At 39.6% G+C, this 72,089-nt stretch overlaps 1 protein-coding gene across 9 annotated transcripts; it reads left to right on the forward strand.

The window, feature by feature from the left end:
* Nucleotides 1–4,823: 4,823 nt before the first annotated feature.
* ZBBX (zinc finger B-box domain containing) lies at nt 4,824–53,313 on the forward strand. Of its 9 annotated transcripts, none has more exons than XM_084640024.1 (21): nt 4,824–5,001; nt 7,377–7,418; nt 9,816–9,949; nt 11,218–11,334; nt 13,269–13,362; nt 16,892–16,940; nt 17,333–17,442; nt 17,940–18,035; nt 31,953–32,120; nt 32,900–33,074; nt 35,766–35,886; nt 36,459–36,589; nt 36,859–36,962; nt 37,359–37,438; nt 40,415–40,581; nt 42,083–42,399; nt 43,514–43,673; nt 44,358–44,522; nt 48,249–48,497; nt 50,754–50,892; nt 53,085–53,313. In XM_084640024.1, exons 3-21 carry the CDS (start codon nt 9,882–9,884, stop codon nt 53,158–53,160), a joined length of 2,586 nt encoding a protein of 861 aa, XP_084496150.1. In that variant the 5' UTR covers nt 4,824–5,001; nt 7,377–7,418; nt 9,816–9,881; the 3' UTR covers nt 53,161–53,313. The 9 variants fall into 9 exon arrangements, with proteins under 9 accessions (XP_084496150.1, XP_084496156.1, XP_084496151.1 ...); XM_084640026.1 differs by having other exon boundaries at nt 4,832–4,912; XM_084640027.1 differs by lacking the exon at nt 4,824–5,001 and adding an exon at nt 5,207–5,224.
* The last annotated feature ends 18,776 nt before the right edge of the window (nt 53,314–72,089 follow it).

Here is a 72,089-nt window from a genome sequence, read left to right on the forward strand (position 1 = left end):
TTGGAGAGAAAGCAAAGTGCAGACGCTGGCCTGTTTTGGCAGTGTGGCTTGCTGGGAATATCATAGTGTAGGTAGGGAACTGTGCAGCCTTAACACCCTGGTCAAGAGGGAGAAGGATGCAGGTTCCTGCCCAAGAGAGGTGACAGCTGAGGCATGAGGAGCAGAGAGTGCCTCCTTGTGAGGGACCATGGAGGAGTAATACAGGTGCAGTTGCCCCAATCTATAACACTGTACTCCTGAGTCCTTTCTAACTACAGGTTACAGTTTTAAAAAGACTATTCCAAAATATTTTCAGTATAGATTGAGTATAAAAAAGCACCAGGATAACAAACCTGGTTTTACCTATCACAAACAGATTAGAAACAAAGATACATAATGGCATTTTAAGAGTCTGGAAAAACAAGGAGAGTTTATAACTTATAGCACAACTCCACCAGATGGATTTTAGCTGAATTTCAGTTTTGTCCTTCTGAACTTTGACTGTATATTTACTTTCAAGTAAAGTAAACCTGGAGGAAATAATGCATTTATCTATTTTATGTAATCTGCATTTTTGAAACTTGCCAAAAATGAAAAACAACATTTGATTGTAAAAGTCAAATTTAAACATATAAAACAAAAATGAGAATTGAGCAGCAGAGGAAAGGCACAAAATATTGTGAATGGAACATAAATGATCTAAACATGTTTATGGTGAAATTTGCTGAAGTTCAAAATTCCAGCTCTAAATACACTGCCCCACTGAATGCCCCATGTATTAAAATGTTCCAAATCCTCTACATAAAGGAGTTAGAGGCTCTGGATGATCTTCCAGCTATGGGGCCTGATCCAAAGCCCACTGAAGTCAATGGGAATCTTTACAACTTACGGGGACCGATTCCAACTTTATCCAGAGAGGAGTGTTGTGTGAATTCCTCTCATAGAATACAATTTGAAAGAAAGGTTTCACTGCCTTCCCAGTTTTTGAAATAAAGGTATTCTTGGACATTCTTTCAAGGATATTGAAATGTGAAGTATGTCTTTCACATGCATTAACAATAACAAACAGGTTAGCTATATACTTGTCATTGAAAGTTAATGTCACATAACACCTGAAAATGAGTTAACAATTGCATTTATCTAATTATTGGTAGCAAGATTTTTTTTTATTTACAACTGTGTTAGACAATTATACCATGCTAGCCAAACTGTATTCCAGACCATACGTCAGGCATAGTTTTCAGAATATATCCATTGTCCACCCACAATATAAACAGGGCTACAGGAGGCTATTGCTTTCCCCAGCTAATATTTCACTATGTATGTATTTACACTTTTTTTTAAAAAAGATGTTTGTTTTGGGCACAGCATCTCTAAAACAAATGTTTTTTGATACCAGAAATACACATTGCTCATCTTCTTATACAAGTAATAGAGCACTAATTTCTTAGGTGTAGTCAGTGTGTTTCTATCACCCTTGGAAACATTTTTCAGTGTAAAATAAGTTAAAAGTAATGATCTATTGTGCTTTTTCACCCACACTTATTGTGAAACACAAAACAATCCAATATGAGTTTGAGAGAAGAGTATACTTAATAGTTTTAGCTTCACACATTATGCAGAATAGGGTCCCTTCTTAAGATTAAGTAAGCACATGAGTTTCCACAGACTCTCATCACAAAATTGCCTGTTGGTACAAAATCTTTAAAATTGTACTGTAACCAAGTTGATGAAGGAAAAAATACTGCCAGACATATTAAGAAGTCAAGAAAAACTGTGTAACTTGTTTTGTGCCTCCCAGCTTGAATGCATAAGGGACAAATGCAAATTTTCCAAATGAAGTACAGCTCACAGTGCATAAATCTCAAACAGACAGTAGTTTGCACTTATTAACACTTGGCTTGGATCATAAATGAAGCACTTTTTCCTGAAATGCCAGGAAAGGCATTTTCTGTAAAGATTGGCTTTTCCCTAAAGGAACATCAATTATAAATCATGGTCTGGTAGCAAAATTGGCAGAGCTAGGCTTGAAGCAAATAAACTGGGAAATACGACTGATTTAAAAATGAGTGTGTTGCCATGCATTTTAGCCATCATTTGAGGAAATGGTTTGGGGGTCATTATTCACTGGCAGGCATATAAATTCCATTGCTGGAATTTTTAAAAGTTTATGAAGGCACAAGTGGCTTGCTGCACATCCCAAATGGGGCTCACCGCATCAGGGAATTTCCAGAAAAGCTTGCTTATCATGATCAAGTTTCCCGAGCTCTGTGAGGGCTGATCACTCCAAAAGCATGGTGCTGCGAGCAGTTAAGGGGCTGACAGCTCATTTGAGACTTTGAAAAGCACTTAGATGCTTCTATGTCCTCAGCCAGGTAGGTTTGGAGTTAAGCGTTGCAAGGGGCATGCAGGTGCAGATTAAGCCACTCAGCCATCAGTTATTTATTGGCTTCTCAAGACACAGTGCACCCAAAGATGCTTCTCCTAAACAGTTTTTTTTTTTAAAAAAAAGACCTAAGGAGCATGGGTGAAAGAGAGACATAAACCTTTGCAAAGAGAGACACAAGCCTTTGCAATGAGTCCTGGTGTTAGGACTGGGTTCAAGGGGGGTGAGAGAACAGATAGAGTAGAAAACATGGATGGGGAGGAAGGGTGGTTGGAAGGAGGGTATTTCCAGTATTTTCCAATACAGATTGGGGGCTACATCAGCTACTGGATTCATCATGCTGCCATGGATGCAACCAGGCTCCGTACGGAAGTGAGGGAAAGTGGGAGGTGGGCTAAGCTAACCTTGACTCAGATAGAAGAAACACAATTATTGAACATAGGATTTGTCAGCCAAGGAGGACCTTCCTTGGCCTAACTGAAGCACACAACTGATGCAAGCATATCCCAGAAGCCATCGTGAACTAGAGTACAGAATGCCTCTCAGTTCCCATCAGGGTCATCAACACTCTAAATGTAATTGTTAATAGGGCCATCAAAGACACAACTGGAAACTGCCAATCTACTTCCTGACCCAGGCTAGAGAATTTCTTAATCACCCTGGTGAGCAGCATAGCTCAATACATACCCTTTTCCAGGGCCTAAATCCATTCCCTTGACTGTAGGAATTCACCCAGCTAAGTCCATCAACTGCTGAAGAATTAAAACTTTCATATTAAAATAAAATAGCACTTGAAAATATTCCCAGTGTGAACCAAGCAGAACACAGCACCGTATCAGTTACAAAGCCTGGAGAAAGATAAATCCAGTACTGCCTTCACCATTGGTAGGTTTGCAGTGGGGGGTCAACTACCACTGCTGCTTGGAGTAGAATGCCATGGGCCAAATAGCTCTGCAGCTGTGGAAGTGGAGGGGGATCCCTTCATAAAACCAATCTGCTGTGACATTGGGTGGGGTGGGATTGGGAAGGAATTTTTCCCCAGGTCACATTAGCAGTGACCTTGTGGGTTTATTCATTTATTTTGTCTTCATCTCCAGTGTGTGGATGTGGGTCACTTGTCAGGATTATCTGAGTATATTTCACTTAATCATTTCCCTGCCATTATGGAAGCCTTGAGCACTGGTGTACATTATCCCTCCAATTATCTGCTTGTGGCACATAAAAGTCTAGTCTTTTGTGGGCTGTAATACTTTGGTCTCACCTTGGGTGCTTGGTTCATCGTGCAAGTGCTAGGTGGTGGTGTTGGTGGCCTGTGATAGATGAAGTCAGATGAAATGATCTGGAGGTCCCCTCAACTCTATGTAGTGCAGAAGGGTACAAACATCCCACTGATTGGTGGCACAGGCACCCACACATATGAGGAACCCTGTGCTTGGTGTAGTAACATCGGGGTGAGGGGAGCCAACCATACAAGTGGCTATGGTAGCAGATAGGTTCTGGTTGCAAGATGCCTCACAGCTTCTTAGCCTCCTGCTCTAGTTCTGGAAGGAGGACACCTAAGCCTCCCACAGAGAGCTCTATGTATGGGGCCGGTACAAACTGAATTCTTGGATGGGGGGAAGACGGTGCAGCATTACGATAATGTGGTGGGAGTAAGACCAACTGATTTGAGGGCAACAGCGATAGCTTTACCAAATCTCATGATTTCATTGCAAGTCTCACAATGCTTTTTCTTAAACTCCCAGCTGCTAGAATCAAAGTACTACATGAGAATCTCAGCTTTCTGGGGGGGGGGGGGGGGGAGGGGTGTGTTTGGGCAGGTGTGGAATGTAAGTTTTAAGTCCTCATGTTTGGAGAGAAATGCTTGGGAACATGAAGCTAGTGCACCCTAAATTCAGTAATCAGCAGGCCCGTACAAAGAACCCAAAATGTATTATTTTTTAGAAATCTGAGACTTAAAAGTCATATCATGATATTTGGTAGCCTGCATCCCGGTTTTTGAACACCTGGAGCTGACAGTACAGGGTCGGGGAATCCCTTGATGTGATTTGTGTGGGGGTAGCCGCACTGATGGATGTATTGGCCGCATGCATGATAAGCACTGCATTAACTGGGGGCTGCATGTTCAGCTGGGGGCAATAGCGTGTTACCCAGCTGGTGTGGGCCTAAGCAGGCCAGGGTGGGGCTCAGGGGCCTGGTGTATTTGGTCCCTGGGCTACGAGGGGCTGCTCGGTGCTTATTTGCAAGCCCTGCCTGAGAACTAAAAACTCCTCTAGGTAAAGTCACTAGCAAGCCATGGCCTGGACCATTGGGCACCAGGGGAGCATCCCTTGCTCAGCAGGGTCACGAAACGAGCACTCCCCCTCCCTTCACCATAGTGTAACATGGATTCGCCTCTACCTCCCCCCCTCCTGCCGCCCAGAATGGACTTTCCCCTAACCCCGCATTACCCTCCCGGCAGTCTCAGTGGTACATTCCGCGTCGCAGTTGTCGTGGGAACCGCGTACACCGGTCGCTATGCGCACGGCGCTGGAGCCGCGCCAGCAGGTGTGGGTGAGGGGAGCCTGGGCGAGCCGCCCCTTCAGCTCGGGGACAGGGAGGCAGCGGCGGCCGGAGCCTAGGCCGTGGCGAAGCAGGTGCCTGGCTCCCGCGTGCGCGGGCGGGGCCCCTGGGAGGGGCATGGAGGTGGCCAGTCAGCGGACCCCAGCAGACCTCTGGGGGCGGGGGGAGCATTGGAGCAGACCGGGGGAGGGGCAGTAGGGGTGAGTGGTGGGAGCCTTGGCACAGGCCCCGGGAGGGGAGCGGAGATGGGGTAGGCAGTGGACTCCAGCCGGTCCCTGTGTGGGAGCACGGGAGCAGGTTGTGGGGGAGGGGGGGAATGGATGCTTGGTTTCCAGCAGCCCCCTGGGTGAGGGGTGTGCGAGTGCGCGCGCGGGGGAGGGGGCAAGGTCCGGGGGGGGCATTAGAGTCCCTAGGGATTGGGGAGGTGTACCCTAGAGACAGTCCTACACATGTATATGGAAACGCACCCTTTATGGAGGTATAGCTGCATGCTGTTTATTGTATTTTTTAGGGTGACCAGACAGCAAGTGTGAAAAATCAGGGGGGAGGGGGTAATAGGACCTATAGAAGAAAAAGACCCCCAAATCGGGACTGTCCCTATAAAATCGGGACATCTGCTCACCCTGCTATTTTTCCTTTTTGCTCTGTAAATCACCTATAGTGCTGTGTGCATTATGGACAGAGAAACATGAGACTTTTAATAAGTCTAACTCATGATTCAGGTTATGTTGCATCTCTGTACAAGTTCATTGAAATTCTCCCTCCTGTCTCTCCAGAGCTAATCCGAGGAGCAACCAAACCTGTGAACCTTACTTAGCTGGGAGAAGAGTTAGTTTTAATGAAATTGCTAAAGGCAAGAGTTTAATTTGCTTGAGGTTTTGAATGCCTAAGAAATAGGCAGAGGAAGTTCAAGGGCCCTCTCTTGGGAAGTCTTCAGCACAAGTGTAGGTGCCTGAAAGTGTTTTAATGTTAGAAATATAGTAGAACCTCAGACATAAGAACACCAGAGTTACAAACTAACCAGTCAACCACACATCTCATTTGGAGCTGAAAGTATGTAGTCAGACAGCAGAGATGGCGGGGGTGGGGGTGGGGGGGAGAAGAAGCAAATACTATACAGTACTGTATTGTGTTAAATGTAAACTACTCAGAAAAAGGGAAAGTCTTAAAAAAAGATTTGACAAAGTAAGGAAACTGTTTTTGTGTTTGTTTAAATTAAAATGGTTAAAAGCAGCATTTTTCTTTTGTATAGTAACGTTTCAAAGCTGTATTAAGTTAATATTCATGTGTAAACTTTTGAAAGAAACATTGACAAACTTTGAAGGAAGCCAATCCATCTTTCCTTGGCAAGAGGGAAGATTGGTGTCAACTATGTCCTTTAAAGTTAGGGGAAAGTGAAAGGGAGATAAAATAGGGAAGATCCTGGAAGACCCATGGAAGAAAGAAAATGGGGAAATGGAAACAACATGGGGTGAGGAGGCAGCACGGCAAAAAGGCTTTAGGAACATGCAGTAATCAGAGAAAGAGACTAGGTAGCAAGATGTAAATGCCCAAAAGTGAGTGGGGGAGGTAGGGTGAGAATGAAATATAGGAAGGAGATATTTTTCTGAGTTTCTTTTTGCTAGGATTCCAATTAGCAGTAAAAGGATATTTGGAAATAAAATTTTCCTTTAAAGTTAAAAAAAGACTGCTGTGAAAGAGGGAGAGCAAGCATGACTGGTGGATCCTGGCTGACAAAAGGAGAGGGGATTTCATTGGGCATTTTACTAAAATGAAGACTACAAGATTAAACTTCAGTGCAAGAAGGAAACTAGTACGCAGCTGTGCAAACTCCTGCTCCTACATGCTTCTTTATAGCAGCATGCACTAAAGATTTATAATTTTCAACTGTAAGTCACAACATGAAAGAAATGATTTGAAATTTTTGCTTGCCACTCAAGTACCTCTTTTCATTTGATAAAGCTATACACAGACACGCAGGATTTGTATAAGTAAAACTCAGAAATCTTTGCATAGCTGCTTGCAATTTTTTTGAATTAGCTTTTAAATATCTAAAACATATCCTAAGATTTTGCGACCTATAGCTCTGAACCTGCAATTGGATCCAAATGAATATACTTTTACATTCAGGCGGAGTCCCGTTGAAGTCAGTGGAGTACTACGTGGTTGTAAAAGTCCACTCATATGGATCTGATTTCAGCGTAGGGTCCATATTAACTGAAGTGTTGTGCAGTTAATGTAAAATGTCACATTTATACCATTGATATGTAACTAAAACAGTGTAGCAGTGAAATCTTTATTTAACTGTTAGTGGGGTGTTTGCTACTGCCAGTTGTATAGTAAATAATTGTAAAGTGAAATCATGTGGTTTTTTTTCCAAAATAAGTCAAGTGTTTTGTCTCTGATTATCTTTATGAACAACCTGGTGCTTCAAAAATACATCTAACAGCAACAGGTCATTAGTGTTTCGTCCTAAGGTGACTTGCTAAAGGTAAAGAGAATTGTTTTGAAAATTCTACTTTTACATAAAGTGCTTCAGATTATGTATTTTTGTAAACATTTACTTTGAATGACTAAGAATTTACTTTGCCTTCCATTGTTGTACTGTGATATCATGACCTATGCACAGACAGAATGCATAATAATTTATTACAGGTTTTCTTCAAAGAAAATGGTAAAAGCCTCGAAGGCACCCACTGTAGGCTCCTGGGTCCTCAGCCATCGTATCTCTTGGGTCGAGACCCACATCTCTCTCCCTCCTGAATGATTTTTTTCCAGGCTGCAAAGTTCCTTGCCTACACTGTAATATTCCCAGCAAGCCAGACTGCCTGAACAGGCCCAGGTCTGCGCTTTGCTTGCTCTCCAGAGGCTATAAACAGTGTAATTGGCAACAGTTATAAGTTACCATACAACTTTTCCTAAACAACAGGGCTGCCCGGGGGTGGGGGGGAGGGGCAAGTGGGAGCAATTTGCTCCAGGCCCCAGAGGGCCCCCCAGGAGAGTTTTCAGGGCCCCCCAGGAGAGTTTTCGGTGGCACTTTGGCGGCGGGGGTCCTTCAGTGCTGCCGAACACACCTGGAGTGAAGGACCCGCCGTCGCTTCATCCGCTCTGGGTCTTCGGCAGCAATTCAGCTGTGGAGGGTCCTTCCACTCCATGTCTTTGGCGAAGTGACCTGGAGTGGAAGGACCCCTGCTGCCGAAGATCCTAGGCCCCCTGAATCCTCTGGGCGGCCCTGCTAAACAAGCACATTTATTCTTAATATGAAAGCGTTACAGAGAAAAGATTAAACAAAAAAAATAAAAGAACCTTTGTGCAAGCTAAAAAGCTTACCAGAAGTCATCCCAACTCCAACCTCTGGTAGTGTCAGCCTTCGAGATCCACAGCTAGGTTTTCTCAGTGGTTACAAATTCAAAGCTGTCTCAGATTCAGAACTAGAATATCCATCAATAGGTTAGTTTTTTCTTTATACATCTTAGACCTTTGATTTTGAGACTACAGGAACAGGTAATCAGCAGATAATAGTTCAATAGGTTTTCTTCAGGAATATTGTAGACAACTGCCATATCTGTCACAACGGTGTTACAGGCATTAAATCTAAACAATGCCTTAGAAATATAGTTTTAAAAAATACTACTTGAGGCCACTAAACTGGCCTCAGTTCTTTGTCGTATGGGTTTTTAATTTTTCATAAATCATCAGAGTCTGAATCAAAAGTAGAATAGCTGTGCCAGCTTGTTTAACTGCCTCACTGCTGCTAGAACACACGTCCTCTGAAAGCAGATTCTTTTTTTTTATTATTGAACATCCATTGAGATGAATGGAGCATCAAGTCTTGCCAAGGGCATCCAGTCACATTAGATTAAATGCACTTGGTGCATGTTTCTGACACTTCTTTCAGCATTAAAATGGTCACCATTTTCAGTCCTTCTGTACTAGGACTTTTAACCAAGTTTTTAACCAGTTAGCAACATGATTGGCTCTAAAGATGGTTTGTGTTTAGTGTGCATTAAGAAACTGTGACTGCTAATCATGAGTCATCCTTGCCAGCATCCTAGGCTGGCTTATGGCTGTATTCCTCTGATTAGGCTGTAACAATGTCATTCTACTATGTAGTTGGAACTCTCTAAACCATGTCTGCACAACATGATCTTCAGCCATTCCAGAAATCTTGGTAGTAGGCCATGCCAGAGTGCATTGTCTCTCAGGTTGCTCGTACTTCTGATTGTGAGACTTTTCCCAAAATGCAATGAAATAAACATGATTAGTGTCATTACACATATAGACATGCCCATGCTATGGTTTTGTCTTTACAAAGTTGAAACTGGATCACATGAGCATGTCATAACTGAGATTAAAAGAATAAAAATAAAAAATTGAAAGTATAGTCAAGATCTTTGATTCTGGAGAGTATAGCAGAAACCCGAAAAAAAACCATATAGTTACCATTTTGTATGGATTTGTGCTTGATATATGATAGCTTTCAGCTTCCCTAATACTTTACTGTGATTTTATTCTGACTTTGCCTCCTGTTAGTGCTCATTTTAGCACTGGTATTTGGACCTTATTTTGTCCATCTGTTCTATAGGTAGTCTTCAAGAAAGCCATGTTTTATTAAATACTGAACCAAGTTCAACCTTGGTTAATCCATGCAACCACATTGTATTCAGTGGATTTGCATGGGTGTAACTGAGAATGGAATGTGGCCCAGAGTTTCATATAAATGCTCTAAAAGTTATTTTAGTTTAATTTATATTTTCTTTAGCATTTTATTGCCATATTATATAATGCATTTCTGCTTTCCAACTCTTTTTCCTGTACATTAAAAATTGTAAAAACTATTACAATGCTCTAACATATTAATTGCAATCCGGTTGTTCAATTTGAACAGGTTACTAACCACAAAGAATTTCACAAATCATTCTGATTTTTTTGAGAAGAGTTCGCACTGGGAATCATGAACATCAATGACTTTGTAATACTGCCAGGTTCAAAGACTGGAACTTCCGTAAAATTAAAAGTGAAGTAAGTGCATTTCTTCTGACTATGATAGAAATGTTGACTTTACATTTTTAATAACTTTATATGCAACATTAAGTATGAGGTTATGTTTGCACAAAAGTAAGAATCATAGATATGTCTCTCTACTACTGTTTTTCCAGGCTCTTATTCTTATCTGCCTCCTCCTCCTTAGGTTTTTTTTAACCTTCTTACTGAATTTATTCATGGGAATTATTGCTATGCAGATTATCTAATATATACTGTCTTTATTAAGGCCTTGTGTACCCTATAGAGGGTTTTCCAGCATAGTTAACCAGCAAAATCTTCCAAGTATGGATGCAGTTATACCGCATAGGGTCTTATATCAGCATAGCTATGTCGGTAAAAAAAAAAAAAAAAATCACACCCCTAACCCACATAACATTACCATTATAACTTTTCAAAGTAGGCAAGTCCTAAATCTATCCTATCCTCACTTTCTTGATGGTGACCATTCATTTTCCCCCTGCCCCACTGATATCTTCCAAAGTTCATTCTGTTCAAAATATAGTGGCTTATCCCCCGACTGAACATGTTCCAAGCCTCAGAAATCTCCAGGGTCCATTTTTCTGTCCACTTCAGAATGCAGCGCAAAATCTACTCCCTGGTCTTCAAAATTCTTTGTGCTTTAAGGGACTTGTCTAGGCTTGAAACTTTTACCAGAATAGCTATGTTGGTTAGGGATATGTTTTGTTTTGCTTGTTTTACTGACCCGGCTATACCAGTATAAGTGCTGGTATGGACACAGTTTAATTACTATACTGTGTCCATACTAGGAAGGCTTTGCTGGTTAAGTAGTTTTAGCCCTGAAAATAGCCCTAGGTTGGAGGAAGGGCATGCCTATCCCCCTTTCTTTTCTCCTCCTACATGCCTGAATCCACTCAGGTCACACAGGGGCTGAGGAGAGTGGAGTGGAGTAGATCTCCATCTCTCCTGGTCACTCATCCACAAGTTCAGGGGAGGGAGGGAGCTTACTAGTTCCAGCAAACTCCTCTTTTGTGGTTAAGCATTCCTGGGCATGCACAGCTGTTTTAGCCCTGAAAATAGCCCTGTCTGACAAATGGTGTAGTTGTCAGAGCTGGAGTTTTAGGCTTGCTATGGGGGATACGGGTTACATACTTCAATATTAAAAGTTGTTAAAACTGCTTAAAATGTATTCAGATATCTGTTTTCATTCTCCTTCATGTTCTGATCAACGTCTTTATAATTTTCTTGCTAATACACATTTGAATGTTTCAATTTAATTTCTCTAGAAATGTACGAGAGCTGAAGTTGGAGAAAGTACAGTTAGAACTAGAAAACCAGGAGATGGAGAAAAAACTACAGCAACTACAATCTAATATGAGCAGAGAAAAAGAAGAGAGGAGGGAGTAGGTGAAATTTCTTTGGAATTTTTAACTGTGAAATCAAGGAATCCCAATGAGATGCGTGTTCTTTTGAAAAATCACTTGTGGATAACCCATCTAAAGACTAGCATTTTTGGTAGTGTTCTGCACTATTCCCTCTGAGCTGTTTCCTTTCCCTGCTTTTTTTATTTGTTTACCCTATTCTGTCTTTTATCTCCTCTTTTCTTTTCTTTTCCTCTCCACAGCCTCGTGCTGTCCTGTGATAAGCATGTTTTTTGCTTGGTGGGTATTTTTTTTTTTTTTTTTTTACAGTTTCTCCTGTGAGATTGGTTGATTTACTTCTGATGTCACAATCATTTCTATTTCTCCTCCCCAGTGGAATATGATATTAGAACTGCCAGCCAGTTTCCTTCCCCCTCCGACATTCTTTTTTTTTCCCAGTGAAATTGTAACGTTGGAGTTAAATCAGCCAATCAGTACCCTGTATCTCCTAGTGTATTTCACTTTGTCACTGTTTCAGTGAGTTAAATGCATGTACATAACATCACAAAAGGACTGGAACATTGTAATAGTTTTATATATGATGGAAAGAACCCATTTAGGAAGGGACCATTGTCTGGTGAAACGAGCCGAGCCGTAGACAAATCTTGGCTCTGCTAGTGACTCACTGTGTGACATTACCAAATAACTGTAACCTCTGTGTCTGCTTCCCTATCTGTAAAATGTGGATAATACTTATTTTCGTGCGTCACAGAGGTGTTATAAGGATAAATTCATTAATGTTTGTACAGTACTTTAAAAGGTATAAAATGCTATTTGAGCACTAAGTGCCATTAATTGCATTGGATCATAGTAATTCATTTCTAAATTCCTTTTTCTCAGAGCAATTAAAGCTGGGTTCTAGTCGCCTTTATGCGTTGACAAAATGTTGAGACTGAGACCACCAGCTTGGCTGCTCCTCAAAACTAATCAGTTCAAGATAGGCTATCGTAGAGGTGCTGCTACTGTTCTTAATTTTTCAATTTATGTAGCACTGATCGTGTACTAAACGCTTTTGAGGCAAAAACAAAGACACAGGATCTTATTTACATTTATTCCTACTTAAAGAGAGAGCAGGTAGAGGACAGAAGGGATGGGGAGAAAGCAAGAGAAGTAGACGACTGAGAATTGACATTAGGCACACACGTTAGTTCCACAATTTTTAAAATTCTAATCTCTCTTGCACTTTTTCTTACTCCATCTCTCTCTCTCTATGAGCTGAGGGCTAGGATTTATGGATCTTGTGGAAGAAGCATGTTTTGAGAGAAGAGAGTATAGAATCATAGTAGACTAGATCCAGGAGGAAACTTCCAGGCTTAGGAGCTGCATGAAAGAAGGCAAGGAGATGGATAGTAAAGAAGCACTGAGTTGTGTGTGTTGGTTGAGGTGAAAGAGAGCTAAATGACAAGGCAAATAGTACTAAATTGTGCAGGACCTTGAAGGTAACAACAAGCATAAATCTGCTGTGGAAATTGGCATGGGAGACAATGAAGGGATTTTAAAAGCTGATGGATATTGTCAAAGCAACTGTCTGGGTAGATAGTTTTCACAGTGGAATGATATCTACTTCTGGGGGCATGTCATTAAAGCAAACTACTTGTAAACATCCAGGGAACTAATGTAATGTGCAGGTTTATATATGACAGTAAAAAAAAATACTTAGTTTGGTAAATTATCCAACAAGAGTTACTTTGTCAGTCTTTCAGGTTTTCAATCTTGACATGAAAGCAATCAAAATTAAAGGGGAGTTATGTTTCAGGAATCAGTGCTTCTACAGAGATGATTTTTTCCTCATTTTTCTGGTATCCTATTTGTTGCTATTAACTACAAATCTGCATATTGGGAAAATGATTCATCCACCCCAATTTACAGGAGAAATATGCTTAGTAATTAAGTTTAGGGTACTGTTTTTTTTCTAGACGATCAAGTGGCTATCATTGGCAATCTGGACTGGCAGGACCATTGGGCATTCAACCTCAAGTGTGGTCACAAAATAGAGAAAATGTTGTTAAGGTACAAAAATTTCATTGGATTTGCAGATAGTCTCATAAGATACAAGATTTAGAAGAGGTTTTTGTGGGTTATAGTCAGTCATTCACTATTTTGGTGTAATGCAACTGAATTAATAAGACAGTTTTAAATATTGTATTAAGATGAGAAATGGAATATTTTATAAGTAACATTTCAAAGGTATTTGTTTTTCTGCACAGAGCATATACTATCCTACTGAGCTAGAGGAAGATTCAGTTCTGGACTACAGTATTGGAAATAATTGTTTGGTGTTATGTTGTATTACATAAATTAGGTTAGTTAAGGGGTAAGGTTGTGCTACTTGTACAAGAACAGCTTCAGTGCTCACTGCAGTCATTTGGGAATCTTCCCATTAATTTCAGTGGGCATTAGATAAGACCCAAGTACAGATCTGTATGAATGATCAAACTGTAGTATGCTGTATTAGCTAAATTTGTCATATTTACTGTCCAAAGTATTTTGTGTGTGTGTGTTTGTGTAGAAAACTTTTACCAGGAAACATTTTCAGACTTTTCTTCTATAAAAAATTTGTAATCAGTTTTCTTTAGGGAGATACTAACATTTAGCTTAAGGGGAAATTCAAGATAAACAGGTATATTCTGCAAAGTGAAATGTACATACAAAACAACAACATTAAAAGAATGTTATGGTTGCAAAGTCAAGCACTCAGAAGTTAAGGAACACTGGAATTAAGGTTGCCTGTGAAATCTTAATTTAGTCTTCTTGTTCTCTTGTGCATTTGCATTATGATAGTCTTTTTAATTAAAATAATAGCCTATCCTTTTTATCACAGGATTCATACATCATTCAGTGTCTTGTTCTCCTCTACCCCCAGGCTGCTTTTTGGAATCTACTCCCTCTGCTACTTGCCCCCAGCCTAGCTCTTGTTATGTCTACATTCAAATCAGTTTGCTTTCTCCTCCATGCTGCCTGGGTGCCAGCAAAGCGGGCATTACTGAGACCACAGAAGAGATATTGTCCTTGTTCTCAGTTCTGATGTCCAGTGCTACAGCAATTGCAGGCAAAATCCTGCTCAGTCCCTGCATCCCTGGGTTGGAGCATGCCAAGTGCAGACAGAATCTTTACGAATTTCAGCTGAAAGCTCTGGCAAGTCTCTATAAAACATGTGCACGTTCAGATTTTTCCAAGGTTTATAACTTAGGCATTTTTTTCTCAAGAGCAGTAAAAGGCATATCCCTGGTACTAAAAACAATACCCAGGCCAAATATCAAGTCCATTCTCCAAAGTATGCAGTGTGCTAGAGCTTCTCAACAAAATGTTTGAGAATTTTTTTTTTTTAACACAGGCAAAATAATGTATTTTTCCCTAATCTCCTTCACAGAAATGGTTGAACTATTTTTGGTGAAACCTTACAAGAATATTCAGCCTGCTTGGGAAATTTTAGTCCAAACAGTTTGTTTGGCAAACTTATAAGCAGTTGAAAACATATTCTTATAATGAGAAGTATTGGGGAACCTTAATTGTAGCCAGTGCTACTAGCGCCACCTATAACATACATTCCTGAGTGTCACAGCTCTTGGAAAATAGATTCATGTTTTTGTTAGCTAAGGATTTTGGCCTTGTGGTATTAATTAACACATGCTTGCACTGCATGTGATTCAAGAGCTACCTACTGAGTCAAACAATTTATGTTTATGATCTCTGCTAAAAATACTGGTTCTGATGGCAAAATCAGTTTTCTTTGCTCACAGTGTCAACTAGTATGAAGAATCCTAAAAGGATACCCAAGTCTAAACGGTCTAAATTCAGCTTAGAAGTAAAGATATGCTTCCTAATTCCTTCAGCTCAAATTGATTTATCGAGAGATGCATACAAATTGGGCTGAATAATGCATAAAGAGGGAGTTTCTCACTATGTTTCTTCAGGAAGCCAAGCTCATCCTGAACTGCAAGCTTTACTTAATAGAGCTCATTAGAAACTTTATATAATAAAATTCATATAAGTCCAGAAAGAGACATTTACAACCTTAGACCAAGTAGTGGCATTTGTTATTTGAAGGCGTTGAAGGAGCAGCTGTTTGTTATGAAGGTGTTTTTAGTTAACATACTCAATTTCAATAACATTACCTACTCATGTATGAGTAAAAGAGGGTGAGATTGAAAAGGTTTTCTTTAACCCCCTCCCCTTTTTTTCTCTCCCTTTTGAGGCAAGTTGCTCAATTACAGCTGCTGATACTTCAAACTCCGGCGAAAGCTGTCAGTTCTGGTAAAGACACATAGGGCAACAATTTCAAAAAGGCAATAGTGTAACATGCACAAGGGGTGGAGAGTGTGGGTGCACTGTAGACTTCTCTATGTTTGAAAGGGAAAATGCAGGAGAATTTTTTGAAAGTGAGCAATTATTGCCCTAGAAAATGGGGGTCTAGTCGCAGAAGGCTGTTGCAGAAGGAGATATATAGAGCTCTTTACAGCTGCTTGTACCCTACACAGTAGACTGTGTGAATGGCATTTAAATAAAATTTAGGCAATATGAGATGGTCTGGGGCAGGTGGAACAGAGGCCTCAGCCCCGGGCAGCAAGGTCCGGTTACTGGAGGTTCCCTAGCTGTCTTGGATTGTGAATTGCTGGTTAGCCTTACACAGGAACATAAGACTGGAAGGGACCACCTGGGCCATCAAGTCCAATCCCCGGCTATTACAGGCAACCCCATCATATAATCCTATTCATAAACTTAACAAGTTCGTTTTAAAACTAGTTAGGTTGTTTGGTACGCTACTGTTGAAAGGCTGTTCTACAACCTCGCACCTCTGATGATTAGAAACATTCTTTTAATTTCCAGTCTAAATGTATTCATGGCCAGTTTATACCCGTTTGTTCTCATACTAATGTTGGCCTGCAGCATTAATAGGTGTTCTCTATTCTCCATCCTTCGTGTTCACCGTGCCTCCCCCCGCCCCCATGTATTTATATAGAGCAGTTGTATCCCTCTCAGCCTCCATTTTGCTAGGATAAAGCCAATATCTCTTAGTCTCCTTTCATAAATTAGGCTCTCTATTCCCCAATCATCCCAGTGTCCCATCTTTATATCTGTTCCAGTCTGAATTAATCTTTGCTACACATGGGTTTTGTATACGAAATTGTATACAGAACTTCAGAAGAGGTCTTACTAGTGGTTTGTACAATGGCATCGATATTTTCCTATCTTTACTGGAAATACCTTGCCTGATGCATTCTAGGATTGCATTTGCCTTTTTCACAGTCACATCACATTGGTAGATCATGTCATGCTGGGGTAACAAAGACCATGCTTTTTATGAAAACCCGGTAAAATTCATGATTTTTGTCACAGAAATCATGAATATGACAAACATTGCTTATTTGTATCTTTTAAAATGAAAACATCATTTTTTAGAAAATCATTAGTCAAATATATTTTTGTCATTAATTTAGCATTTTAACATGCATACTTCAGTGGCTATATTTTGTATTTATATTTATTTATAATTCTTTTACTTTTCTCTATATATACATGTATAAATGTTTCACTATAGGTTTCTTCAGGAAAAGTGAAATTGAAGATACTCAAAGAACAGATTCATGGTAAAGTGATGTTTGTATTCACCAAGTAAAATAAAATATTATTATATGTTAATATTTTATGTGTTCCTTAGAGGTTGTTAATTAAATAGTTTGGAAGATACTTTTCATAGTTTAGAAAAAAAGAACCTTTACTGTTTATAGTTACCACCACTAAGAAGCCTAAAATTAAAATTAATAGCCTTACTAAATTTTATTTTCCTATGTGCTGCATGATGATATTTTTTTCTTAAGAACATTTAAATAGTTGTGTTGAAGACATTAACATACTGAATTTTAAGGGGGTTCAAAAGAAGTATATGGAACCAAAATATCCACTCCCATCAGTCAGAATACATGCTTAATGTCTTATAAAATATTGATCTCTTTTTTTGCCTTCCATTGTATTTTTCCAGAGCCAATGAAACAGCCATTTATACATAAAATGGCAAATGTTGCAATCCCTGAAAAACCTAAAATGAAGGGGAAGGCATGTGGACAGTGTGAGGCCAAAAATGCTTTACTGGTGAGTAGATGGCAGCAAAAGTACTAATATTTGAGTATAGAAAGCTAGCCAATGGGCTTTGGATTGGATTAATTTAAAATAATCCTCTTTTAAAATGTCTAATTATGACCAAATTAATATGAGGCGTGTATACATTAATTAGTGGAACCCCCTAAAAAAATCTAATTTTATTTCCTCAAGTTTTATTTGTAACATTTTGGAAAATATGAATAAGGGAAAATATCCTCAGCAGTAACTGTATATCATGAACCCATTTTTGCTGTTGTTACTTTTTGTTCAAGAAAAGGAGTACTTGTGGCACCTTAGAGACTAACAAATTTATTTGAGCATAAGCTTTCGTGAGCTACAGCTCACTTCATCGGATGCATGAAGTGAGCTGTAGCTCACAAAAGCTTATGCTCAAATAAATTTTAGTCTCTAAGGTGCCACAAGTACTCCTTTTCTTTTTGCGAATACAGACTAACACGGCTCCTCTGAAATCTCTCTTTTTGTTCAAGGTATGCTTAGAATGTGGGGAAGATTACTGTGGTAGTTGCTTTGCCAGAGTCCACCAGAAGGGGGCACTGAAGCTCCATAGAATGATTCCTTTGCAGGTAGGGACTTTTTTTGGATAATCTTGTATTTATAATAAAAATTGTCTCTGTAAATAGTTCAAAACTTAATTGTTTAAGAAATGCAATTCTTAAACGTTTTCATTCATCAGAAGCCTTTTTTGTCACACAAGGACATATTTTCTGCATTTATTTGTAGCAGATGCATTTATTATTACATCTTTAATATACGTTTCAATTTCAGTCATCAGTAGGTTAGAGATTTTGTTTTATAATAAGGTCATCAACTTTTTTTAATACCCCACAATCTTTATTTATACCAAACTGTGTTTCTGAGGCCTGATCCTAGAAACACTGATGCATATGAATTGTATTTATACTTCATAAGTAAGCTAAATTTTAAGATCAGTTGGGTTAAAAATAAGCTGAGTTTTGTTCCATGCAGTGTTTTTTAATTACAATTTATAAAAAGTGGGTGCTTTTAAATTTTACCTAAGAAAAATGAACATATTTTAATTAAAAGGAGCTTTAGTGTTTGTACAGAAACTTCCTGTAAAACGCAGCAAATGTATATTATACTGATTCTAATGTTGGAAAAAAATGTACAGTTCTTACTCTGTGCACTAATAGGTTTTACAGTCTTTTGATTTCTCATGGGGAAAAAATATGACTAAAATAACTGTCATGCCACAAGGTTCTAAAAAGCAGCCGACAGGTTGTTAGTTGAAGAGACTTTGCATACATAAACCTCCACAGACTGGGGGAGGGGTGGTTTTATGCTACACGGCCTATAAATCTGTCACTCAAATAGTAGAGAATTCCCATATACAATTAGCTCTTGTCTGTGGAATGAACAATCCCATATTGGTGAAAATGATAGTGATATAATTGGAAAGATTTATTTTTTTCAGAACAACAAATAATTTAACGATGGTGAAATCTGAAAAGTGTAATGTTCTTTGTAAAGTAGTATAGTTCATTGTCATTTGGGCCTGAGTTAACAGCATTAAAAAAATCATCTTTAAAGTACAGCTTTATTTGTACTATGTATTCTTTTGATGTATCAATAACATTTCAATGACCACTGTTGTAAGGATTTCTGCATAAAATTATAATAACACACTTATTTAAAACTGCTTTACTTCTCATTCATCACATTTTGCTATATTGCATAAATTGATCATGGTAATAACTTTTCTCCAATTTTTAGATCCGCTGTTTCTTCCATTTTACACATCAAACAGTATTTGATTTTTGTTAAATGAGGTGGTGTTTTTATGCAGTTCAATTTGTAGAAATTATATAAAATTATCCTATTTTTTATTTTGTTTCGTTGATACATTAATTATGGTTGCACTGTTTTATGGGCTGTTTTAATGAATCAAAGAGAAAACAAGTCAGCAGTTCTGTATGTAGAAGTGTTTAGACTTTCTTCCATGGAGAGAAACAAAATTACTTTAAGATAAATATGAAAATTATTGTAAATATAGGGAATATGTATAACAGCATGTTGACTGAATCTTAGGAAACTTAAATATTTCCTTTCCATTTAATTTGTGTTTATTACCAAGTCAAACTGTATTTTTGGACAATGACAATGTTTGATTGTCAAGATGTGCCCTGTGACAATCTTATGGTACTTTCTCTCACTGAAATTTATTTGCAGATGTCAGACCTTTTCCCCCCAAAAGTATAATCTTTTTAGTAATGCTATAAATTATCAAAGTTGTTGCTCTGATTAATGTGTTCTTGTTAGAATGATGCATGCTCAGAGTGTATTATTTGAAAGATTACATTAAGAGGAAAAAATTAAGAGAGTTACAGGATGACCCAGCACATTGAGGGATGATAGTCAGTAGTGTAGAAAAGCAGGTAGTAAATCATCTTCTTGGACCCGTGTTACTAGCCCACCTTATACAGCAAGATATATGTGTTCTGTCAGCTATTTTGGCTGGATTTAAAAGCATTTTCTCTACATTGAACAGTCACAAACAGTGATATATCAAATCTATTTGATCTATCAGTTCTCACAATTTGTACATTCAGAACATAAGGTTGGAGTATTAATAATTAATAATAATAACTTGCAGTCTCATTCATAGATCTGAAAATGCTTTATAAAGGAGGAAAAATTGTTATTTTTATTTATAAATGGGGAAGTTGAGACACACCGAGATTAAGGGTTTTATACCAGATCATACAGTGAATCGGGGCAGATTGTCCTGGTCTTCAGGGGTGCAGTCCAGACCAGTTGAGGGGTTGTGACACCATTTGCCATGCAACCATAGATGCCTTACAATGCTTTGTTTCTGTAGCTTCCAGCCTGGGATGTTCACAACCAACCTACAAGCATGCTGGTCAAACCCTGAAGTGGTTGTGTGGTAGACAGACCTGATTCAGCAGCTCTGAGCTCAGCAGCCTGTATAGCCCGAGAGCCCCACTCTGGCTTCCAACAGCCTGGGTTACTTCCCGCAAGGTGACCCAAACATACTCCCAGTCCTGAATTTCCCCAGACCTGTGTGCTCTGCAATGTCCAGCCATCTGCTGGGCAGTTCAGAGAAATAATGTTTGTTTGTTCCTCTAAAGACACACAAGCACGTCACAGCTTATTAACTTAACTGGGATAAATGCACAATTCTGCTTAAACACAGCACTGAGTTTTCTCATAGTAAAAATAAACCAAATTATTAACGTTAGGATTTAGGTTAAGTGGTGCCACATAAAAGAAATAAAGTTAGAAAGGGTTACTAGCAAACAGAAGTGAAAACACACATCTAAAAATCTAAAACTTAATCTAGCAAGGTACAGGGTTTGTTCAAGATGTTTTTTCTTACCTATATTCATTCCCCAGAGACAGAGACTCCCTCCCCCACCCTTGGTTGAAGGACACATCTTTCTCAGCTTGCAAGAGCTCTGTTCCCTTGTCTGCCTGGTGATGGATCCCAAATATGGTTTCTGCCTTTGCTTATATCTTCCAAACTTCAGTGACTTTGTTTCAAGAAGCAGGATGACTTCATGCTGTTCTTCCCTTCCTGTGGACTCCCCACTTCCTTGCTGATTTCTATGTAAATTTGGCTTCCATTGTTTCTGGTTGCAACTTGCTTAATTTAATTGGTAGATAGCTAACTTTTCTCTTATCTCTGAGGAAACCTGTTTCTCCATGTTTGGCCATAGACTTTAAAGTATAATATCATTCAGTATCCATATTTCCTCATATTGTATTAATACATACATTTCACAATGCTATTAATCACCAGTGTCTCATTAGCTCCGTACACTTTGATAATATAGTAATATTGTGTGTAATCAGTTGGTTCAATTGCTTATCTCTTGACCTTCAGTCCACCTGTCTGTATAGACCAGTAAACCTTTGCAATGTATTCTTTGAAAAGTAAAACCCAGACTTAGTTTTTCTATCCTGCTGGGGCATAGAAGCCATGCTACCTTCTCCCCCACTTGTTAGCTTGATATTTTTGTTTACCTGGTATGTAAATATGGACCTTCATTGTCTTTGCCTGAAGACAGAGCTGGTCAGAGAATCAAGTATACATTCCTTTTTCTAAGGAAGACTGTGCTTAAACACATTTTAAGAATATAATTGTAACACTCCTTCTTCTTCGAATAGTGATCCACTATAGGTGCTTTTGCGTCCCTGTGCAGCTGATTAGAGAACTTTGGATAGCAGTATTTGTTTGGCCTGCACATACACTGTCCCTTCTTCATGCTCTGCCATGAAGCTAACCAGTGTGTGCATTCAGCCCCACCCTCAGTTTCTTCTCAACCACTCCTGGCTAAAGATGGAGGTATTAGCAGTCCGTTCATCGGATCGTTAACTCTGTTGTTCAAAATTAAATAGTTACTAATCTTTTTATATTTGTTTTTGTTTTTAAAAACCCCAAAACTTTATCTTCTTCTTTCTCTTTCTCCAGGGTATGCCTAGTTCACTGGGGTTTAAGAGATGCCTTTCATGTAAAGAGGCCTTCCCTCTCATGGACGGACATTCTTATAGTGTCCGTTGCCTCGGGGAAAACCCCAGAAGTGTGGTTTTTGTCAGCAACTGAAGCCGCAATTTTGAAAAGACAGGGAGCTCAGATTTAAACGCCTTCTAATGGAGGCAGCTCTCCAACCTCCTTCAGACCCATGCCAAGATTTACCCAAATGGGAGTCTTCACAGGAGCCCTCCAAATCCAAAGGTGGTGAACTAAAACCATGAGACACTCACATAAGGCTTCAAAAAAAGAGAGCTGTGAATCCCCAGAATGAGCCCAAAGCAGCTGGAAAAGATCCCTGGCATGTTCGGTATCGTCTGTACCAATGGCACTGGAGCTGGCCAAACATGGTACCCAGATCTCAGACGGTACTGTCTCAGCAGGATGCATTGACATGCCTAAAAATCTGATGGGCACAGGCACTGAAGCTATGGTATTGACTGGCAGAGATAAAGACCGAGACCATGCTTAGGGGAAGAATCCTCTGTATGGGCAATGCCTCAGTACCATCAATGGTATGCCAAACAACGCTGGCGCGTTTAGCCTGGCATACATTGCTGACCTGGTCAGTACTGTCGTCTCCGCACCAGCAGCCATCGCTGGTACTGACCTCCCCAGCAACACAGAAGTTCAGATGCTTCAAAGACTTTACAATATCTAATGTACCTGAGTCTCCGCTGCTCGGTACTGAGTCTACCCCGAACTTGGGAGTCACCACCAGCACTATGCTATGCACCACCATTGTCCAGTGGAGAGTCTGATAGCGAGTAGGAGGAGGTTGTTTCCCATCGCTCCTTTCATGCACCCTATAGTGCCCATTACCAGTCTGGGCCTTCACAGCTGTACAGTCCATCGGGCCCTCAACCACCCTGATATGGACAACTATGGTGCCAGCCACTGGGACCCTTCCTGCCATCCCAATGGGACCCGTGAGAGGCATATAGACATTATGCCTACTGGGCATCTAGCGTGGCCCATTACAAATTAATGAAGTGCCTTCCATTAGCCTCTGCGTCTAGAGCAGTGGTTCCCAAACTTGGTTCGCAGCTTGTTCAGGGTTAGCCCTTGGTGGGCCCAGAGACACTTTGTTTACCTGAGTGTCTGCAGGTATGGCTGCTTGCAGCTCCCAGTGGTGGTGGTTCACTGTTCCCGGCGAATGGGAGTTGCGGGAAGCAGTGTGAGCTGGGCCACCGCTTCCCGCAGCTCCCATTGGCTGGGAATGGCAAACCATGGCCACTGGGAGTTGTGAGTGGCCGTACCTGCAGATGCTCCAGGAAAACAAAGCATCTTGTGGCCCACCAGGGGCTTACTCCAAACAAGCCGCGAACCAAGTTTGGGAACCACTGATCTAGAACCACTGAACCTCCCGAAGAGATGAGGGAGAAACAGGAGGTGGACCTCGATGAAGAGGTCACACTTCTGACCAACATTTTGTCCCCTTCACCAGATGAGGCAGTGATGCCCCTTCTGCTGTCTCTTTCAAGACTTAGCTAAGGGGGTGGCAGACACTCTGCAATTACCTCTAGAGGAGGTAAAAGAATCACAGCATAAACTGATAGACATTTTACACTCCTTTTCTTCATTGAGAGTAGCCCTCCCCATCAATGAGGCTCTCTTGGATCCAGCCAAACTTTTATGGCAGGCCCCTGCATCCTTCGTGCCAATCTACAATTCCGCAGAGCGAATTATCAAGCGCTAACAGCAAAATACGACTACTTTGATTATTCCAAATTCAATTTATTTATCAGTTTCTAGAATCTTACAGAGATCAGTTCAGGGCCATTATCTATGAAGGACAACTGGTGACCAAGATGGCACTCCAGTCAGTGCTCAACATGACTGATACCGATCCATCTCCACAGCAGTAGTGATGCAAGGAGCCTCTTCGCTACATTTATCTGGCTTCCCCAAGGAACTACAGAAACTGTGGAGGACCTTCCCTTCAAAGACACCAAATTGTTTGCGGAAAACAAAACTCAAAGATCATCCCTCCACAAACTCTAAGATTCCAGGGCTATGCTTCAGTCATTGGGGATTTATGCATCTGGACAGAAGAGTAAATGCAGTTCTTATCCCTCTCTTAAATCACATATCAATCTCAACGCTTTTATGAACTACAAAAGAGAGAGTCCAGATTCGCAAAGCACAAACCGTTGGACCCTCAACCTTCGTCTTTCCAACCATCCACTTCAAAATATCAATTCTGATGGATTAGATGGGGTGCCAACAGATCACTCACTTCAGAGCTACCTGATGCTGACCAACCTTTTGCATCCCTTTGGATAATGCCTTGTTCTGTTCCACTGCACCTGGGAATGGGATAACATTTGACAAATGAGTGCTAGAAATCATCTGTAATGGGTATCCCATTCATTTCACCTCCCTGCCCACCCACCCTTCCTCCACAACACCCTTCGCATCCCTCTCCAGGGACGCTTCTCATGAGAGTTTATTGTGACAACAGATAGATCGCCTCCTCTGTGTAGAAGCCATAAAACCAGTACCTCAGCAAGTATGAAGGAAAAGTTTTTACTCTCGCTACTTCCCCATATCAAGAAAAGGGGGGTTGGAGACCCATAGTGGACCTCGGAGCACTCAACAAGTTTGTCAAGGCTCAAAAATTCAAGATGGTCACTCTAGCATTGATTATTCCAGCTGTGGAACAGGGAGACTGATTTTCGGCCCTCGAGCTTCAGGATGCTTATTTCTATATTTCCATATTACTTGCCCACAGACAGTTCCTCAGATTTATCTTAGGACAGTACCACTACCAATACAGAGTACTCCCCTTCAGGCTATCATTGGCACCCAGAGTATTCTCCAAGGTCCTCTCAGTAATGGCATCTCACCTTTGTTCCCAGGGGATCATGATCTACCCCTATTTGGACGTCTGCCTCCTCAGGGCTCATTCCTTCAAAGCCCTACAGGTTACCCATGTGACTGTGGACTTATTCAGAAGCCTGGGCCTACAAATCAATGTCCAAAAATCGACATTAACCCCAGTACAAAGATTAGAGTTCACAGGAGCTGGTCTCAACTCTCTTTGAGTGAGAATGCTCCTCCCACAACATAGATTCCTCAATCTGTCCACAGAGACAGTGCAGACCAGCCCTCAAATATTAGCCAAATGCTACCTTCAACTTCTGGGGCATATGGCTGTGGGCACGTTTGTGATAGCTCAGGCCAGATTACACATGAGGTGTCTCCAGTTGTGGTTCAGCTCAGTGTACAGGTCGAACAGAGACAGTCTAAAAAACCCCCCTATTGTTACCCACCAAGGTCAAACAATCCTTGAACTGGTAGAAGTACCCACTGTACGTGGGGATCCCGTTTGCACAGCCCTCTCCGTCACTACTCCTCATCGCCAATGCATCCCTCTTAGGATGGGGAGCACATCTCAACAACCTCACCAACAAGGCAAATGATTACCCATAAAGGCATGTTCATATCGACTTCCTCAAATTCAGAGCGGTGAGGAACATGTGCTCGTTTCCTTCCATTGATCAGAGGTGTACACACAAGGATCTTTACAGATAACATAGCATTCATTTACTACACAAATTGTCATGGTCATGCCAGATAGCCTTTCCTTTGTGCAGAAGCACTAAAGCTTCCCGCAGCCCCCATTGGCTGGGCACAGCAAACGGCAGCCACTGGGAGCCGCGATCGGCCGAACCTGCAGACGCGGCAGGTAAACAAACCGGCCTGGCCCACCAGGGGCTTTCCCTGCACAAGCGGCATCCCAAGTTTGGGAAACGCTGCCCTAGAGTATATATTGGATCTCAAGAAATCAGGATTATCCCTTAATTCACTCAAAATTCACCTGCTGGCCATAGCAGTCTTCCCTCAACAAATAGAGATTCAGTGCTCTCACTCCCCACTACACAGTGATTCCTCAAGGATGTAGTAAACCTTTTTCTCCAATCCAGATGTCTTTCCCCCCACCCCAACCCCCCCAGTCATGGGACCTAAACTTAGTACTAAAAAACCTGACTAGGCCACCCTTTGAACCTATGGCCATCTGTTCACTCACAACCCTGTCCATGAAGACAGCATTCCTAGTGGTGATCACCTCAGTGAAGAGAATTAGGGAGGTAGTGGCATTAATGGCACACCCTGTCATACAGTATGCTTTCCGGACAAGGTTACTCGAACTGCACCCGAAGATCATCCTCAAGGTGGCTTAGTCTGTTCACATAAACCAACTGATTCACCTCCTGGCCTTTTACCCTGTTATCACAGTGAGGCTATACTGCACACACTAGACATTAGGAGACGTTTGGCCCTTTACGTGGACAGGATGAAGGCTTTAGGAAATCTAAGCTTTTCTTATCCATTATGAAAACGTCTAAAGGTGCAGCAATATTGGCTCAGAGACTCTCCAAATGGGTCTTGAACTGTATCAAACACTGCTATCAGGTTCACAGCATGCACTCCATGAGGTCGTTTTCCTCCTCTGTTGCCTTCCTCAAGAACGTCCTTATCCTGAAAATTTTCAGGGCTGAAACCTGGGCATCTGAGTATACCTTTGCAGAACATTATGTGATTACCGGGGACTCTGCCTCCGATGCTATCTTTGGCTTTACGGTATTGTCATCCAAAGACTTGACTCTGAAGCTCTGGCCCTGCAATGGGGATACTGCTCGGAGTTGCCTACAGTGGAGCATCCAGAGGGATGTTACTCAAAGAACAAGAGAAAGTTATTCACCTTTTGCAGTAACAATGGTTCTTTGAGATGTGTGTCCCTATGAGTGCTCCATATCCCACCCTCCTCCCCTCTACTTCGGAGTTCTTGTCAAGGACTCTGTGGTAGAGAAGGAACTGAGTGGGGGTTCGCCCGCACATGCTGGTTAGCCTCATGGCAGGGCATGAGTAGGGGACAGCATGTGTGCAGGCCGAATGGACACGCCTATCAAAGTTCTCTGAACAGCAGCGCAATGACGCAAGTGCACCTACAGTGGAGCACTCATAGGGACACATCTCGAAGAACTGTTGTTACTGCACAAGGTACGTAACTTCCTCTTAATAACTTCTTGTATACGCCACATACGTACATCATGCAAGAATGTTAATATCAGTTAGTTTTATTAGTTTTCCAATGATACCTTACATGACACTTTTAATATACAGATTATAACCATAGTGAGTTGGGGTACACTGAATTGGTTAAGCCAGCTGAAACTGGGAAGCTCTTAAGGTCACATCTCCCCCTGTACACAGCTGCCAGAGGGCTAGCAGCTGGCGACCTGGAGGCAGCAGGTCAGAGCCCTCTTTCCTGAACAGGGTATATGCCATCATATTTTCTTTTCCCTTTATATAGCAGAAACTAGGGCTGTCAAGCCATTTAAAAAAAAATCATGATTAATTGCGCTGTTAAACATTAATAGAATACTATTGATATAAATATTTTGGATGTTTTCCACATTTTTCAAATATATTGATTTCAGTTACAGCACAGGTTTCAGAGTAACAGCCGTGTTAGTCTGTATTTGCAAAAAGAAAAGGAGTACTTGTGGCACCTTAGAGACTAACCAATTTATTGAGCTTTCGTGAGCTACAGAATACAAAGTGTACAGTGCTCACTTTATATTTATTTTTTATTATAAGTATTTACATTGTAAAAATAAAATACTATTTTTCAGTTCACTTTTACAAGTACTGTAGTGCAATCTCTTTATTATGAAAGGTGAACTTACAAATGTTGAATTAAGTACAAAAAATAACCACATTCAAAAATAAAACAACATAAAACTTTAGCGCCTACTTAGTCCTACTTCTTGTTCCACCAATCACTCAGACAAACAAGTTTCTTTACATTTGCAGGAGATAATACTTCCCACTTCTTGTTTACAGTGTCACCTGAAAGTGAGAACAGGTGTTTGCATGGCACTGATGTAGCTGGCGTTGCAAGATATTTGTGCCAGATGCGCTAAAGATTCATATGCCCCTTGATGCTTTGACCACTATTCCAGAGAACATGCTTCCATGCTGATGGTGCTCATTAAAAAAATAATGCATTAATTAAATTTGTGACTGAACTCCTTGGGGAAGAATTGTATGGGATCTGAACAGTCAAAGTAAGAAACACTTATGTGGCCTCAACAGGGACTGCCCTTCTAGACAGCTCAGAGCTCCTGGTACTAGGACTCCAAATCCCCATAATGATTGATCTCTGGAAGCAAATACCTAAACAGTTATAGATAGTAACTTTGCCTTTTAGTATATACTCTGGCAAACATCTAGCAAAGCATGCGAACAGATGTATTGCAAGAGGGCGAGGAAGAAAGAATCTTCGTGTCAGCTGTGTAGGCAAAGGAAAAGTACAGCACAAAATGGGAAATGCAAGGCAGTGAGAATTAAGCTAATGACATAAAACGATGTTTGCTAAATTCTGGGAAAGTGTTAGCTAATCTACAAAGCCTAACACTGAATGTATTGATATGTGCTAGAGCATCTATTTAGTGTGCCTCTAAGGCTTCGGAAAACAAGTAAGTAGCTGTACATCCAGTCTCAACTGTTCAGCATGTATGAGATGGCAGGAATATGTTTATTTTTAATGTGATAAAGGAGAAAATTGAAAATCTAACTGTGGCCTTAGTTGCTGCTTCTACAGTCCTAGGCCTTAATGGGGTTCAGGAAAGTCCTTGGCAATCAAGATACATTACATTTGAGGAATGGAAGTAGGTTGGATCTGCTGCTATCATCTTTATGACATTGTTATCTGGAATGCTTTCACATTAAAATAACTTTCTGACATTTGTGCCAAAATAATTGAGTTTCTATTAGTCCAAAAGATTGACAGCCTGCCATCATCCTAAATACTTAAGTGTTATTGATCTTCATGTTTTAAAAATACGTTTAGAAAGCCCAGTGAAACAGTCTTTGTGAGGGGGTGGGAAGGAAATATTCATATAGACACATTCTGAATAATACTTGAACCCTGATTTTAAAAATCGGTGGCAGTGTCAAAATTTTCTTTTGAAAGGAAGGGACAGATCGTCAGCTGTTGTAAATTGTCAGAGCCTCACTGAAGTAATTAATTTATACCACCTGCAGATCTGCCCTGAAGTTAGTATAAAAACAAGTATCATAATAAAAATGCTCATTTTTAATTGTTTTCTTTTTAAATAGATGATTGGAGGTGGTTTTTTATCTTCTTAGTATGATGACAGTTTGCAGTAGATTCTATAGGTTGAGATTGTGACAGTAAAACCTGTGAATATAACCCGTTTTTATTATTTTCCAGATCATTTTATGCATTTAAGATACAATTCTTATTAATTCAAAATTCAACAAATTGGTGTGGAAACAGCCAGTTACATATACAAAGTTTAGAAAGGATCATGGATCGGATTTTTGAAAGCACAAGTTCCACTGAAAGTTGGTGGGACTTGTACTCTGAAATCACTTCAGTATTTTTCAAAATCCTACCCCCTAATTGGAATGTTTCACCATAATCTTATCTTGTTTAGTTAGCAAGGCAAAGGAAACTCAGAGAGCATCTAAAATCACTTGCTAGGAACTATAATAATATAGGAAACAGTCCAGTACGTTTATCCGAGTATTCTCTTTGAAATCAGTTAAATAGAATTAATTCCAAAACAAATGAGCAAAATGCCAAATCAAGAGAGTAATGCTGTGTAAAATGTATAGATAGAACTCTAGGTGGCAGTTTTACAAACATTTGTGATAGACATATATAAATGTGTTATAGTACCATTTACAGGTTTCAGAGTAACAGCCGTGTTAGTCTGTATTCGCAAAAAGAAAAGGAGTACTTGTGGCACCTTAGAGACTAACCAATTTATTTGAGCATGAGCTTTCGTGAGCTACAGCTCACTTCATCAGATGTATGCCGTGGAAACTGCAGCAGACTTTATATATACACAGAGAATATGAAAAAATACCTCCTCCCACCCCATTGTCCAGCTGGTAATAGCTTATCTAAAGTGATCATCAGGTGGGCCATTTCCAGCACAAATCCAGGTTTTCTCACCCTCCACCCCCCCACACAAATTCACTCTCCTGCTGGTGATAGCCCATCCAAAGTGACAACTCTTTACACAATGTGCATGATAATAAAGTTGGGCCATTTCCTGCACAAATCCAGGTTCTCTCACCCCATTTAGAGCCACAAACAATACAGTCAGTTGCTTCACTTGCTTCCACATGCTACTATCTCTTGAGCAGGGAATATTGTGTATATAAAAAGATCTTCTATACTTTCCACAGTATGCATCCGATGAAGTGAGCTGTAGCTCACGAAAGCTTATGCTCAAATAAATTGGTTAGTCTCTAAGGTGCCACAAGTACTCCTTTTCTTTTTGCGAATACAGACTAACATGACTGTTACTCTAAAACTAGTCTTGCTGAGTTTCACCTGAATGCTATGGTCAAAAATCAAATAGAAAGTGACTAGAGAGCACCAAACTCATTTTCTTTGGCCTTATACTTTACCGCTGGAGGGAAGCAAATGAGCATAAAATGCCTTAAGGAACCCTGCCAAGAGGAAATGCAATTATGTAGAGAAGGTCTCCTGCTTCTCTCTAAATATGTGGCTTCTGGTCTCCAAGTATTTTAGCGATCTTTTGCCGACATGGATTGTTGCCAGTAGTTGTGGGGAATCAGAACTAGGGGACACAACAAAGTAGTATATTTCCCCTGGGAAAATGTATCCCCCACCATATCATGCTGAGAATTATGGGATAAGAATCTGAGTAGAATATATGCAGTCAAAATGGCAAAAAGCGAATGTAGCTTGAAGCAACATTAACTCTTCTTGCATACTTGTTGGAAGGTCGTAGAATATGGTATGGGAGGTGCAAGCCAGTGACAGCAAGGATACTAGATCAACTGTATTGTCATAGGTAGATGGGGCTAGAGGGAGTTCCCTGGAGTGGATGAAGTCACAGAGCCAAAGTGATTGGGCCTAGGTTTACAATGGATCTCTGTGTTCTTCAGCTTTTTCTGGCCACTCTTCCTGTGTGCATTCTTGCTTGTTCTGAGACCCAAGGAGTATTCTTATTAGCTTTTTCTTCTATGCATATTTTTACATAGGAGGGAAACACAGGGACCTTTGTGGCGTCATACGTATTTCTACTTAGCACTTTATGTCCACTGTATTTTCTAGATCCTAAATGTGGCTCTGAAACAAAATATTTCCACAGGACAAATGGAGAGAGGAGATTTGCATTCTTTTTTCTATTCTCTTTGGTTTTACCTTTTCTCATTGAGGTAATTATTCAAGTATGGGCAATTAGAACCTCATAAGATGAAATTTATGGAGCAGTTTGCTTTATACTAACATAAGTTGCAGAGGAATAAAAGAAAGTGGCAATGGAATTAGAGAGATCAGGTGGGTGAGGTAATATCTTTTATTGGACCAGCTTCTGTTGGAGAAAGCTTAAGTCTTTCATCAACAGAAGTTGGTTCAATAAAAGATAATATTTCACCCACCTGGTATCTCTAATATTCTGGGACCAACACAGCTACAACAACAATGCAAACAACAATGTGATTAAAAATTGGTGTTGTCATCTAAGAACTATTTCCAGCCTTTGACCTGCTACTTCCAGCCTTTGTTTGGAATTTCTTTGAGCTACTCAAATCAGCTTAATTTCTTACGGGTCTCTCCAGCTGCAGTTTTAAAGAAGACAAAATCTAACCAATATCTGATTGATCTTCCTTAATTACAAATTTTATAGCATGTTGATTATAAAGTTCTTTTAACAAATGACATGCACTTGTAGATTATCTCCCATATTCATTAAATAATCTGGTAGTCTCTTACATTCCTGTCTGATGTGAATATTCGGTTTGATTCAGATTGTTGAAGATAAGGTGTGTTCAGTCCACCATCATTCTGTATTCTGCTCTGTTTCTTTGTTTTTGCCTCTGTAATTTGAGCATTGTTTAGTGGAAAGTGTGTGTGTTTATTTTGAATTAATCTGGTGATCTGTATTGTTTGTAGGCAAAAACCCGTGTATCAGTTGGAAAATTAGAAGCTACCCATCAATTCATGAAATACTTTAATCCTGATGAATCCAAAGAGAATCATGAACAGAAGAAAGCAAATAGCAAGAATCAGTTCATGTCAGACATTTCTTCATCTCTGCTAATGTCAACAGGCAATGCTGAGGTAGGCTGAGGAATTTCTGTGAGCTGTGTGTGTTCCTGTAAAACAACAGAAAATTCAATTTTTACACTCATAATTCCTTAAAGTGTATTGGTCCTGTGATTTCTGGTGCCACAAATTGCCAAAAGTCAGATCAGGCTATCCATTTGATCCACCCCTCTGATCCATGTCTGTGCATGTGGTCCGTCTGAGATGCAGGACCTCAGATTGCTACTGCTTTGCTTGTAATTAAACAAGCCCTGATTCTATTGGACTTTTGGCAGATTACATCTGTAGCATTAGAATTAACTATTTTCTTTTAATAATAAACTATTTTATACTTATCACTAATATATGAATAGCGTTAATAGTACTACTTAATAGTAGTGATAATTTAGAAATTGCTTTCATTCCTAGTTGAATTTAGTATGCGTGTGGCCTGTGATATACACTGAGTCAGGCTGGATGATCTGGTGGTCCCTTCTGGCCTTAAACTCTATGGCTGTAAGTCTGCATCCCTTCATGCATTTGTTTAGTAGTCTGGCTTAGAGCTCTGTTGATGGGGCATCTCAATTCAATCTGGCTAAAAGGAGCGATTTCTGAAAATAGCCTTGAATTATCTTGATCACAGTTTAACCCAAATGTAGTGCATAAGAAAGGGGACCACATCAAAGAACTGAATCCCTTCAGCAGTTAAGATGTGAAACCATTAATCCTTTGTCATCAGGTATTTGTGTGTGTGGTGGGGAAGACAGTTGCCATTAGGACATATTTGATTGATCACTTTCCTGAAATTGATTCAGGAAGTTTCCACAGTACCAACAGGGGCAGTTTTTGAGAATCAGAATGGTGGGTTATTACTGTATGGTACTTTTGATGAGGAAGAATCTGCAGAGTCCTTTCAAGAAGCTTTAACTCAATGGAGAAATGGAAGTCATGAATACACAAAGGAACAGAACTCTGATGAGGCTCAACCAGGTAGGAATTAGCTTCTGCTAAATACATTTTTAAAAAGAAAACTGAACCCATTTTGATCAATAGTGCATATTCTCAAGGCTTATGTACTGATGAACATATATCAGCCTTTACAGTATCAACTAGTAATGTATGAATTCATAATTTTTTTTATTAAAATGACCATTTCTAAGTTTCCAGCTGATTACCGTGCTACTGGAAGGTGACATAGTTCATGACACAAACTGTATGCCTCTTTCTTAGATAGTAAATCTTTTCCTTTCCACCCATTGCACTGATTTAACAATATGTCAAATAGATTGATAAAATGTGTGTCAGAGGGTGAAAATGTGACTGATTCCTTGATGCCCAATTAACTGAAAGAGGAGGCCTCTGGCTGATTAACTGCTGCTGATTGATTGAAGTGGAAAGTCCCTAGGCTCTATAAGACCGGGAAGAGCGGACAAAAAGGCAGGGAGGAACTGTTCAAGCTGGGGCTGAGCTGCTGAAAGGGTTGCTGAGGGAAGTAATTGGGGAAGCCTTCTGGAGGTGTGGCCCAGAATCCAGAGAGCACAGGTTTTAAGAAAACAAGCCTGAGTAATCCAGAGCACTCTGACAGGAGAGAGAATAAGAAAGTAGCTGTGTTAGACAAACCTCACAAAGGAGGGGCGTGTGCCAAGTGAAAGACCTCAGAAACAGACTTTATTTGAAGCTGGAGTAGGAGGAGGAAAGGAAGGGAGGAGATGTACCTTTTGGTAGTCTGGGATGAAAGAGGCTGTATTTGAGCAGATTGTACATTGATAAACTAGTCCTTAAGAAGGAGCATTGGTATGTGACAAAGGCCTTGCTGGACTTACTGAGGACCTCTGGCACGAAGGGAAACTGATGCTGGGCTCCCTAGAACCAAATGAAGACCAGAATGGAGTGCTGCACAGAACAGTACATAAATGAGTAAACAGCTCATTTACATACTGCTAGCAAGTCTGTACTTTCTGGAATATTTTTCAAATGTTACTGTGTGGGTTTTTTTTTTCATACTATTATTGTGATGATTATGTGGTGTTCCTCAAGTATACACTATGTGAGACACACCAAATGAATATTAGTGCCTTTGTTTGTACATTGAAGCACTCTGAATGCTGGTTAATCTGTGTCTATAACTTCAGTTTGCTCAGGTAGGCTGCATTATATTGTTGGAATATTATAGCCTTTTTATGTACATTGCAAACAGGGACGTACATATTTGGAATTGTTTCTAAGACACTGTTGGTGAAGATAATATTCTCTAGGAAGTGAATATATTTTCCTTGAAGTATTCTCTCTATTATTTAGAATAGTGGAATAGTATACAGACAGTGTTGTTTACTGGTGGTGCAGGGGACCAGAGTTCTATTTCTGATTCTGTGACCCTGGGCAAGTCATTTAACCGCTGTTCTTCAGTGAAATCTGTAAAAATAATTTAATAAGATTTAGCTGCCACAGATTTTTCAGATATTCAGATCAAAGGTACTTGCTAAGAGTTCAAAGCATTTCCATCATATACCTCTCCGGTCTTGGGTCTCTTGCTTTCACCTGAGATTTCTATACTGTAAATTCAAAGTCTAAAGATTACTGCCTGTTTATTGAGGTGAGCAATGCACATGCCTCAGGATTATGTACATTACATCTTAGTGCATTTTCTTTTTCTCTCATAGCTGAGTATCCGCATCAATCTCTGAGTATCAGGTTGACTCCTTCCCTATGAAGAGATGTGGTCTCTTAATCATGAACCATGAAACAAAATCTTGTCTCCTTGGATTTGTGCAGGATATTCTGTATCTCCACTAGTATATGGATGACAGTTTGCTGTCTTCTCTTTTTCTGAAGTATAAATGGCTTGCTACTTGATACATTTAGAATAATCTTGCACTTTTACTAATACCTTTTCCTATGATTTGGGGTTTTTATTTGGAAATCTATGGGTTTTGATCCTGCAAATGTGTATGAGCTTAACTTTATGCATCTGAGCAGCCCAGTTGCTTTCAATGCATAAAAGTAAGACATAAGTGTGTGCAAGTTTGGGGTCTTACATATCAATCTGGACACTCAGTTATCCTATGTAAATCTGTTTTTGAAGTCTCATACCTCCAAGTACATGACCATCAGAATTAATTAGCAAGCTTACATAGTACAGATAATGCACATATCTTGAAGGATATATCGTTGTCTTAAACAGTTAGTTCCTTGTCTTTTATTAGGCACGAGAAAAACTTAACAGTACAGTTCTTCTTTACTGCTTGTCAGTGGAATCTTTACATATATCCTTTTAACTTCCAATTTGTTTGCTACCAATTAAGGAGCAGAAGAAGAAGTCAGCTGATGTCAGCTACCCAACTCGGAATAAATCTTCAGTTTAAAGCCTGTTTTCGCCCAGGGTATGATGATTTAGCCCTAAGAGAGAGAGAGAGTATGAATTTTTTTTCAGACAAATCCAATCAATCCAAATTAGATTGTAAACTCACTTTTCATATGGGCCACAAGTTCCAGATAACTCTCTCAACAGAATATGAATAATATGAGATTAACCTTTTTAAATTTCATGAATAAGCAAACATCTAAACCAAGCATAGACTATTGATGTACTATTAATTAAAATGAATTTTATAGTTTAAAAAAGGAAAGCATATTGTTAACATATTTTAATGATATATATTACAGTTCTATTTATACTTATAGAATCCATGGGAGTTTGTGAGGTACAGACCCATCTCACAATTTTGAGAAAACCTGTTAAAATTGAATTCAAAGAAGAAAGCCTGAACTATATGGAGAAACTGTGGCTTAAGAAGCATAGAAGGTAGTCATTCAATTACACACTGCTAATAAAAGAATGCAGAAATAGATGCATTTGTTAATATGAGCAATCTAAAGCAATTTTATCTGAATATTTGAGAACATATTCAATATTGGAAAATTTAAATGAGATGATTGTGTTGTTTGTTTTCCTGTAAAATAAATTACTAATTATGTCCATATTTTGATGAATTGTTATTTTGGAATTATTTTAGAGAGATTTTCTTCAATGTCAATACAAAAATAACAACCTCTTGTAGAACTTGATGGTATTATTAACAAAAAAATATAGGAGTTTCAGCTCACTCTTATGGCGCTTACTACTGTAAGAATACATTATCTGAAGCATATGATTTTGTTATCCCCTGTTTCTGGGATGTACTAAGTACCATCAATGCCTACAGAAGTCAATGGAAGCCATGGGTGTTCAGCCTTTCTCACAAGCAGCTCTGCATGATGAGGCCCAAACTTCAGTGTCTGTAAGAAGTGTCAGTGTTCACTGTAATAGTATGAGAGTGATAGTAATAATACTGTAACTTTTAAAGACTTAACTCCTATTTTTCTTCTTGTTTTAAGAATGCCAGTTAATCAAATATCTGGTATTCAAGCAGATGAATTCAGACCTAAGCATGAACTAATGAATGTACCTGATGATGCTCTGAGTGGAGGAGAAAGAGGAGGAGGAGATGATGATGATGATTTAATAGGTTTGTTGGACTTCTATTAGTTGAGTCTATTAAATCTTAGTTCCTTACAATTCTTTCTCATATCCATATTCACTGAACAACTGCAAGTAGATTGTTCTTTCCTGAAGATGTATGTGGTTAGTCAGGAAACAAAGGAAACTTATGGTGGTTAAAATAACAAAATGGCCTCCCCCCACTCTCCAAAAAACCCCAACCCAGTAACTTAATACATAAAAATATTTTAAAAATTAAAATAAAAGTGAATGCACGACTCTAATTGTATTTCCCAGTTGAAGATATGAAAAAATATTGGACAGCTCTCTTTAGAGCAGAAGAGTCTTACGCGGTTCCTGAGAACCTTGGGTCTGCTTTGAAAATTGAGGTACTCAGTGATGTAAGTATATGTTTCTTACAGTAAAGTGCAAATGGTTCACTTTAATTATCCTGTATCCTTTAAACAAATTGAGCAATTAAATTTTCAAATTAGTAAGAGCTAAACAGAAAATTGAGTTGGCTAGACTTCAAACTTAAATGGGATACCGTAGATCATCAGAAATATAATTAAAGTACTTGTTTTGGTATATTGTTAATGATTACAGTCCATCCATAGAAAGTTCAGTTTTCCAAAAGTAAATAAATGTTCCTAGTATTTCTCCTCTGATGGCTCCAACTGTACAGAGGTCACACAAAAGTAATCTGTCCGGTTTTTCACTCACTGTGGTGATATATTTTTGAACTGTTTAGCTAATCTCTCTCTCCCTCTCCCTCTGTGTGTGTATTTTTTAATTAGTCTTGTGAAGAGGACCTAGATGAATCATGTAACTCTATAGCGATGGAAGTTGGATCCACTAAACTGAGAAATGAACAAAGGTAAATGGAACAATATGATAGGGTAGTTTGTGATTTCATTACTTTCCAGGAGCTGAACCAGTGATCTGTAATGACTGACATATCATAGTTCAGCAAATATTTTGCCATAACAGTATGGTATAATACTATGAACCTCATTGGTAAAGTGTTTGTTGTATATTTTTTCGAGTGGAAGAAAATATTTTTCTATAAAAACCCAGTCCAGGCCATAAGAGCCTGAATATGAATATTTGTTATGAGAAATAAATTTTAAAAGGCAGTGCTTTCCATTGAGACTGCTGCTTCAGTTCTCCAGCCACTCTTTGGAGTGGTTGAATCAGTGCCATGAGTCCCAGACCATCTAGAGGGCCACAAGCATAAAGATAGCCTATACTGTGGATCTGTTTATGACGGTTCGGTCACTGAGACCCCCTTGGGACTGCCACCTGATGTGCCTAGACTACCTCTAAGCCTGTTTTCCCTGCCAGCTTGGGACTTCATTACCTTGCCTTGTTTGAGCCAGACACTCTTGCCTGCTGCAAACACAGATCCAAGTCTGAACCACGTCCCCCACAAGCTGCAGGCTTAACTGAAAACAGCTTAAGAAGGCTCCTGTCTCCAGTACTCAGATTCCCAGCTCCCAGTGGAGTCCAAACCCCAAATAAATCCGTTTTACCCTGTATAAAGCTTAAGTAGGGTAAACTCATAAATTGTTGTCCTCTATAACATTGATACAGAGATATGCACAGCTGTTTGCACCCCCCCCCAGGTATTAATACTTGCTCTGGGTTAATTAATAAGTAAAAAGTGATTTTATTAAATAGAAAAAGTAGGATTTAAGTGGTTCCGAGTAATAACAGACGGAACAAAGTAAATTACCAAACAAAATTAAATAAAACACGCACGTCTAAGCCTAATACAGTACGAAAGTGATTACAGATGAAATCTCACCCTCAGAGATGTTCCAATAAGCTTCTTTTACAGACTAGCCTCCTTCTAGGAGCCAGCAATCACTCACGCCCCTGTAGTTACTGTCCTTTGTTCCAGTTTCTTTCAGGTAGCCTCTCTACTCCAAAGAATATCTTCTGAGCCAGCTGAAGACAAAATGGAGAGGTTTCCCCAGGGGCTTAAATAGTCTCTCCCTTGTGTGTGGAAACCCCTTCCCCTCTCCTGTGAACAATCCAGCTCCAAGATGGAGTTTTGGAGTCACATGGACGAGTCACATGTCCATGCACGACTCAGTTCTTTACATGCTGACACCACATTCCCAGGAAAGCTCAGATGTGGATTGACATCTCTCAAAGTTCATTGTTAGCTTAAGTGTTCCTTGATTGGGCACTTATTGAGAATAGTCTTTTCTCAAGAAGCTGACCAACTGCTTCACTGAGGCTACTTAAAATCAAACAAGTACATAGCCAATATTAAATAACTTCAAATACAATAATGATACATGCATACAAATAGGATGAATATATCCAGTAGATCATAACCTTTGCAGAGATATGTTACATGGCATATCTAGCATAAAACACATTCCAGTTATGTCATATTTATACTCATAAACATATTTCTGTAAAGCATTATGGGGTGCAACATCACACCCTCCTCCTGAACTTACTGTCAGAGACTTGGACACTGTCCATGGTGGAGGCAGTACGTGTAAAATACCTGTTTGTCTCTGGTCACGCTCCCTTTCAGTACCTTTAAACCGTATGATGTCATTCATAGGTGTTCTAGCAAGGTTTGGGGTTCCTGGTCCCTGGGTGCCTGAAAACATGTTGGGGTGTAGTATTGCTAACAGAATGCAGACAGCAATAACAGTTAAAGTGTAGGTGTCTAGGCATTTAACCACCAGTGCCATGAGGCGGTGTGCCTCAGTTTCCCCTTCCACACAGCAGCATGGGCCTGTTATGCTTTTGCTGTTGTGCCAAGCTTCCAGCCTGTTTACAGGTATAGGCTGAAAAGCAACATGCTTGTGGGACTGTCTTGTCACCATCCCTAGCATGTACATAAAATGTTTCCCCAAAGCAGGTATGTCCCACATCTTTAAAGGGTTTACCACTAGTATTAACTCCTTTGTTTTGACCCATAGATGAAGTAGCAAAAGACACCAGATTAACAGCAAATCTATGGCGGACAGGCTTTGTTCACACAATTTAGCTTGCAACAGTTGCAAGGTCGCAGAAAAAGCAGAGATTCTTGTGGTAGAGGAAGGGGAACAGTCTTGTCTTGGATCTGAAGAGGCTCAATTTTTTCATGATAAGTTTCAATGGAGACTCAGCTTATTCAAAGCAGCCGTGGAATCTGGGGACTTGTTGGCATTAATTGATTTAAAGATGCCCATGATGTGCATTTTTTCATCCTACTCATAAAAATATATCCAGTTTGTGTTAGGTGACTAGTATCTTTAATACATGACACTGTAATTTGACTTCCCCATCCTTCTGGGTCTTTTCAAAGATCCTGACTGTTCCATTATTCTTCACTGTGGGAAGGTTTTCATCTCACCTTACCTAGATGACTTGTTGGTGAAGGTCCTGTCTGAGTAAGAGGTTGCAAGGTACTTTAAAATAAAAACACACTTTAAAATGTGCAACACACGCTCTTGAATGAGTGAAAATCTTTCCTTGCATTCACAATGACCTCTGTGTACTTTCATATCCGGATTTGGATGCCAAGAAATCCGAGGCACTATATTATTGAAAGCTGTATCTATGATTACATTATGTTCTTAAAGCAATACCTTTGGGTTAATTTAGTATGTCCAGGCAAAATTATGAATCACTGTAATCAAGCCCTTTTATCTTTTTAAATACTGTTTTATTTCACTTTTGTGTCCTAAAAATTAAAGTTCATATAGAGTACTACTATTGACACTTGTGCAACTTCCATGACCTCCCAAAAACTATCTAACTTTTGGATGTGATTGTCTGTTAGGAGCCTTTATGTGTGAAATTTCTTTTTTCTTTTATTTTAAAAAACAAAACCAAACCAAAGTGATGCAGTACCTGAAAATCAGAAGGATACAATATCAGACTTTTTACCAGAACCAGCTGCTGCTGTAACTAGCAAGACATCTCGTAATTCTGCTTCTACATCTGACAAAAAAGACCTTTTCATTCCTCATGATAGAAGCAGTGTTCCCGTTAAAGAAATTTCTAAAGGTAAATTTTGGTAAGATTATTTTTTGCTATCACTTTCCTTACATGGGGGGAGAGAAAAGAACTTTTGTTCTAGTAGGCAGTACTGTATTTTATATGATGATCTTTCTGTGTTTGTAGCAGACAAAATTGTAACCAGTTAAATACAATGTTTTTTTTGTGCCAAAAATAAAAACATTTGTTCTTTAAAACTACTTTGAATATTCAGTTTAGTCATGTGGCATTATTATATGGCATGCAGAAAAACAAGTTTATAGCTTGATTATTAGGGAGAGATAATGTTTGCAATATATGGGTTTATGGCATGCATAATTAGGACCCAATTATACTAGGTGAGGATTTGAACCAAAGCCTCTAGGTTTCTTTAGAGAATGTGAGTTAAATGGACTGTATGCTTATACAACCACTCAGAATGGCCCCTTAACTCAAAGTTTTAATAGAGCACATTGATATATTCACAAATTGTGTGCATCAATTTTTATGTAAACAAATGTTTGCAGACTGGATGCCTGGCTAGCTGTCTGTCTGATTTGCATGCACAGAGGCAGTATTTGAATACTTAAATGGATGTACCTGCAAAATTTTGTGGATGGATTAGTGAAAGATATCTGAAAATGTGGCAGCTTTGTATTGTGAAATCATTATTAAGCACGAGTCAGAAAACAGTTTGTTTTTCTTATTCCAGAATCAGAAAACTGGGTTATTTTACTATGCCATTTTTCTTTAATAATTAGTGTTTTAAAGTATTAGTATGTTAGGTTAATGTTTTACATTTAATTGTTTCTTCCTTGCAAACTGTCAAAAACTAGTTCTTCTACGTGCTCAGCCAGTCTCTTTTTTTGCATTTGGTTCAAGCTCAGGCCCAAATGGTGAAAGAGAAACTGACAGTTGGACAGTGAGGTGTGCTATGTGTGGCCTTGGGTGCAGAGAAGGAAAGGCAAATAGCTATGTCTTAAGATAAAAAGAAAAAAAAAACCCTTAATCATTACTCTGGTGCTGCATGCAAAAGATACATGTCCCGAGAGCATGTATCCATAGCTGCTACTGCTTTCAAAGAAATGTACTTCCAAGTAGCCGTCTCGCTTTTTTGTAGTGAAAATATAATGCTGCTATTGCAGTTGTTCAGCTGTTTCCAATTAGATCTCGTGCCTTTTTAAAAGGAAAAATTACAATTTCATAAAGCGTTTTCTTGGAGATAGTTGCCCCTCTAGGAATGTCAGATACAAAATGACTTAATACATTCATGGATAATGAGTTATTATGGGTCTGATTTTTAGAGGAGCTGAGCACCTGTGGTTCCCATAGATTTCGATGAGAGCTCTGGCTGCCCAGCGTCTCTGAAAATCAAGCTGTAAGTTTACATGAAAGTCAATTGTTTTCCTTATGAATTGCTTATTTGACATCTTAGGGCTATCTAACAGTGAAATGCTATAAGACTGCACATTTTTGTTTTGAATTTCCTGAGAATATCTGTAGACATCCAGTTTGTCTTTTTTTTGTTTAGTTTCATCTGCAAGAACATCTACAGTAAATCATGAAAGAAGTTATACTGATTGCATCCATTCTAGCACAGAAGAAACAGTTCTCAGCAGTTCTCATGAAAGTGCTGTAACAGAAAAAGAAAGTATTAAAACAAAGACTTATAGAAGACCCCTTAGTGCTTGTATGTCACCTGAGAAGACTTTTGATCTTCTTAAATTAGGCAGCAATGAACCTTCCCTCATGACAAGATCATTGAAAAACAATACAGATTCACTGGAATTTGACAGTTTCCACACAAGCAAGAGTTTGATTTTACCTGTAACTACAGAGGCTTCCGTGGTAAAATGTTTTGTACCTATTCTTCAAATAAATATTGCATAATTGCCCTGTCACCTTTTCAACATTTTATCTTGGCACAATGCAGTAGAGTGGTACTGGTAGTTAACCATATACAGTAGTTACCATGAAATATTGCACATTAATACGTAGTAACAAAGTAACTCCATTAAAAATAGTGGTAATCATAAATGAAATTTTAGTGGGGCAGGAGGAGGGCTGGCTATCACTGCCCCAGCCTTTCAACTGGGGAGGATAAAAGTGCTTTCACCCCCCACTTTCAGTCTTCTATGGGGATAGTTTAGAAAGAGCAAGAAAAAACAGGCGACTAGTCGCAATCTCAGAAGGGCTGCTCTGTGTGGCCTGCTGCTCACCCTCCCTTCCCCCTTAACTTTGCTGTCTGAGGTTGAGCATGCCCTCCTATGGAAACTATAGTATTCAAACATCTCTCACTGAATAGGTCTGCGGAGCTTATTTGTTTGCTTGCTTCCATTTATGAATGCAGTCTTTGTGTGTTCATCAAGGCAACTAATCTTGATTCTCTTTTGATGGTTGCAGATCACACAGTATGCCTACACTGGGATAAAAGATGCGCACCATGGTTGTGGCTTGCTGGGTCTTGCGGGGCTCAGGCTGCGGGGCTAAAAATCACTATTCAGACATTCAGGCTTGGGCTAGAGCCCGAGATCTGGGACCTTCCACTGCAGGGTCCCAGAGCTCAGTCTCCAGCCTAAGCCCAAACATCTTCACAGCGATTTTACAGCCCTGGAGCATGAATCCGAGTCAGCTGACCTGGCCCAGCTGTGTGTGTTTTTTTGTTTGTTTGTTTTTGTTTTTAAATCCCTATGTTGTCATACCCCCAATGGTTTAACAGAAGTGTGAAGATCAGTGGAGGTAATACTCTGATTACTTTGGTGACTACTAAGTAAGATAGGTTTTTAGGATTTTTTTTTTAGAAATATTGCATGTCTTAAACTGTAAACCTTTCACAAAAATATTTTTATATTAATTAGAATGACTTCAGGTTTTATGACATGAACATTGTATTAAAATGGACTTGGTATAAGTAGACAATATAAGCCTTTAGTGGTCTTTAATATTTTGTCTTTTATCCTAGTTGTTACAGGATGTAGCCCTGAGAGAAAAACCTACTTTGACCCAATATCAAGGACTTGAGGGATTCTTTATTTTGCATACAAATTCTAAGCAAGTAAGACTTGATTCAGTTCCTTCACCTTTCTCAGATTGCAGCTCTACAAACAGTACTTCAGTTTCAGGTAACAATCTGGAAATAAAATCCTCCACAACTGAACATTACATATTGAGTACCTATGTTGCAGTGCATCATAGCCTTTATCTGTGCATAGATTTATTTCTACCTCTATATAAGCATGTGCTAGGTCCTGTGGTATAATTTTTAGGTCAATATGATAAATTGGTTGATATTGGTATGATATTTTGCTCTGCCAAGAAGAGCAACTAATGGAATGTAAGAAAGCATAGGATAAATCAGCCCTCTATTTTAAGTTGTAAATTACACCAACATACTTGATTTCTCCCTCTATCTATGTCACCTGAGAATTTGGACTCCGATCAGTCTTCACACTTTTCTGCTGGTAGTAAATTTTGATGTGATGGTCTGCTTAAAATCATGCCTCTTTTGTTACTTCTAATGGCTTCCATTAAAGCATCTGAAATTATGAATTAAAAGTTACTAAATCCTTACTTGAAGTATAGAATCTGTAAAATACAAAATGTATAACAAATTATCTGCATATCACTTGAAAATATACTTGTATGTTTTGTTGTGTGAAATTTTTAATTATAGCACTGTTGACCACCTCTGGACATAATGATATTAAATAATACAGCAGCTACAGTCTCACAGGCCAAATAAATATGTACATGAAAAAAGTGTTAATATTTTCCTGGTGCTATTTATGTTGCATTTTTTATTTCAGGAAAGGGATATTGGTTCAGAGACACTAGCTTAAGTGAATATGCTGATGATTCTGTAGTACAGGATGTCTTGCAAAGTGAACTGAGCAGATCTTCAAGTAGTTTGGAACAACAAAACTTATGTGCTGGAGTTTCATCATGGACATTAATGCACAGGTCACCCACTGGTAAGAATATTGACAAGGTAACAATTTTTGGAGGCCTTGATTTAGCAGGTTAGGTAATCACCAGGCTAACTTTAACATATCAAAAGGAGTACTCGTGGCACCTTAGGGACTAACAGATTTATTTGAGCATAAGCTCTAAGGTGCCACAAGTACTCCTTTTCTTTTTGTGGATACAGACTAACACGGCTGCTACTCTGAAATTTAACATATCAGTAGTCCCTTTGATTTAAAGCTAAGCACATGCTTCAGTGATTTGTTGGCTCGGGGGCTTAGATCTGTCCGATACAATTTGTAATTAATTATTTTTTTGAATGCTAGTTTACTATTCTTTTCTAAAATAGGTAGTTTTAGAGTCTACCCAGTTTAACTTTAGATTTAGATATTGGAAAAATGAAAAATCTGAAGCATACTCAGTTGTCCCTCAAGTAATCTGGGGAATACTGAAAAAAAAGAATTAGACCAGGATCCCCAACTTTGCCTCAATCGTATCTCCAAAAATAAAAATCATGCAAACTCAATTTGAAAGATGGATAAATCCAATAACAAACTCAGAAGTCAGACTGTGCTTCTCTAATCGTACTCCCAAAGGTCTTCCAGATGCCAGCATTTAGGGTTGGGCTGACGGTGAGCTCAACATCAGACAGCAGGAGCTCACTAAAGGTGCAAGGAGCTACATGACAGCTTGCTTTCCCTACCTATCGGTATTTGAGGTATAACAGTAGTTGGGCCTGGCAACAGGCAGACAGCAATACCAACATACGGTAGCCTCCAGACATATTAAGTGCTGGCTTCTGTGTTGCACAACCCTTAGACTGAGTCCACTAATTTTAACCATCTTTTCTTTGACTTTTCCCATACAGCTTATTATAGCATATCCTATCAATGTCTAGTGAATTCAGTGAAGGCTTTGCTATGGACTCTTCCCTGAGAGTTGAATCTGGCCCTGAAGTAGTTGGAAAGATGTGGTTAGTACAGGTGATAGTGTGAATAAATAAATTTGCAAGTGCATCACTGCAACAATTTGCCTGGTCTCCAAAAATCCAGAGAACACATCATAAAATTGATCTAAAATCTAAAAAGAGCCTGTGAGAGAGTAATAAAAGTATATAAAAAGAAAAAATAGGTAGTAACCATTTCTCTCTGGAGCTTACTGCGTTGAAAGATACACAATGACTGCATGATTAAATTTCATGGTGGTTCACATTTTTAACTCACTGTCATCACCAGGGAACTTGTAGATTTGAAGGTGTATGACAACTCAAAGTTTCAAGGTAGTTTAAGTTGTACGAAGAGAGTAATTGACATCATTAAGAATTTTCACTTTATGGTAGTTTTCGAATATGATGTACCTGTACTATAGTTGAATGCAAAACGGTCTCATAAATATAACCAGTTTATCTTGGTCCTGTATCACTGGTCTTTATGAAACAGGCAGACAGGCTTGAGAGAGATCTGATTTGTTCGTTCTTGTACTACACAAGTTGGAACTGTTTGTCTCCACTGCCTTTCCCTTTTTCAGGCAGAAGAAATTATATTTTCTTTTAAAACTTTTTAAAAATTGTAGTTTTTATTTTAACTCAATGTAAATACACCTTAGGAACATTTATAATCTTAAAAAGCTTGTAACAGCTTATAGTGTATATTGGCCATTAAACTTTAGTTGCAAATACTTTACTAGCTAATTGTTTGAAATTGCCTTTGCTTAAAGAAGAGTCTTTACAGGAAATCTTATATATTAGAAAACAATTTCTTTTTATCAGAGCCAAATTTTTATTATTTGATTCTAATACTAAAAACAGCCTCGTATCTAAAATACCTAATTTTCACAAACTAAATTTCCACTGATTTGCACCTTAGAAATTAAAATGCATGGTATGGTGTAATCTGCTACAAATCAATAGGATATTAGTCCTTAATCTGGATTTATCTCCCCTTCTGGGTGCACAGTAGGGGGTGGGTAGTAGATGATGATGATATGAGATTTTAAGGATTTTTATTGAGGGAAGCAGCAGCTCTGTAATAGGTTAAATGAAGAATTATATCAACATTTTTATTAAAGAAATGATACGTCATACAATGATAGTTACAGATAATTGTGTAATAATTTTCAGAAGTACCATTTTCTGCTGTCCATACTCCAGAAATACTGTAAATGATGGCACTTCAATTTGGAGCCCCCATGTTCGAAGATATGTGTATAACAGGCACATATCCCAAGGTCATCTTGGCTATTTCAGTTCACTTAATCACTAGAAAAAACAAAACAGAATGTATTACAGTACTTATTTGCAAATAACTATTCTAGGGCCAAACACAGCTCACTTTACTTTTCCAGCCATGGATAAGATCCTGCACTCAGTTTTTAACCATTTTAAAGCTTTCTTTTTTAAAATTTCCATTTCAGTATTACGTGTTCTTAAAATATGTATCAAGCACCTCTTAAACATTTAACAAGCAGCAGTAGCAAATGCTTGTGGCCACACTGTTGAATATAATATATTCATGTCTTCACCAACAGTAAAAATTAAATAACATATTGAACGGTATATACTCAAACCATCTTTCTCACAACTTCCATACAAACAACTTTGTTTACTTTATTTTAAAACTTAGATTTCATATCCTTTAGTAAGCCACTTCTCTGTGCCTCAGTTTCCACTCTCTCCCTTTGTCTGTCTTGTCTATTTAAATTATAAACCTCTCTAGAGCAGGGATTTTCTATTACTATATGTTTGTACAGTGCTTAGCACAATATGGTCCTGATCTTAGTCAGAGCCTTTAAGTGCTATTATCTTACAAATGCTAAATAATAACAAACAAAAGGAATGATCAGTTAAATGATTCTTCTCTCATCTCATCAGTTATCCTTCTCAACCTCAACTATCTCCCTCCCAAGACACACAGCTCACATATTTCTTCGCTCATCCTGAGCAACCAAGTTGACATTTTCATTGTTTGGAAAGTATTACTTGACCGATTTTAAAATCAATTTTGAATTCAGTGCAAAAAATCTGAAATTTTATTTATTTTTGTTTATACACTCATATTTTATTTTTATACACATCAAAAATGGCAGAACCAAATAGTTTTAAACATGGCAGAAAAATATTCTATGCCACACAGACCAAGTGTGCTAACTTGCAATCTAGAATACTTTTTTTCCAGAAAGTTATATGGCACTATAAAAGGAGTATCAGATGCCAATTATAATTTTCATTGTGTTATGTACATGTTCAGTAATAATAGTTAGGCTTGGAAGGATTAGATTTTTACTAATTGTTGTCACCGCACACATACAAACAGATGAAAAATATTTCTGTCAATGATAATCAAAATGTATAGATAGGCAAAGTAAGAAAAACACTACTTGAGAACTTTAAATTACAATTTGATTTAAGAATATTTACTTTTATCAGCATCAAGTGTTGAAATATACAATTTATGTTATAATGGTTATAAATCTTTAACTTTTTTGAATCTCAGTGTTTACTGTGCTTGCCCTCCAATAATTTTGTACAACTGTGAAAACTGAAATTGATAAAAATGCTTAAAATCTAAATCAATATTATCTGTCAAAATTATTTAAAAATCAGATTCTGCCAAGACTAATACTAATTTATTACTTTAATTACAGAAAATGACATTAGTGAGATCAAATTCTATTATACATCTAAAATCATGATTCACAATTAGAAGGCAATAATGATTGTTTTGTTTTTCTTTCAGATAATAGTTTCCAAAGACCTTTGTCAGCAAATATACCATCCTCTAAATCTATGAAATCTGATGGTATCTGCTGTACACACTCTCAGACAAGACCAAGAAATTTAACTACTCAGCCCTTATCTAGAGCTGCTACTGAAATTTCAAAAATTGAATGCATTGATGTAACTGAACAAAATGACCCTCTCTTAGAATATACTGCTGATCAACAAGCCTTAGCTGGCTTGGAAAATGAACTAAAAAGTCATACAGGTAATTACTTACAGTGAGGACATAAGAGTAATTTTAGCTGTGTTTATGCATGCAAAAATGTAAAGCAAACTACATTATTGTTGTGTTCATGATCATTATTTGAGCTCTGATTTGTGGAAAATTAAAGACCTGATCCAGCACAAAGTACTTGCATCCTTCTGGGCTATGCAAAACTCTAGTTTTCTGGCTTAATAGAACGGTCTTCTTACTTTTAACCATCACATAATCTTCAGCTCAGCTCCATAGGAACAAATTGCAGACAGCTCATACTTATCTCACCTCCTGCATGTCTATCAAAGAAATCTGACAGGATGTGTCAGGTACCCCTTCTGGGTCTGAGTATTTTAATAGCCACCTGCTTCCTTGATATTTGATAATGTACACAGCAAATGAACCCTGCCACCAGGATCAAATCAAACAGGGGGGAAAAAAGAGGCCAAGAAGGAAATCTTATTAATGTGTCATCTTCAAGATGACACATGCCAGTTATCAGGCAGTGTTGGCAAAGAAACACTTCCCTCCTGGGATTGTGGTTTTTTGTTTTTGTTTTTTTAAGTCCACCTCTATGAAGACCATTTATTTAAGGGACAATTCATGGTGAATAGAGATGGTTGGATAAGGTTATGTTTTTTGGTTTTTTGTTTTTTTTTTGCTTTCAGACAATTTAAACTTTTTGATGAAAAATTGAAAACCAAAATTTTTAATTTAGAAATCATAGAATCATAGAATATTAGGGTTGGAAGAGACCTCAGGAGATCATCTAGTCCAATTCCCTGCTCAAAGCAGGACCAACACCAACTAAATAATCCCAGCCAAGGCTTTGTCAAGCCGGGCCTTAAAAATCTCTAAGGATGGAGATTCCACCACCTCCCTAGGTAACACGTTCCAGTGCTTCACCACCCTCCTTGTGAAATATTCTTTCCTAATATCCAACCTAGACGTCCCCCACTGCAACTTGAGACCATTGCTCCTTGTTGTCATCTGCCACCACTGAGAACACCCAAGCTCCATCCTCTTTGGAATCCTCCTTCAGGTAGTTGAAGGCTGCTAACAAATCTCTCCTCACTCTTCTCTTCTGCAGACTAAATAAACCCAGTTTCCTCAGCCTTTCCTCATAGGTCATGTGCCCCAGCCCCCTAATCATTTTCATTGCCTTCCACTGGGCTCTCTCCAATTTGTCCACATGCCTTCTGTAGTGTGGGGACCAAAACTGGACACAATACTCCAGGTGTGGCGCAGTCCCTCATAGAAGTTGTAGTTTGGGTGCTTCATGCCTCAGATTTCCTTTATGGGCTAGGCTTCATTTCCCATAATATATCATGGTCTCCTCTTGATGAGCCACCATGGTGCCTCCTGGGTGTCCCTGGCCGTGATGCAACATGATACATGGAAGCTGTAGTCCAGACTCAAGAGATTCTTCCATCATTGAGACATATACTGCTGGTACTTTAGAGTTCCATGTATATGTTCATGCAGCATTACTTTAGTCTTGGTTTTGAGTTACGATGCACATTTCAGGCCTGCAGTTGTCATTTAACTAATTCTCATCGAATTCACATCCTTGTAGATTTCTGTTGCTGCTAATCTCCCAGGGGTTAGGATGCACGCTGACAATACTCAAAGGAGAAGGAGAAATAAAATACCAGTGACTTTTGAGAAGACTGTCAGATGGTCTCACTCTTAATTTCTGCTTCTGACACCACTTCTTCAGACTTTGCTACAGGCTTCTGAAAAAGTGGAAGTAATTGAGGGATAGTTAGGGCTATATTATCTTATGTATCTTCAGTGTCATAAAGAAGTGGTGCAGCCTCTAGCAATCATAGTGACCATATAACTTTTGGTGCATACATATCACCAGGAGTGGGGATCCATGTTGTTTAGTCTTCTTGAAGTATTGTGAACTAGTAAATCAGGTCTCTCTACCCTATCTATGGTATTTCAAGACCATAGGAATGTATGCAACTATAGTAGCAGCTGCTGATGGACCCTGTGTTTCAATCTTTAAGTTGTGGTATTTTGTCCTTACTATGAACTCTTGAAAATAATAGAAACACTGATGCAACCATATAATAAAGTTTATAATTAATTTGTGTTTCCAGTAACATCTGAAACCAGAGTGTTTTATCACTGTTATCTTAATGATGTCATGTTTTTTGCTGATATGACTATACTGTTCTGAGAGAGTTTTTAGAGACCATATATTGTAGATACTGCACTTTTGTTACATAGGCTACTGAAAATTACAAAATATTTCAGATTCTCAGGAAAAGCTTTACAGCTTTACCTCTGAAGACTTATCCACCTTTAGCAGACATTCAAAGAAGATAAGTGAAAATATTACAGATTTCCATAATAACCTAGAAATAAAATACCACAGTAGAGTTGATATTTGTAGGTAAGTTAAACCTGCTGATTATTTTTTTTAGCTGTTTAATAAAATGCTTGACTGGCAAACTACTCATTGACTTTTTTTTTTAAAGGGACAATTATTAGTATATGTGTTTCATCTGAATGACTTACTATATTGATGGGATTTTTAAAAGAATTAAAAAATGCCCTAACATGTTTGTTACACTGCACAATGTTTTGTTAAATCACAGAGTTAATATAACATGTAAAGATGAAAATTGTAAGGGAATACAGTCCATTAAAAATAAGAAAAAATAGTCCCTAGCCACCAAGATTATAGCAATATATTGGGGTAGAAGTAATATAAATCTAAAAATATGCTGCTTGTGTAAATTAGCAAAGTAATTTCTAGCTAACTCATGACATCTGTGATTGGGGAGAGAGTTATTCTTCGTTAGAAATAAAATTGTAAGGACCCATTTATTATATGTGAAATTTCATGACCACACAAAGTAATTTACATAGCTAGACTAATTTATTTTCACTTGTGTAATCTTAATTTAAGAAAATAATGAAATTATGTTTTTTATTGGAAAACATTAGTTCTTGTGCACGGTTCACTGAACATTGTTTTTAAGCCTTTTCTGGACCATTGCAGTGCAGATGTTTCCATTTTCTCAGTCACTGCTTGATGTCTGATAAAAAAAAAATTGTACAATTCCATCATTTAACCATGTCCCCTGCATCTGCCCTCTGATACGTTACTTGGAATTTGATATCTGGCAGTTAGAGTGGTATGATTGCTGTTGCCAGGAAAGTAGAATGACCCTGCTAGTTGCTAGATATCTGAAAGAACAGAGTGTGGACAGGTCTAGGTGACAGGAAATTTGTTGCAACTCTCATGGGGGAGGGAAAGCTATCAGAAATCATGAAAATGGTGTAATTTGCTGGTAAATGCCTATAGATTATTAATGTTGGGTTTTGGTTTTAAATACCTTGCCCTGTTGCCAAGACACACAAAAATTGCAGCTGTTAATGAAAGTCCTCAACAGTTTGCTGTGGGAACTGTTTTCCAACTAACCAAAAGGCATAGGTTAATTAGAACAGTTATGGAATCAATGTTTCTGTCATCAGTTATGGTGCAGGATGGTCCAGTGGACTGAGCATGTGACTGAAAACCAGAAAATCCTTTGATTGACACGAATTCTGTACATGACCTTAGGAAAAGTCACTTAACTTCTCTGCCTCTCAGTTAACTCATCTATAAAATGGAAATAATAATGATTCTATCTCAAAGGATTAGTTAAACTTTGTACAATGTTTTGGAAATGAAACCTGTTTAATAATGAAGCAGGTGCATGTCAACAGGGAATTAAACAAAATTTGCAAATTAAATAAAAACAGTAGCAGAAGAAATGTTATGCTCAAGATTCTAGAAAGCTATTTCAAACAAATTTTAGTTTGTTTTTTTTCTTGGTTGCTATTTAAACCAATGATGATGGCACAAATGAAAACCCCTTACTTAGCTTATTCATTCTGGGACTTGGGATTTTCAGGTGAGACAGGATAAGGAAGGTACTTTTGACTCACCACTTAGCTAAGAGTGGGGTTGGAAGGATTAGATTTTCATTAGTAAATGTTGGTGAACTTTGATTTCACCATGCACACACAAACTGATGGAAATATTTTTTCATTGATAATCAAAATTTACACATAAGGAAAGTAAGAAACTGCTTGATAACCTATTAAAATTTGATTTTAAGGACATTTACTTTATCAGCATCAAAATATTCCATTTGTGTTTAATGGTGTTAAAGCTTTAACTTTTAAAATCTCAAAATCTGTAATTAAATAATTGTCTGCCCCACCCATAATTTTGCCCAACTGTTAACATTTAAATTGATGAAAATTAAAAAGCTTAAAAATAAACATTGATATCATCCAGTGAAATTATTTTAAGAAAATCAAATCCTGCCAAGCCTAGTTGAGAAACAACTTGTCCGAAGTTGAGAAAAATAAATGGACGCGGTAGTTTTGGCCAAAAGTATACTTTGTTACAATTTACCGATTGCACAACGGTCATACCTTTTTTAATATGATAAATCAAGTTAATATTAGATGAGTATGAGAAACAGGACCAAAAAAATCCTACCAGGATTTGTTTCCTTGAGGACCTTGAGCACAAACTGTTGATAATCATTGTATTGTGTGGGGTTTTTTTTTGTTTTTTATTTTTAGAGACTGTGATGAAAGCCATACAGATGAGGAGGAAGAGATTCTGAGGGACAAGCAAGAAGTTATAGCACTACGTTGACCAACCAAAAAAAAAAAAAAAAACCACAGCCAAAACTTGCTAGTAATTTTTTTTTCTTTGCATAATATAAAACAGGTAGACTGTTAGAAGGCAGTTCTCAGGTGTTGAAGATGTTAGCTGCTGAAGAATGTTGTTGCAAGTCTATCCTACCAATAAAACATGTTTAAAATTAAAAATCATTTATGGGTTTTGGCTTTTTTTTTTAGCACAAACAGTATATTACTATGTGTTTGATACTATTGCATCTTTTAAGACCATTTTACTGAAACCTAAGGCCTCGTCTACAGTACGCAGTTATTTTGGAATTAGCCGAGTTAATTTGAAATAAAACTGATTCCATCCACACAACCAAACCGGCTTTTTCTATTTAAAGGGCTCTTTAATCCGGTTTCTGTACTCCACCTCGGCAAGTGGAGTGGCGCTAAAGTAGAGATCGCAGTTCCGGGTTACAGGTACTGTGGACGCAATTTGACGTTATTGGCTTCCGGGAGCTATCCCAGAATGCTCCCTTGTGACCGCTCTGGACAACACTGTCAACTCCGATGCACTAGCCAGGTAGGCAGTAAAAGCCCCGGGAACTTTTGAATTTCATTTCCTGTTTGGTCACCGTGGCGATCTCATCAGCACAGGTGACCATGAGCACAGTCCACCATCACAGGCATTCCATCTATCGCCCCGCCACAGTTAGGGAACCCCAGCGCATTAAAGCCATCCACAGTGGTCTTCGCATTTCCCATAGTCACTATCTTTGATAGCAGCTGGTCAATGATTGCATTGGCTACTTGCAGCACAGCAGCCCCCACAGTAGATTTGACCATTCCAAACTGATTTGCGACCCAACTGGTAGCTGTCGGGAGTTGCAAGGTTCCACAGGGCTATGGCCACTCGCTTCTCAAGTGTGAGGGCTGCTCTCGTTTTAGTGTCTTTGCGCTTCAGGGCAGTGGACAGCAAGTCACAAAGTTCCATGAAAGTGGCCCTACCCATACGAAAGTTTCGCAGCCACTGGGAATCATCCCATACCCGCAACACTATGCGGTCCCACCAGTCTGTGCTTGTTTCCCGGGTCCAGAATCGGCGTTCCATGGCATGAACCTGGCCCAACGCCACCATGATCTCCCAATCGCCACATGCTGTGCTTCTAGGAATGCCTGTGTCCATGTCCTCATCAGTATCGTAATCGTGCTGTCATCGCTTCCTCACCCCATTTTGCAGGTACTGCTGGATAATGTGCGAGGTATTTACAATGGTGAAAATTGCAGCGGAGATCTGAGCGGGCTCCATGCTTGCTGTGCTATGGCACCTGCACAGGTAATCCTGGAAAAAGGGCACGAAACGTAGGAGAGCAGAGTGGCAGTGGAGAGGTGCTGTTCAGATCATGATAGCCAAAAAAAGGTGGGAAATGGTTGTCTTTTGTAGCTTTCAAGGAGGCAGGAGCCCAGGGCAGACAACATGGAAAGGCTCAGTAGCGCGGCAAGAGCGGGAGAACAGCATTGGCGGCGGAAGCTGTGTTGCTCAGTTCACGATGGCCGAGCAGAGTTGGCAGCGGAAGCGGTCAACGAGGAAGAGAAAGAGTAGATATTATAGAGATTACATAGGAAGATGAGAGGAAATGCGAGGTGGATTCATAGTAGCAGGAGAGCAGCAGTGCACCGTACTGCACTGTCTGCTGAAAGCAGTATGGTGTCTGCACACCAAAAAGGCGCAAAATGATTGTCTGCCATAGCTTTCACGGAGGGAGGAGCAACTGATGACACACACCGTGAAACACCCGCGAGAATGTTTTTTGCGCCAGCATGCACTGGGAGTTTATCCCAGAATTCCAATGGGCTGCGGGGACTGCGGGATAGCTACCCACAGTGCACCACTCAGACATTCGATGCTAGCCTTGGTACTGTGGACGCACTCCGCTGAATTCACACGCTTAGTGGGGACACACAAGACTGAATGTATAAAATCACTTTCGAAAATTCGAATACAATAATTTCAAAATTTCATACTGTAGACGTACCCTTAGATAGTTGAGAAACAAGAAGCTTGATCCTGCAAGTTGTTGCTACAAAGAATGTTGAGGAAGCTGAACACCTGGCAGCGGTATATGGTTGGAAAGAGAAAATTGACTCTCCCCCTGATGTAGAGCACAGTGAGCCAAGACTATATGAAACCCTTCCTGTGAATCTTTGCAAAACATTTTCTTTGGAAAAAACTGCATTTCTTTAAAGGTACTAGTTGCACAGATTCTTAAGTTTCATGCTTCCATTCACAATTCTCTGAGCTGAAAACTTATTTACCCTCAGGATGAATGGATGCTAATTGGTGAATTGAAGCCCCACAAATTAGGCTATGATTACATGGAACTATTAATATGTTAACCGTAATCAGTAAAAAATGTCACTTCTCAGCTACCCTATGAACTGGCACAATAGTTGAATAGAATGTGGGATTGGGGGATTTCCGCCCTCTTTTTAAATACAGCTAAAACATCCTTGGCCAGGGATGACCCTTTACCAATGACCCATTCAAACTCTTCATCAGAACAAATGTTTGTCATTGGAATGGCCCAGGAGGTGCCCAATGGAATATAGTTAAAAACCATTTTCTCAGGTGACTGTACGGTCAGGTCCTCCAAAATGGCTGCCCACCTAGTTTACAGGTGGGAGACTTGATTGGATCTGCAAGTTGCTGGAGAAGTTTAGAATTAAAGGGGGAGTATAGGCAGGGTTAGACCTCTCCTCCCCCTGGACACTCCAGTGCCCATTGGCTAGTCTTAAAGCCGCAGAAGCCTACTGGCTCCTTGCTCACCGCAATAGTTATTTAAACCTTTTGTCCTGAGTTTCTCAAGCCCATAGCCCCATTTTAGCTGAATCCACCCTCCTTGCCTCTAGTTATGTTGTGTTTAGTGTGTGTTTTTAGGATGCTGTGGATCTGAGGGATCACCTGTTTTGGGTTGGAGTGGTGGTGGTTAGGAACTAATTTTTCCCATTGTGGCAAAATGGCTGAGGCCTGGTAAGGTTCCCCTCAACCCCTTTCCTCGCAGCATCATGGAGACCCAGCTAAGAATAGGAGTCAGACATTTAATAATGAGAATTGTATGAATGTTTAGTTCAGCCAAAAGGGCCAGTGCCCAGAAATAAGAGACTTAGGATTTTGCAGTCAGACCTTGGGCCTATGGGAAAAGGGGAGACTGGAAATATGTAGAGACCAGGGTCCCTCTTTGGTACCTTCTGTCCCTTTCACAGGGGGAAGGTGAGAAGATTCAGAAGAATGAGCTGACTTGTAAGGATAAACTTTCCACTGCCTATCCTGAGTTATAGGTTAGATGGGATTGGATTGGATCTACTTAAATGCCTGGTATGGGGAAATGGGGCATTCTGGGGTTAAGTTTATTAAAGTTACAGACTAACTTAAAATCCATCTCTGTCTATCCACATTCACTTGCATTTCCAGATTTTAGTTCTCCTCTTCAAAGTACTTTATTAAAAAACTGAGCGTCTATATCTTTTAGTTTAATACTAGATTGACCTAGTGCTTTCCAGAAATTTCTGCAAGTACATATGTTTCCATTTTTTTGACTGAGCCCAGAGAACCCTAAATCATTGTGGTAACATTTGTTTGTTTGTTGAAGATAGTGCTTTGAGAGAAAGTCATGTTTTTGTTCAAAGAGATTGTTTTGTGATATGGAACAGATGAAGATGCTTCTGAATACTTCTGGGAAATATTTAATATGGGATTAGATTGAAAAACTTTATCTGGTAACAACTGTTGTACCCATCCATAGACAGATAGCTTCTTGCCTGACATAACCAGTCAAAGATTTCCTAATTGGGAGATGCTTTTGTCCAGAAATAGAAAATTTACAACATGGAATCTGCTTTCTATGGTTTACGCATGATTGCTCTACATTTAAAAGAATATCCCCAAGAAACCTTTTATAGTTTTGCTTTTGCTATTGTAATCATGATATATATGCCTGTCAAACATAATTAGAACATTGTTATTGTGATTTGTGACAGCAAAAAGCCTGCTCTTTCGCTAAAATGCATTAGATGGCATCTTGAATATGCATTAGAGCAATGGTATTCTGCAATTATTAACAAACCTTATGGTTTTCATGATGCAATTTAGTGCTAGTCTATGATGTTTAAATGGTAAAATATTCATTTTTGCTAAAAGTATAATTACTTTTATTTGAAAAGTACTTTGAAAAATGTATCTCACTGATTAGTTAAAAAAAAAACAAAAACAAACCATACACTTGGAATAGCAGATGACTTGAAACTCTCTGTAGTAGGCTTTTCAAGACCTTCAGCTTTACAGTTTACTTTATTCCCACCTGACCTCTAGTTCTTTGACAGAAAGTCCTATAGACTCTGTAAAGTACTCAACATTTATTGCTTAAGCGTAGTATTGTATCTGAATTTGGAAAAAGACATCAAACAGCAGCTCTTTTGGCCGGATCAAGTTATCCATTGGGAGATGGAGGAGGAATGACCATCTGAGGAACATACCTGTAATTTGAAGTCTCTTATATTCATTTATTAATGTAGCACCCACTTTAGTGTCTCATATGGAACATTAGCTAAATCAGACATTTACAGGCGAGTCTCATCTTATGCTGGGGTTACGTTCTGCAGTCAGTGCATAAAGCGAAAATCGCATATAGTCAATATTACATTGAGTGTAATGGCAGGCAGAATCACCCGCACTACAGGTACAGTATTTTAAATTATTTTTCTCTCTCTTTTTTTTTTTTTTTTTTTGCAGATCACACAAAGCTGAATTCGCGCATGTTAAATGCATGAAAGAAGCTACGCACCTGTATTGGGGAACTGGTATTGGGATAATGTATGCTGATTACCACTCAGTGAAGCTTGCTAATACCTAGCTTCCCACTTACAACTTTTCACACCTTTAGGGCATTTAACATGCAGATTAAATTGGTACGGTTAAAGCATTTGAAGCACCAACCATTTAGTTTCACTTGTTAAGATTTAAAAAAAAAATTCAAAGAGCAAAAGTGAAACAAGAAGCCAATACAAGAGAATTGTTTTTACTGGCGCACAAGTGTAAACTTTTGTACAACGTAGATGGGAAGTATAGCGGGGTGGTTACCCACTCCTGCCCTGTGGGGGTTAAAAGCCAGCCCTGGGAGAGAGCCAGGGCTGAGGGTAAGAAAAGCTAGGCTGAATGGGGAAATGGCTGCAGCTGGGCCACACCCCTATCAGGCCGCAGCTGGGCGTATAAAGGGGCTGCTAGGCTGAAGCTTAGCCAGTCTCTCTCTGCATTCAGAAAGAGAAGGGCCTGGCTGCAGGGACCAGAGGAAGTACCTAGATTGGATCAGGGCTGAGGGGGAAAGGCCAGGGGAGCAGGGGGAGCTCTGGCCGGAAACCTCCAGGCTGCGAGGCTAGATCAGGGCCTATTAGGTACTGGGGTTGCCAGGGGGCAGCCCATGGGTAGGCAGAGGCAGCAGGTCCCACCCCCCTTGCTGGTGATGAGTGGCTGATACACTGCAGTCTGCCCCGGGGAGCGGGGCTAAGCGATGACTGGCAGTAGCCAAGACTGAGGCAAGGTGGGGGTAGTGGGTGGGGGTTCCCCAGGGAGGGGAGACCCTCAGGGATTGTTGGGGTTTACTGCCAGGGGGCATCACCCCAGTGGGAAGAGGGACCGGGCCCAGTGGTAAGGTGGCTCAGCAGAGGGCCCTCCAGAAGCTGACCCACTAATTCCCGCAGATGAGCAGCAGGAGGCGCCGCTGGGTGAGTCTGCTTGATTACAGGAAGTAAAAGATGATGTAGATAGACGATGCATCCCATCTGTTGTTTTAGAAGGCCAAATAGCCAGTATTTCTGAATCAATGTTTAAGCATAAGCTTAAACAGATCTAACTGTACTCTTGCAGAAAAATATTGAAGGAACCGACAGCTGGCAATGTGATTAAAAATCGAGACTTTTAAAAGGGAACAGGGAAATGAGATGCTTACATGTCATCTTCTGTTTTTGTACTGAGTAGTGAAATGTCTATTTGTCTGTTGTGGTGAATAAGTGTGAGCTTATTTTGATCTACTGAACACAGCGCTAACCTAATAGTTTAAAAAAGGCTTTGGTAAAAAATAGCAATCCCATACCTGGATTGGTTGGTTGTCCATTAAAATTGTTGTTTTTAAACTTTGTGGCATTTTTAATGAAGCCACAGGCTCGAGTTTTCAAAACAGCCACTGATTTTAGGTGCTCAACTTGAGACCCTTGGGCCTTATTTTCAGAGTTGCTGAGCAATGCCTGCCAGCATTTCAGTGAGAAGTCTGTAATGCATTCTCATTAGGATCTTTGCTACCCTAAAAATGCTTGCCTGTTTAAACATTGGGTTTAAATAGTGGCTGAAGCTGTCATACAGTAGGCTAGGCCTTAGCTGCAGTGTTTAATTTCATAGGAGCAGTTATAGAAAACTTGCTCTCAACCTCATGGAGTAAAGATTCAGCACAACAAAGGCAGCCTGACTCAAGAAGTTTTATGCTGTCTGTATTAAAGTAACAGGGCTCTGAAAGAAGCACCTTCAGCCTCCTTATTTTTTTCCGTCCTGACTATTTGCTATCTGAAAAGAACGAAATAGTAGTCAAACCAGCTTATTTCCCAGAAATACAGTATTCTGTTAAATAACTTTAATTCATAGTAGTTAGAGACATTAGACTTCCTAGATCATAGATCCCATTTTCTGATCATTCCTTGTCCCCAAATGCAGGACATATTTGTTCACCTCCACCCTCTTTAGAGAATTTACCATATCTCTAATCGTTGCTATACTTGATCTTTGCCAAAATGACAAGAACAAATGTTATGGAGAAGAAAACAGCTTTCCCTCTAGGATAGAATAAGGACAGTAGTAACATAACTGAGCTGTTAGAAAGAAAGTAATTTCTACTGCCCCTATTCTTACTTTTCACATGTGTCATAAATATAAAGGGAAGGATAAACACCTTTAAAATCCCTCCTGGCCAGAGGAAAAACCCTTTCACCTGTAAAGGGTTAAGAAGCTAGGATAACCTTGCTGGCACCTGACCAAAATGACCAATGAGGAGACAAGATACTTTCAAAACTGGAGGGGGGGGAGAAACAAAGGTTCTCTGTCTGTGTGTTGTTTTTTGCGAGGAACAGAAAAGGAATGGAGTCTTAGAACTTAGTAGTTAATCTAGTTAGATATGCGCTAGATTCTGTTTTGTTTAAATGGCTGATAAAATAAGTTGTGCTGAATGGAATGTATATTCCTGTTTTTGTGTCTTTTTGTAACTTAAGGTTTTGCCTAGAGGGATTCTCTATGTTTTGAATCTGATTACCCTGTAAGGTATTTACCATCCTGATTTTACAGAGGTGATTCTTTTACTTTTTCTTCAATTAAAATTCTTCCTTTAAGAACCTGATTGCTTTTTCATTGTTCTTAAGATCCAAGGGTTTGGGTCTGTGTTCACCTGTACAAATTGGTGAGGATTCTTATCAAGCCTTCTCCAGGAAAGGGGATGTAGGGCTTGGGGGGATATTTTGGGGGAAGGTGTCTCCAAGTGGGCTCTTTCCCTGTTCTTTGTTTAACAGGCTTGGTGGTGGCAACATATGGTTCAAGGACAAGGCAAAGCTTGTTGCTTGAGGAAGTTTTTAACTTAAGCTAGTAAGAATAAGCTTAGGGGGTCTTTCATGCAGGTCCCCACATCTGTACCCTAGAGTTCAGAGTGGGGAAGGAACCTTGACAACATGTCTCACCAAAACCCTCTGTTGGCAGGACGCTCCATTTAGAGAGCGTCAGTAGTGCTCTGAGGTTTGGTCAGAATGTTTTATTTTGAAATGACTCTCTCCCATTAAACTCTCCTCTCCAGATTAAACTGGTGGCTTCCACACCACTCCCAGTCCCTGTTGGACAGAGAAGCAATGAACCATGTGTTGTGGTAAACTCTGATCTGGACAGTCAGGTTAGCCCATCATTGTTTCTTAGGGACACTTTGTGTTTGTAAAAAGAAAAGGAGTACTTGTGGCACCTTAGAGACTAACCAATTTATTTGAGCATAAGCTTTTGTGCTCACAAAAGCTTATGCTCAAATAAATTGGTTAGTCTCTAAGGTGCCACAAGTCCTCCTTTTCTTTTTGCGAATACAGACTAACACGGCTGTTACTCTGAAACCTTTGTGTTTGTACTTGACAAGGAGACGGCTATAAAGACTGGGTGCTTCTGAGATGTACTATTCAAAGTGATTGTTGGGGCTACTGTCTGGGACATACTGGCTATGACACAGTTCATTGTTAGGTACACATTGTTCTGGGCAGGAATGATGAGGAATACACAACATTTTCAATTGAAAATCATTCTGCCTCAAGGTCCCTTTATAGTGCTGTGACACACTTACAGCTCTCTCAGCATTTCTATTAAAAATGTCTATTTTCAGGTGCTTAAAATATGGCTGTTAAGATTTTCTTGGAGTTGAGAACTGAAACAAAAGATACCACTCTAGTGGGGTGGTGTTGGTGAGTTTAATATAGTACTACATTTCTCAAAATGGTGTGGGTGGTTTTCAATTACAAATCTGATTACTATCAGATACTAGTTTCAGATGCTTTGCCCCCCCCCCTGCATTTATAGTTCTAGTAATTTAGGGATTTTATGGGCTGTTATTCCATATTATGGCTTAGGCCCACTTTCCCCTCAAAACAGCTAAGAGATTAAACTTTGAAAGTGTCTACTAATGCAAAATAATTATTTTTCAGAGGGGTTTTAATTATACCTAGTCTATGGATTCATAAAGAATGTGAATGTTGTCCAGGGGGAAAGTACATTTAGGGTGCCTGCCTGAACGTATACCTTAGACCCAAGAAACCGGAGTCTTCTCAGGCACAGGGTAACTAGAAACCAGGTTCAACAATCCCTCAGTTTAAGTAGGCAGCTGTTTGGCACATGTGGCCTCTTGCATTCTGAAATCTCAGTATAGGTGCTAACTCCCTGTCATGAACTGGTCCCCAGGAGAATGGGTCAGGCCTAACCTACTTTACTGCTCATATTTCTTTCCAGATATATAACCTAATATACACACACTCTCGCTTTCTCTTTTCCCCACAGTGCTCTTAGGTGTGTCTTATTTAAAAATATGGATGGATGGCTACAATTTAACCCAAGTGTCAAGGGATTCATAGAGAGAAATAGTCCTCCTTTCTTCCTAATCACAGAGAGAGAAAGTGGAAGTAAGATACAAGGAAAAGAGCAGCTCATTCTTTGACTGGCTAGGAATCAAAATCTCTTGAAAGTACTTAATCAGCTTTTCATTTTTAGTTCTATAGCACTTACCTGGGCCTGCTCAACCTTTAAGGTATTTTAGTTGATTGCCAGTTGGCTGACTTCCTGCTAATGTTTAACTTTCCTTTTTTCATATGAAGGACATGTCCAAATAGTATGCATACAAATCAGAGGTTGGGATGAAGATTTGCCCCTAAATATTTCAACCCACACTTACAATGAATTTGAGTTATATCAGAAACACTAACCTTTTAGTCCATTTATGCTAGTACTTGCACAGGCCTCTTGCATACAGAATCTTATTGTACGGTATCCAAGCACAACAGAGTAGATCTTTGCTTTTCTGGGCTTGTCTAACCCCTAATACTACTTTAATATATTGTAATTCCCTACAGTTCATTTATGCAAGTTAAGTGTCACACTCTCTTCCATTAGAAAGACAAGGTGGGGGAAGTAATATCTTTTATTGGACCAACTTCTGTTGGTGAGAGAGACAAGGTCCAAAGAATTCTGTGTAGCTCAAAAGCTTGTCTCTCTCGCCAACAGAAGTTGGTCCAATAAAAGTTATTACCTCCCCCATCGTATCTTTCTAATATCCTGGGACCTTCAACAACACTGCATCATCTCTCTTCCATTGTAATTTGGCTTATGTGTGCCTCATTCAATCAGTAACATACAAAACCAGTCAGTTTTAATTTATCCAGCCCCTTTAGATTGGGGAAAAATACATCTGTTATTTCATTGATCATTGAATTTGACTAATTGTAAACAACCAGCACAAGGGCATTTATAAATTAGGGAATGAGAAGCTTTCCAACCTTTTAACGAGGATTATATAAGGATTATAGGATTTAACTAGGATTATCTGAAAATGCTCATGCTCTTTGTAAGGCAGGGGAGGCATGATAATAAAGTAACTGATATTAAAATTGTAGATAAATTAACAGACCCAAGAAATGGAGCCCTCCAAAAAAACAAACCAAACCCCATGTTGTTTGTACAGAGTGAAATCCAGATGCTATATAAGTCAATGGCAAAACTCTTTGACTTCAATAGGGCCAAGATATTATCTACTGACTTCAGAAAGAACTATAACAAATATTTACTAAGGGCTTGTCTACACAATCAGTTAGTCCATGGCAAGTGCCCTGTGCTTGTCTGCTGCATCTATCTGCTTTGATCTAGTCCTCTTTGAAACAGGACTACCTCAAAGTGCCTTAACAAAACTGTTAATGCACATCAGCAGAGTGCATGTGAACAGTTAGACCACAGAAGTCTAATGGGAGGTAGGTTCAAACAGTAGCTTGCTGTGCACTGTGTAGACAAGCCCTCAGAAAGATATGATATGAAGTGGTACATCTTTTCCCTACCATTGTGTTTTATTTGTCGTTTTTGACACTCTACGTGCAATTACTTAGTGGCAGTCTTTTTTAGGCAAAGAGTATTAGCTTTTCAGAGTCTGCATGAACTGGTCATTCCACATCCTCTTTTTTTGAATAATAATTGTTAGGAGCTCACCACAGTAAAAGAATAAACAGTAGTTGCTAACAGGAAATGCACAACAGCCAAATTTCAAATATCTCTTGACAGAGGTAGAAATGAATTACTTTGTATTTATTGTTTCCAGTGGAAATATTGAAAAACAACAAGACAAATCCTTCAGTTTCTGTTCACTCATGGCTCATGCAAATTCCCACTGAGTAGTAACTGCAGAATTTGCCCAACGTGTACATAAATAATTAGCCTCAGCTGAATATAATGGTAACGTAAAAGAAAAATCTCTTTCTGTTAATAAGGTCTAAGGAAATGTCAGGATCTACTTTGTTGATTTACACTTTTCAAAACCTTTGAAATCAAGTGAGAAGGTGTTAAATGTCTTGTTTTTTTTCAATTTAACAGATTTAAACAATTGTAGAAATAGAAAAGATCTGTTAATTCACATACTCCATCCATTTGCCAGTCTGGCATGAGAGTTGCACACAATTAATTTACTGCAGCTGTATCCAACCTAGATTAAAAGTTCCAAGCTGGAGTGCTTTCACCACTTCTCTAGGGAGATCATTTTATACTCCTGTACAATGAGTCCTCAAGATTTCCATACCATGACTCCATGTTACAAAGAAAACAAAGCCAGGACCCCTCCCATCTAGCCATTAAGAAAATAAAGGTGGTTACTTTGACAGTTTAGTGAATATGCCTGTTTCCACTTACGAATTCCATTTGGTTTTATGAATGTAATTTTGTAATTTTAACCTTTACTGTGAATTAGACCATCCATTTTATCGCAGGAACTTGACATGTAGTGGGAAGACTATGGGCAAGTCTGCATTACAAAACTAAGTCAACCTGAGTTACTTCAACATACAGCCATGGCAGTAATTAAGTTGCTTTTGCATATCCACACTACGCTCCTTGTGTCGGCAGTGCATATCCTTACCAGGAGCGCTTGCAACGATTTAACTGTTGATGTGGGGCATCGTGGGATGGCTTCTGAAAGGCAGCAACAGTCAATATAAGCAATGCAGTATCTACACTGACACTGCATCGACCTAACTCATAAATCTAAGTGCTACACCTCTTGTAGAGGTGGAATTAATTCGTTGTGGTGGCCAAATTGCATTAGTGGGAGCTACATTTTATTGTAGATTCTTACAGAGTTAGGTGAACATAAGCTGCTTGCGTTGAACTAACTCTGTAGTGTATATGACGGGTTCCCCTGGGAGTGCACCTGGAACTGGGTACCACTGAGCCTTCTGACCCACCAGCCTGGGTTCCCTCTCACACTATGCTGCTGTGACAAGCTTCAGACATGCTCCCAGTCTTACACTTCCACCAGCGTTCACACAGGTATGGACACACCAAGCTGCAGTTACATGCAGGCTCTCTGACCAGCCACGGACCCCAGAGCGGTACCGTCCTGCCCTGGTCCAAACCCCAATCAGTATGAATTTATTATCCAGTTCACATCCCTCTCAATGTGGAGAGGAATATACAACAGCCTCTCTGAGCTAAGATTCCCATACACTTCGCTCCAAACTCACTAGCTTACATTAAAACAAAATAAATGTATTAACTACAAAAGATAGATTATAAGTGATTTCAATGGGAATTAGGTGCCCAAATACCTCTGGGGGTCTGGGTCTCTGTTGTTTGTTACTGTTTGGACTCCTATTTCACCCAGCTGTGGACCAAATACACATTCTGGTTTTGTTTGGACTTATTACAACCAGTTGTGGACCAAGTACACACTCCAGGTTTGGGACTGGGTTTTGTTTTTACTCATTCATTGTACACATGGTCTGAGATAGTGCAGGTGTGGCTGATGTATAAGATGTGTTGTATTAGCAGTGAGGGGTATGTGATGCTCCAAAATGTAGTACCCCAACCCATATTTCAAGCGGTCAGTGAGTAACTAGTAAAAAATTCATAACTGCTCGTTTAACTATTTTACCCTCTCAGTTCTTGGTGTCCCACACAGTGTCAGGGGAAAGGAAATTGGTATAAGATTGGTATTGCTAGGAAATTGGTATAAGATCCTCCCTGAATGGAAGCACACTACAGTCTTGGCTTGTATTAATAACTCAATAGGACCATATGCTGGAGAGCCCTCCCATTCATGTATTAATAACAAACATGTTAGAAGAACTTTGCTGCCAGTCCCACTATGGGCTGCTTCCCAAACAGCTTCTCTGAATATTGACACTGAATGTGCTGCAGTTGCTCTGGCATCATAGTCTCCTTGGTGACTGGCTGGAGCACCAATGTCACTTCTTACCCTTTGCCTGGTAGCTGTTGGCTCTCCTCCGGAGGTGCCTGTGATTGGGGTGCCAATCTCTGCTCAGCAGATTGTCCTGCACTACCATGGGGCTTCAATACTTGCTGAAGTTCCCTGAACCTGGTGGAATTACTTGTAAAGGAGGTAGGAAGAGGAAGACAACCCAGAGGTGCCATTAGCATCTTTGGCTTTGCGGTAGTCAGTCTTGAGCCACTTGATTTGTTCTCTGTATGATTACCAGTCACATCTGTGTCGTTGCACCCCATAATGCTTTATAGAAATACGCTTCTGAGTGTAAATATGACAAAACAAATGTTTTATGTTACATGGCATATCTAGCATATCTTTGCAACGTTTGTTATTCTGAATGTATTCATCCTATTAGTATGCATGTATCATTTTTATATCTGAAGTTATGAGCGTTGGCTCTATGCTTGTATTTAAAGCATTTGCTGTAGGAAGCACATAAGGCCGATTTGGTCAACATAGTATGAAGGGGTTATTCAAGTAATTGGGGGTACTTAGCTAACAATGGACCTTAGGAGATGTCAATCCATATGTAAGCTTTCCTGGGAATGTTCAAACTAACATGTAAACATCGGCGTCTGCCTGCAAAAAGCTGAATCATTCATAGACATGTGACTTGTCCAGGCGACTGCAAAATTCCATCTCATGGAGGGGGTTTTACACAGGAGAAGAGAGGGGTTTCCACCCACAAGAGAGACTATATAAACGCCTGGAAACCCCTCCATTTTGTCTTCAGCTGGCTCAGAAGATAGCCTCTCCACCCCAAAGAGATGCCTGAAAGAAACTGGAACAAAGGGCAGTAACTACAGGGGTGGGAAAAGGAGTACTTGTGGCACCTTAGAGACTAACCAATTTATTTGAGCATGAGCTTTCGTGAGCTACAGCTCACTTCATCGGATGCATACCGTGGAAACTGCAGAAGACATTATATACAAGTTTATATAACATTATATAACAAGTTTCATGGTCTCTGTGTGTATATAATGTCTTCTGCAGTTTCCACGGTATGCATCCGATGAAGTGAGCTGTAGCTCACGAAAGCTCATGCTCAAATAAATTGGTTAGTCTCTAAGGTGCCACAAGTACTCCTTTTCTTATTGCGAATACAGACTAACACGGCTGTTACTCTGAAACCTGTACAGGGGTGGGAGTGATTGCTGGACTCAGACTAGGAGGAAGTCTAGTCTGTAAAAAGAAAAGGAGTACTTGTGGTACCTTAGAGACTAACCAATTTATTTGAGCATAAGCTTTCGTGAGCTAAAACCCACTTCTTTGGATGCATGCAGTTGAAAATACAGTAAGAAGATATATATCTGTGTATATATATATACACAGAGAACATGAAAAAATGGGTGTTGCCATACACACTATAACGAGAGTGATCAATTAAGGTGGGCTATCATCAGCAGGAGAAATAAACCTTTTGTACTGATAATCAAGGTGGGCCATTTCCAGCAGTTGACAAGAACGTCTGAGGAACAGTAGGGGGGAAAATAAACATGGGGAAATAGTTTTACTTTGTGTAATGACTCATCCGCTCCCAGTCTTTATTCAAGCCTAATTTAATGTTGTCCAGTTTGCAAATTAATTCCAATTCAGCAGTCTCATTGGAGTCTGTTTTCGAAGGTTTTTTGTTGTAATATTGCGACTTTTAGGTCTGTAATCGAGTGATCAGAGAGATTGAAGTGTTCCCCGACTGGTTTTGAACGTTATAATTCTTGACGTCTGATTTGTGTCCATTTATTCTTTTACATAGACTGTCCAGTTTGGCCAATGTACATGGCAGAGGGGCATTGCTGGCACATGATGGCATATATCACATTGGTAGATGTGCAGATGAATGAGCCTCTGATAGTGTGGCTGATGTGATTAGGCCCTATGATGATGTCCCCTGAATAGATATGTGGACACAGTTGGCAACAGGCTTTGTTGCAAGGATAGGTTCTCTATTCTGACAAGAACTGTTCCTCACATGTTCTTGTCAACTGCTGGAAATGGCCCACCTTGATTATCACTACAAAAGATTTTTTCTCTCCTGCTGGTAATAGCTCACCTTACCTGATCACTCTCCTTACCGTGTGTATGGCAACACCCATTGTTTCATGTTCTCTGTATATAAAATCCCCCCACTGTATTTTCCACTGCATGCATCCGATGAAGTGAGCTGTAGCTCACAAAAGCCTATGCTCAGATAAATTGGTTAGTCGCTAAGGTGCCACAAGTACTCCTTTTCTTTTTGCGTATACAGACTAACACGGCTGCTACTCTGTAGTCTGTAAAAGAAGCTTATTGGAACATCTCTGATGGTAAGATTTACCTGCATTTAGTTTTTTACTGTATTAGGCTTAGACTTGTGTGTTTTATTTTATTTTGCTTGGTAACTTACTTTGTTCTGTGTGTTATTACTTGGAACCACTTAAATCCTACTTTTTATATTTAACAATCACTTTTTACTTATTAATTAACTCAGAGCAAGTATTAATACCTGGGGGAGCAAACAGCTGTGTATATCTCTCTATCAGTGTTATAGAGGACGAACAATTTATGAGTTTATGCTGTATAAGTTTTATACAGAGTAAAACAGATTTATTTGGGGTTTGGATCCCATTGGGAACTGGGTATCTGGGTGTTGGAGACAGGAGCACTACTTAAGCTATTTTCAGTTAAGCCTGCAGCTTTTGGGGGACGTGGTTCAGACCTGGGTCTGGGTTTGTAGCAGACTAGCATGTCTGGCACAACCAGAAGTCCCAAGCTGCCAGGGAAAATGGGCTTCAAGGTAGTCTCAGCACATCAGGCGGCAGTCCTAAGGGGATTTCTGTGACCCAATCCGTCACAAGGTCAATCCCCACGGTTGAAAGCCACTCAGATATAGCTGTGTAGACATGATCACTTGTGCTCTTGCTGAAGTGAAAGGTCTTTCTGTGTTCCTCTGACAGCTAGCAGTGTGCTTGATTTCTTGGTAGTGTCAGCCATAGCTAAAGCACTTGAGGGTTAACTGTGTTTTCAGTTGTGGAGTTAGTGTGGAAGTGAAGGGTTAAATGCCAAGCAGCTGTATTGGAACTAGGAGGTTGCTTCCGGTTCCTGTGAATCGAGTGGGAAGTTTTGGGATGGAAGGGCTAGGAAACAAAATAAGCATGGGTTTTGATGTGTTTTGACAAAAACTGTGCTTCTTAGCTGGGCTCCTTTTATTCAGTACTTAGTGCTGCTCATTTTTGTGTCTCTTTGTCTGTAGCTAGCAGCTTTGCCAGTGGCCTAAAATGACCACACCTTACCACTGTTGAGTTAAATTGTTATTCCCACTTTACTGATGAGGAAACTGAGGTAAGAGGCGGCATTACAATTTATAGGGAGTATGGCCTCTGACCCTGCACAGCTTATGCTCCAATTAAAGACCAGATGCAACTGATTGGTTGGCTGTGGAAAGAGGGGAAGGGAATCAGTCACTGGCTCTGGAGTCCCTCCCCTCAATATCCACCTAAAAAGCCAGAGACCTGAGAAGTGGGACCAGAAACTCCAAGTTTAGGAACGTCTGAAAAGATGGCTCCAGCCGAGATCCAAAGTTCACTGTGTTCTATAAAAGGTTTTGAAATTCTCTGAAATCCAGGCCGCACTGATGTCAATGGGGCCAGGATTTCACCCTCCATTCTTTTAGCATTGGTCTCTCGCTGTGTTACCAGAAACGTGACTCTCTCTCTCTCTCTCTGTTGTCACTGAATAAGAAAGCCTTCAATAGTGCGACCTACATTGTGATATAAAGAAAACAAAGGTGGGGACACCACATGGTAGCTGAGAAAGCTGATGTTTGATACTGTTCACTGGTTACTGCAAGCCAGCAAGAGATTCCACATTTTTTCTCATCCAGTTAAAAATGAGCTATCAACAGACTTGTAAATGGGAAAGATACATGCTATGCCACGTCATTTTCTGAGCAAGCCAAAAAAGAGACAGACCACCAAAATAAGAACTAGAGACTGTCTGTGTATTTCTAGCTCTTAAAGACAAAACATTCAAATATCACTTTGATTGACAACTTGATACAGAAGGCAAAAGTATTTTGGTGAGGAACTCATATTGAGCCAACTTTCAATTACTCTGTGGGCTGGCTCCAGTATTATGAAAGCAACAGTGCCATTCCTAGAAATGAGATAAGCCGAGAGGGTGAGGGGATTGGGCCCCCAGCTCAGGATCCAATTTAAGGACAGAAGAAACAAGGAAGGATTGTGGTTTAGGTTTTCATGGTGGTAACAGCTATAGTTATGTCTGGAACTCAATTCATTGTTATCTCTTGTTTTCACTCATTCCTAACTTTAAAAATAAAGATCAGACAAGTCATGGGTAAAAAAGAAAAATTCGCAGACGCTCGTGAGCTCTCCCTGACTTTTACTAAAAACATCCATGATAAAATGGGAAGGGGCTGGGCAGCTGGGATTTCCAGGGCCCCACCACCTGTGGGGGGCTCAGAGCTCCAGAGTCCCCCTCACCCATGGCATGGAGCTGCAGGGTCCCCATGTTCCCCATGGTGGCAGTGAACTGCTTGGGTCCCCCTGCTGCTGCAGAGGGTGGAGGCTGCGGGGGACCTCCTACCCCCCCCCCATGGGTTGGGAGCTGAGGGGGTCCCCCTGTTATTCATGGCAGTAAAGGAGCTGCAGGGGTTCCCATTGCCTGTGGCATCGGGGAGCTGCAGGGTACCCCCTCTGCTCATGGTGGCTCATGGGCTCAGAGCTTAGTGGTCCCACTGCCTTATGTGGCAGGGGTATCTCACAGCTCCCTGCCACTGCAGGAGGCAGTGGGACCCTGCAGCTCCCAGTCACCAGGGCTGAAGTCACAGAGATCTTTAGAAATCCCTGATTCCATGACCACTGGGACAAAATTGTAGCCTTAGCGATCAGTTAAACCCTGAGCATGTGAGCAAGTCCCACCAGCCAGACCCCTGGAAAATAATTCACTGTAGGAACTCAGAGCCCTCCCCATTTAGTGTCCCATCTCAAGCCATTAGAGATATTTGCTACTAGTAGTTGCAGATGGACAATATACCCTTGTAGGCAGCCTCATTATACCATTCCCTCCATATACACAGCAAGATCAGTCTTAAAACCAGTTCAATTTCTTGCTCCCACTGCTTCGTTTAAAATTGTGGATTCCTCAGGCCTCCAAAAACTTAGTGCTCTGGACCTTTCCCCAGTTTGGGGTTCCACAGGGCTTTCTTGCCTCCTCATAGCCTTCTGCTACAGGAAAGTACTCTTCTAGTCCTCCCTTGCTCTCATAGAGCTAGTACTCTCCTTTATATCACCTGGCTGGGAATTATCAGCCCCAATCACTAAATGCTGTTCAGCTGGGGCAAATGATTCCCAGCATCTGCCTGCTGGGCTCCCTTCCAGACTGCTGTTCCTGCCCACCCCCAAACCTTTAAAGGGTCCACCCTGTTATAGGCACAAATTACAGAAACAGCTTAACTTTAAGGGTGGGATTTTCAAAAGAATGCAGGGTTAGCCTAATTTTGCTCTCATTGAAACCAATGGAAGTTCTCCTCGCTAATAGCCCCTTGTTAGGTTTGGAATTTTGGTTTTAATAACCAAGTTTCATGCATTGTCTACTATAAAAAACAAAACAAAAAACCCACATAACTGTAGGTTTTTTAGTCATATCATTGCCTCTAGTTTATTAAATGCTTTGTAATCCAATTTCATCAAAGGCACTATATAAATGCAATACACTTCTCATTACTTTTAATGGACAACAGTAACCACAGCAGCTGCGCTAGTCCTTGCGTCTTGGCCTATTTATAAAAATTTACTTTTATGCAGAAAATCCATTCATCTGGATAGGGCTGAACACACCTTGCAGCTCAGTGGCAAAGATTTTTGGTGCT

This window comes from Lepidochelys olivacea, assembly GCF_965140295.1.
Source record: "Lepidochelys olivacea isolate rLepOli2 genome assembly, chromosome: 9".
NCBI lineage: Eukaryota > Metazoa > Chordata > Testudines > Cheloniidae > Lepidochelys > Lepidochelys olivacea.

Bases quoted from the DNA above. Each gene is read 5' to 3' on its own strand.
- ZBBX (XM_084640024.1), top strand. From the start codon at position 9,882: ATGAACATCAATGACTTTGTAATACTGCCAGGTTCAAAGACTGGAACT. The intron at 16,941-17,332 runs GTAAAGTGATGT...GTATTTTTCCAG, and splicing joins ACTCAAAGAACAGATTCATG to AGCCAATGAAACAGCCATTT. The intron at 50,893-53,084 runs GTAAGTTAAACC...TTTTATTTTTAG, and splicing joins AGTAGAGTTGATATTTGTAG to AGACTGTGATGAAAGCCATA.